This window comes from Triticum aestivum, chromosome 2D (assembly GCF_018294505.1).
Source record: "Triticum aestivum cultivar Chinese Spring chromosome 2D, IWGSC CS RefSeq v2.1, whole genome shotgun sequence".
Taxonomy (NCBI): Eukaryota; Viridiplantae; Streptophyta; class Magnoliopsida; order Poales; family Poaceae; genus Triticum; species Triticum aestivum.
In genome coordinates this window covers 495140286-495212374 of record NC_057799.1, presented here as the reverse complement: position 1 = coordinate 495212374, position 72089 = coordinate 495140286, and the positions used below count along the sequence as shown (strand labels likewise).

At 43.9% G+C, this 72089-nt stretch overlaps 1 protein-coding gene and 6 non-coding genes across 8 annotated transcripts; all 7 read left to right on the top strand.

Moving 5' to 3' along the window:
• Positions 1-33501: 33501 nt before the first annotated feature.
• Positions 33502-38802, top strand: LOC123054061 (probable metal-nicotianamine transporter YSL9). 2 transcript variants are annotated; one of them, XM_044477727.1, is made up of 8 exons: positions 33502-33686; positions 34602-35020; positions 35119-35285; positions 36139-36236; positions 36583-36717; positions 36805-36994; positions 37071-37185; positions 37262-38802. In XM_044477727.1, the coding sequence occupies exons 2-8, from the start codon at positions 34639-34641 to the stop codon at positions 38182-38184; spliced, it is 2010 nt and encodes a 669-aa protein (XP_044333662.1). In that variant the 5' UTR covers positions 33502-33686; positions 34602-34638; the 3' UTR covers positions 38185-38802. The 2 variants fall into 2 exon arrangements, with proteins under 2 accessions (XP_044333662.1, XP_044333661.1); XM_044477726.1 differs by lacking the exon at positions 33502-33686 and adding an exon at positions 34297-34460.
• Positions 38789-38862, top strand: TRNAI-GAU (transfer RNA isoleucine (anticodon GAU)). Its single transcript has one exon. It is a non-coding gene; the product is annotated as a tRNA-Ile (tRNA).
• A 2397-nt stretch (positions 38863-41259) lies between these two features.
• Positions 41260-41333, top strand: TRNAI-GAU (transfer RNA isoleucine (anticodon GAU)). Its single transcript has one exon. It is a non-coding gene; the product is annotated as a tRNA-Ile (tRNA).
• Positions 41334-43953: 2620 nt separating this feature from the next.
• On the top strand, positions 43954-44027 carry TRNAI-GAU (transfer RNA isoleucine (anticodon GAU)). Its single transcript has one exon. It is a non-coding gene; the product is annotated as a tRNA-Ile (tRNA).
• Positions 44028-46646: 2619 nt separating this feature from the next.
• Positions 46647-46720, top strand: TRNAI-GAU (transfer RNA isoleucine (anticodon GAU)). Its single transcript has one exon. It is a non-coding gene; the product is annotated as a tRNA-Ile (tRNA).
• A 2620-nt stretch (positions 46721-49340) lies between these two features.
• On the top strand, positions 49341-49414 carry TRNAI-GAU (transfer RNA isoleucine (anticodon GAU)). The gene has a single exon. It is a non-coding gene; the product is annotated as a tRNA-Ile (tRNA).
• A 1356-nt stretch (positions 49415-50770) lies between these two features.
• TRNAI-GAU (transfer RNA isoleucine (anticodon GAU)) lies at positions 50771-50844 on the top strand. The gene has a single exon. It is a non-coding gene; the product is annotated as a tRNA-Ile (tRNA).
• Positions 50845-72089: the final 21245 nt, after the last annotated feature.

The window sequence follows — 72089 nt, the reverse complement described above, 5'->3', positions numbered from 1 at the left end:
AGATAGAACCCATCGTTTTATCCTTAGTAGCAACGATACATATGTGTCGGTTCCCCTTCTGTCACTGGGACCAAGCATCGTAAGATTGAACCCACTACAAAGCACGTCTTCCCATTGCAAGATAAATTGATCAAGTTGGCCAAAACAAAACCCAAATATCGGAGAAGAAATACGAGGCTATAAGAGATCATGCATATCAGAGATCAAAGAAACTCAAATAACTTTCATGGATATAAAAAGATTTAACTGATCATAAACTCAAAGTTCATCAGATCCCAACAAACACACCGCAAAAGAGTTACATCATATGGATCTCCAAGAGACCATTGTATTGAGAATTCAGTGAGAGAGAGGAAGCCATCTAGCTACTAACTATGGACCCGAAGGTCTACAAAGAACTACTCACGCATCATCGGAGAGGCACCAATGGACGTGGTGAACCCCATCCGAGATGGTGTCTAGATTGGATATGGTGGCTCTGGACTCTGCGGCAGCTGGATGAATATTTCGTCGACTCCCCTAGGGTTTTGGGAATATTGGGGTATTTATAGAACAAAGAGTCGGTTCGGGGGGCACCCAAGGTGGGCACAACCCACCTGGGCACGCCTGGGCCTCCTGGTGCGCCCTGGTGGGTTGTGCCCTCCTCGGGACACCCTCCAGGCGCAGTTTGGACTTCGTCTGATATTGATTTCCTGCGATGTAAAAAACACCCTCCAGAAGACAGCAACTGGCACTTGGCACTATGTCAATAGGTTAGTACCAAAAAATGATATAAAATGACTATAAAATGATTATAAAACATCCAAGATTGGTAATATAACAGCATGGAACAATCAAAAATTATAGATACGTTGGAGACGTATCAGCATCCCCAAGCTTAACTCCTACTCGTCCTCGAGTAGGTAAGTGATAAAAACAGAATTTTTGATGTGGAATGCTGCCTAATATGTCATATCATATTCTTTTCTTTATAGCATCGACAATTGGACTTTTATGTGATTCAAAGCAATAGTCTAGTTTTGACATGATGTAACATCCCAAAATTCTAAATTTTGGAATGTTATATTAAATAAGTAGTTTTGATTGTTTGTTTGATTGTGGTGTGGTTGCTTGTGTGAAACTGAGTGAAACTTGAAAACTTTTTTGAAAGTTGAACGAGAGGGAATAAAATGACTTTCCCAAACTTTCATCTTGCTTTTATGATCTCCATGAATTCGAATTCTTTCAAATACAAAACCCTACAGAGAGGATGACATGACTTCTTCCATTTAAAATGAAAAGGGTTTTTGAAAAGATTTGAATTTCATTTGGAACTATTTCAAATTCGGAAACTTTATGCAACTCAATGATTTTCATTAGAGAAGATAAAATGACTTCTTCAAAGCATATGAAATATGAGTTGGAAGTTTAAAAGAATCAAATTTAAAGTCCCTTTGAAGGTTTTGAAAATCTTTTTTTTCAATTGGGAGTTATTTGGATTTTATTCAAAATTATTTTTCTCCAAAAATAAATATATGGAAAATAGGGTAAAATGATTCCCTACGATAGAAAATTGGAGAGAAATGAGTTTGAAATTATTTTGGTATTTTAAAATATTTTTATTTGGTTTTTAAACGAACTAGAAGCACTCTTTGCTTTATTTAAATTTTTGTGGTATTGATTTGCCGCTAAAAAATGTTCATGTTTTAGAAAATCTTTTTCTGAAAATTTCGATATATAATATCTATATATAAGTTTTATTATTTTGTTATTTATTTTATTTTTATGTTCTGAGTTAAAAAAACTCTTCCACCGAACTGGGCCGGCCCACCTACCAGCCAGGCCGCGGCCCAGCCCAGCCCAGCGCGCCCGCGCCCGTCACCGACCTCGGGCGGGACTCCGCCGCCGCCACGACCGCGCCGCCGCTGCCCCGCCGTGTCCGCCCCAGACACCGCCTCCGCCATGTCTCTCCTCCACGCCACCGTCGCCCCCTCTCCTCCTTAAATAGCGCCCCCGGCCCTCTCTCTCCTTCCCCTCCTCAGCTCGCGCCGCCGCCACACGCCTCAGCCGCCGCCACTCACCATCGCCGCCTCCGCACACGTCAGCCGCCGTCGCTGCTCGCTTCCCGCCGCCACCGCCGACTGCGCCGCCCCGCGCTGCACTCGCCGCCGTCTCCACCGGCGTTGCCGAGCCTCGGAGTCGCCGTTCGCCCGAGCCGCCGCCGCCGACGCCCCGCCTCGCCATCGCCGGAAACCGCCATCGCCGCCAATGAGCGAACCGGTAAAAAACCACCCGGTCCGGTTTATTTTACTTACAGTTTTCCTTGGTTTTCTTAAAAAAACCCGATTGGTTTTATTTAACAAACGTTCGTTCGTTTAGGATCTTTAACAAATAGATTCATTAAATTAGGTTCTGGAGCGAACATTCGTTCGGTAGAATTTTTCTTTTTCTTTTTAGTTTCTACCAGGGACCTGTTCGTTACTTTTCTTTTACAGTTTAGCCCCTGGTTTTCAAACGATCACAACTTTTTGCTTGTTTGTCCAAATCCAATGAAACCAACGCCCAATTCTTCGTTATGATCCCCTCTATCCTGATAACCAACGCAATAGTATTTTTGAAAGTTTAAAATTTGTTTTCAATCAGATTTGAATTCAAACTTTTTTTGATCATAACTTGAGTTTTATAACTCCGATTTAGTTGATTCTTTTTGCATATTGAATCTCTTGATCTAAACTTTCTGTTAAGAACTAATCCACACAATTCTAATACTGTTGAAAATTGTTTTCTGTTTGCAAGAGTTATTTGCCTGTTTTCAAAGTTTTCCGAGATCTTTTCTTTGAATTTTATGCTTGACTGCTTATGTATGTAATTGCTTGCTTACGATAGATTGATCGGAGTGTGACGAGTAGAACTATCAGAAATTTATGAGTGCAAAAAACTTGATCAACAGTACAAGGCAAGTTCACACTTTGACCATACTCTTTCATACCCAGTTTTTATGCATTAGTTTCACCCTCAAAGATTGCATGAGTAGGATTGGGAACAATGTGGGCATTGCTGTGTAGTTCATGAGGTAGGAACCTATGATCCTTGAAACACCCCGGGAATATTCTTTTTCTCATATAATGCTTAGCCATGCTCGTAGACGGGGATTGGTATGTGAGAAATCATGTAAGTTGTGAGAGATAAGAACTAAGGGAAACTTAAGGTGGCTACTTTAATACACATTTGGGTGGATTGGTTGGGGCACCCTGGGGATATACCAGTGGCTTGCCGGGCACCTGGGGAATCCAGTGTTGTCCTAGGAGATCCCGGAGGGACCCGTGTGATCATCCTATGGAATGCCACCCAGGCTCAAAGGGATCATAAGGTTATTCATTCTGGAAACTTCCGTGTGCAGCCACAAGCCATTATGGGCTCTGGCATAGTTGAGTAACTTCTGGGAAACCTTTCCATGATAGGCTAGCAGATGTAGGGGATTGTAGGTGTACCGGCCTATCTATCGGTTAAGGGGACCTCTTTGGAAAGACTGTGTCTCGATCATCCGTTTCTCAAACATCATGCAGTGCGATAAATTCAATGGAGGAGATCGAGTCTTGTGGGGAAAAGTGCACAAACCTCTACAGAGTGTACAAACTAATCATGGTTAGTCGTGTCCCCGGTTATGGACATCTTGAGTATCTGGTACTTGAATTATTGATCGATCTCATCATTTTATTTAATGAAATTGTTGGGTTATTAATAATTTTGGGATTGAGTTAGAGGAACCTTCTCAATAGCACCATTAGTTTGGTAGAAAAATAAAATTTATTCCTTTGTTGTAGGAAAAAATTGGCTTTATGAAAAATTAAACTTAGAGCCTCCACCAGCCAAATATGCATGTAGTGATAGCTATTATTCATCATTGCTCTTTGGTGTGAATTTGCCAGTGCATTCAATGTACTGACCTACATGGCTGCAACGTCTCATGTTGCAGGAATCTTACGACGAGTAAGCGATACGTTAGGGTTACGATGTCTACACTCAACTTTGCCCTTGGTGTTGTTGGGAATTCCACAACCTTGTTGTTACTTCCGCTATATGGATTGAGGTAATAGTATTTACGTTACTTTATACATGTGATTTACCTCTGTTATAAATCCTCGAGTACTGTGTGTGTCAGCATACCGATCCAGGGATGACACTTAAGCACGGAGACTTCGATCCATTCGGGTCGGGTCGCTACAAGATGGTATCAGAGCACATGATGACTGTAGGACGTGACCCTAGAAACTGGCAAGCCCATAGGAAAGATTTTCTCTAGAACGTTATTTTCAAAAGAGATCCCTTAACTCTCATCTTTTCTAAGCTTTACCAAGTATTTTCCTCTCATCTCAAATAGTTAGACTATACCCTTTCCCCTTTTGACCACGCGAAGATTCAGCTGACGAGACCACTCCAAGAAGATATCGGACAACTATGACCACTTCGGAATGAAGAGGATTTTACCAAGCATTATAATAATGGAAACTACAACGGTTGAAGACTCCAAAGACTAGGATAATTTGAAGGCTCTGAAGAATTTCCAGATTGGTATGACCTAGGAAGGCTTCCCTTAGGGAATTTGTCAGACCATTGAAGTTGTCAATACCCGAGATCAAGGTGTGTCGGAGAAAGACCGGAACATGGAGCGTTAAAACTCAAAGTTTTTGTCAAGAAAACTCCAAGGCAGGAGATATAAACTATGGAATGATAGCTCATGGCAATGACATGGCCATAAACACGGCTATCCATGATGTTATCGCCTGCCTATGCTATTGTCACCGTGCTGAGTTAAGCATGCATTTCTTCGGAAGGATTGGATGACAAAAGGGCTAATGGAGCACCTATCGGCAAAAAAAATGAAGTTTTAACCTTAGCTGGTGTATCACCAGGATCTGGAGTATTACATCAAGAATTTTAAGATGGACCTGCAGGAAGCCGTATTTGATAAGGAAGTATTTCGTGAAGAACTCAGGACCCAGAAGCTGAAAGTAGCCAAGCTGGAGGAGCAAAACCTCGAGATACTGGAGATTCGTCAGGAACTAAAGGATAGTAGGACCATGGTTCATGCCAAGGATGTTGAAACCCAGAAGTTTGGAATGCGACTCCAGAAATATTAAAGGATGTCATGAGAGACTTCGCGTCAACAGAATGACCTGGCAGAAGAACTTGAGAAGATCAGCAAGCATGATCAGGAGAAGACCAAACCCCTGTTATATACTTACGTTAGATGCGACGATTGTGAGCTGTCATTTGTTTGATGTTTTTCTGACAGCCAAAAAATAAAATTTTTCTCTTCAAAACTATTGTTTGTATTGTGTGTATCCCTCTCTATCTCTCTTATCTCATCCCAAAACCCTTGAAACCAATAGAGGATGAATGCAGATGAACTCATATTTTCTGGACCGATGACTCAATTAGAGACGGACCGATGAATTCAGAACATGGTAGATCACATGAAGAATAACACTATAGCCGGAAAGGATATGACCCAGCATGCTCTTCAGTGCTTTGAAAGAGGTGTTGCTACTTGGTGGAGGATGTACCAAACCATAAATGGATGGCAAAGAGTAACCACTTGGGAAGAATTTAAGTTGACTCTCTAAAGTCTCGGCTTGTGTCCCAGAAGTTGAAGCCTTATGGAAAGGATATGAAGAAACCTTGTGCATGCAAGCTCTGTGGAGAAATAGGACACAACCATAAAGAACACAAGGATGAATGCCCTCATTGTGAAGAAAGTCACCCAGCTGAAGAATGCCCAACTAGGAAGATTACTTGTTTCTTGTGTGAAGGGACTACCCACTACCCTGCTCAGTGTCACATTTACCCCATGGTACAAAGAACCATCCAGCAGAAGAAAGAAGTAATGAAAGGAGCCCTCATGGAAATCCTAGAAGAACATGTGATGAAGGAAGAGGTGGAGGACACACCCGAAGAAGACCCAATTAAACCCTACACCAAGTCTTGCTATTCATGTGGAGAAGAAGGACACATCTCCCAGAATTATCTGAAGGGGGATCTAGTAGCATTCCCGACAGTGGAAGTAGAGTATGACCCACAGGAAATAGAATCCCTGATTGTTACGGAAAAGTCCAGGAAGAGAAATAGAATGTATCTCCAGAACAACCTGATTTCTAAAAAGAAGGACCTGAGTCATATCACATGTTTCAGGTGCAAAGATCTAGGGCACTACTTCAACGGTTGCCCAAAAAGGAAGCCGAGGACCCAAGGAGGCTATGTAATCACAAGGAAACCTCGAGACTTGTCAAAAGAATTATGTTTCCGATGTAATGAAGCAGGGCACTTTGCCCGAGATTATCCCATGAGGATATACGCGTTACATAGTTGAGTCTGTGAGAAATATAAAGTAGTAGTGGGAACAATTCTTTTATATTGAGGTGTTGAGTTGAGGCATGTAATGGAAATGCAGGAGACTGTAATAATTTGAGAATCAATAAAGTTAGCATCGTTGGTACTGATTTGGATTTTATGAGTATTTACTCTATGAAGAAAGATTTTGACCATTTCCGAGGATATGTGAAATATGGTCTATGGAAGAAATTGTGCATTTTCAAGGGTGGTAGTACCCTGTGAGGACACCTCACCCCTGGAAAAGATAATGACATTCCACAGAGTGGATTTCAGACAAAAATAAGTACGAGTTTTATCTCGATATGTGGGATACCCCAAGTATATGAAGAGATGAAGTACTATTGGATATAAAGGAGGGATAATGTTGGTAATATGGAGCAATTGCAACCCCAGGATGAGTTGAAGCTATAAATGTGATGAGGTGAGCCCATAACCCACAGGCTCCAGGACATGGCAAGAAGCAAGCACACTCTTGCTGAAGGAGAAAAACCTTGGAAGAAGTTGCGACTTTATCAACAGACGATCTTATAGGAGTTACGCAAAACCTGAGAGTTGTGAGGAAACGATAGATGTTTTGTTCAACTTGCAGAAGTAATGGATTTATCCGAACTTAGTTCATCGACAAGAGAAATTCTGCAATGCTTGTGAGGATGACCGAGTGTTAGAATGCGAGATTCGCTAAACCATATACAAGGTAATGATTTGGGTGCGGGATGGATTGATCACCATACCGACTTACTCTTATTATTCGCCTTGCTATATGGGATGGCAAATCTGAGTGACTTACCTATAGTAGAGCGCCGATGATCAAAACCTTGTTTGAACCTTAGAATGGTATAACAATTTTTCCCTTGTACAAGGTAGCTGTTGCCAATCGTAGGTTATACGGTGAGATTGAAGCCCAGACCCATTTCGTGCAGGAGAAACCATAAATTGATGACCACCATGAGATATCGATAGTTGTTTAGTATTGTCGCCAGACCTGTCAGCTAAGAAGACCCGGTCACAGAAGCACCGTACCAAGATGAAATGGACACAGGAATTGAGGAAAAAGGTTATGCCACTACCGGAAGAGCCCAGAGAAGGAATTATCCTAAAGATCTCAGAAGACTGACCCTGTCAAAGAATAAGGATGGAGTATATGAGTTTTGATGGAACCGTAACCATGCTTCTAAGGGTGGTACCCCCCAGACCCGTGTGACGATCGATGGATTTTGAGAAGACCCCCGAACCTAACCTATTTCTTGCTAGCCTCTCCGAATTTCGAGGGCGAGATTCATTTTAAGGGTGGTAGGTTTGTAACATACCAAAATTCTAAATTTTGGAATGCTATATTAAATAAATAGTTTTGACTATTTGTTTGATTGTGGTGTGGTTGCTTGTGTGAAATTGAGTGAAACTTGAAAACTTTTTTGAAAGTTGAATGAGAGGGAATAAAATGACTTTCCCAAACTTTCATCTTGCTTTTATGATGTCCATGAATTCAAATTCTTTCAAATACAAAACCCTAGAGATAAGATGACATGACTTCTTCCATTTAAAATGAAAAGGGTTTTTGAAAAGATTTGAATTTCATTTGGAACTATTTCAAATTCAAAAACTTTATGCAACTCAATGATTTTCATGAGAGAAGATAAAATGACTTCTTCAAAGCATAGGAAATATGAGTTGAAAGTTTAAAAGAATCAAATTTAAAGTCCCTTTGAAGGTTTTGAAAATCTTTTTTTTCAATTTGGAGTTATTCAAAACTATTTTTCTCCAAAAATAAATATATGGAAAATAGGTAAAATGATTCCCTACAGTAGAAAAATGGAGAGAAATGAGTTCGAAATTATTTTGGTATTTTAAAATATTTTTATTTGGTGTTTAAATGAACTAGAAGCACTCTTTGCTTTATTTAAAGTTTTGCGGAATTTATTTGCCGCTAAAAAAATGTTCATGTTTTAAAAAATCTTTTACTGAAAATTTTGATATATATGCTATATATAATTTTTTTTATTTTGTTATTTACTTTATTTTTATGTTCTGAGTTAAAAAAAACTCTTCCGCTGAACTGGGCCGGCCCAGCTACCAGCCAGGCCGCGGCCCAGCCCAGCGGGCCCCGCCCGTCACCGACCTCAAGCAGGACTCCCCCGCCGCCACGACCGCGCCGCCGCCGCCCCGCTGTGTCCGCCCCAGACACCGCCTCCGCCTTGTCTCTCCTGCACGCCATCGTCGCCCCCTCTCATCCTTCAATAGCGCCCCCCGGGCCCTCTCTCCCCCTCCTCCTCAGCCCGCGCCGCCGCCGCACGCATCAGCCACCACCACTCACTATCGCCGCCGCCGCACGCGTCAGCCGCCGCCGCTGCTCGCTTCCCGCCACCACCGCCGACTCCGCCGCCCCGCGCTGCACTCGCCGCAGTCTTCGCCGGCGTCGCCGAGCCCCGGAGCCGCCGTTCGCCCGAGCCGCCGCTGCCGACGCCCCGCCTCACTGTCGCCGAAACCCACCGTCGCCGCCAATGAGCGAACCGGTAAAAAATCGCCCCGGTCCGGTTTATTTTAGTTATGATTTTCCTCGGTTTTCTTAAAAAAACCGATTTGTTTTATTTAACGAACGTTCGTTCGTTTAGGATCTTTAACGAACAGATTCATTAGATTAGCTTCTGGAGCGAACGTTCGTTCGGTAGAATTTTTCTTTTTCTTTTTAGTTTTTGCCAGGGACCTGTTCGTTAGTTTTCTTTTACAGTTTAGCCCCTGGTTTTCAAACGATCACAACGTTTTGCTCGTTTGTCCAAATCCAATGAAACCAACGCCCAATTCTTCATTATGGTCCTCTCTATCCTGATAAACAACTCAATAGTATTTTTGAAAGTTTGAAATTTATTTTCAATCAGATTTTAATTCAAACTTCTTTTGATCATAACTTGACTTTTATAACTCCGATTTAGTTGATTCTTTTTGCAAATTGAATCTCTTGATCTAAACTTTCTGTTAAGAACTAATCCACATAATTTTAATACTATTGAAAATTGTTTTCTGTTTGCAAGAGTTATTTGCTTGTTTTCAAAGTTTTCCGAGATCTTTTCTTCGAATTTTATGCTTGAGTGCTTATGTATGTAATTGCTTTCTTACGATAGATTGATCGGAGTGTGATGAGTAGAACTATCAGCAATTTATGAGTGCGAAGAATCTTCATCAACAGTACAAGGCAAGTTCACACTTTGACCATACTCTTTCATACCCAGTTTTTATGCATTGGTTTCACCCTCAAAGATTGCATGAGTAGGATTGGGAACAATGTGGGCATTGTTGTGTAGTTCATGAGGTAGGAACCTGTGATCCTTGAAACACCCCGGGAATATTCGTTGTGTCATATAATGCTTAGCCATGCTCATAGACGGGGATTGGTATGTGAGAAATCATGTAAGTTGTGAGAGATAATAACTAAGGGAAACTTAAGGTGGCTACTTTAATACACATCTGGGTGGATTGGTTGGGGCACCCTGGGGATATACCAGTGGCTTGCCGGGCACCTGGGAAATCCAGTGTTGTCCTAGGAGATCCCGGGGGACCCGTGTGATCATCCTATGGAATGCCAACCAGGCTCAAAGGGATCATAAGATTATTCATGCTGGAAACTTCCGTGTGCAGCCACAAGCCATTATGGGCTCTAGCATAGTCGAGTAAGTTGTGGGAAACCTTTCCATGATAGGCTAGCAGATGTAGAGGATTGTAGGTGTACCGGCCTATCTATCGGTTAAGGGGACCTATTCGGAAAGACTGTGTCTCGATCATCCGTTTCTCAAACATCATGAAGTGCGAGAAGTTCAACGGAGGAGATCGAGTCTTGTGGGGAAAAGTGCGCAAACCTCTGCAGAGTGTACATACTAATCATAGTTTGCCGTGTCCTTGGTTATGGACATCTTGAGTATCTGGTACTTGAATTATTGATCGATCTCATCATTTTATTTAATGAAATTGTTGGGTTATTAATGATTTTGGGATTGAGTTGGAGGAACCTTCTCAATAACGGCATTAATTTGGTAGAAAAAATAAAATTTATTCCTTTGTTGTAGGGAAAAATTGGCTTTATGCAAAATTAAACTTAGAGCCTCCACCAGCCAAATATGCATGTAGTGATAGCTATTATTCATCATTGCTCTATGGTGTGAATTTGCCAGTACATTCAATGTACTGACCTACATGGCTGCAACGTCTCATGTTGCAGGAATCTTACGACGAGTAAGTGATACGTTAGGGTTACGATGTCTACACTCAACTTTGCCGTTGGTGTTGTTGGGAACTCCACAACCTTGTTGTTACTTCCGCTATATGGATTGCGGTAATAGTATTTATGTTACTTTATACATGTGATTTACCTCTGTTATAAATCCTCGAGTACTGTGTGTGTCAGCATACCGATCCAGGGATGACACTTAAGCACGGAGACTTCGATCCATTCGGGTCGGGTCGCTACACATGATAATTTAGATACTCAAGCATATCAACAAGCCACCATGTCTTTCAAAATATCAACGCTAAAATAAGTTATCCCTAGGCCATCATGCTCAACCATTGATCCATTCATGAAACACACTCACACATTAACTACACCAAATACTCAAGTACAATCATATTGCCTCCTAGTTGGTGCTTTTATAAGAGAAGATGGAGAATCAAATTCAAAATAAAAATTGCATAAAGTAAAAGAAAGGCCCTTCGCAGAGGGAAGTAGGGATTTGTAGAGGTGCCAGAGCTCAAAGCAAAAACTTAGAGATAAAAACATTTTGGGAGGTGTATCCATCCCACCAACGAAAACGACTTAGAGTTCCCAACACTTTCCATGCTAGATATATCATAGGCGGTTCCCAAACAGAAAATAAAGTTTATTCCTTTTTCCACCATACTTTCACTTTCCATGGCTAGCCGTATCCATGGTTGCCCTCCATACGAACACTTTCCAAGGAATTTATTATTTGACAACATAAAGTAAATTCATTTTTTGCATTTCAGGGCTGAGCATCCCTAAAACCTTTGCCTTACTCTCGTGCAATGACAAGTGAATAAACACTCATCGTGAGAATAACACATCCAGCATGGAAAATATTAGCCACCCCTCACCGCTCCGCGAGCAAAACAAACACACAAAAGAGAAGTTTATTTCGAAAATTAGAGATGGCACATGCAAATTTGCTTAGAACGGCAAAAGAATACCGCATATAGCTAGATATAGTGGACTCATGTGGCAAAACTAGTTTAAAGGATTTTGGATGCACAAGTAGAGATCATACTTAGTGCAAAATGAAGGCTAGCAAAAGATTGAGAAGCGACCAACCAAGAAAGGAATAATCTCATAAGCAACCATTAAGCATAATTAACACCGAATAATGCACCACAAGTAGGATATAATTTCATTGCATGACTATTGACTTTCGTGCTTGCATAGGGAATCACAAACCTTAACACCAATATTCTTACTAAAGCATAATTACTCATCAACACAACTCACATATCACATCATCATATCTCAAAACTATTACTAAGAATCAAGTTTATTTTGTCCAATGATCTTCATGAAAGTTTTTATTATATCCTTCTTGGATATCTATCACTTTGGGACTAATTTTCATGTGTTGCTTTTCATAAGCTCAAACAAATATAAGTGAAGATCATGAGCATAATAATTTTCTTTCTCTCAAAACAATTTAAGTGAAGCAAGAGAGAATTTCTTGAAATTTTTACTAACTCTCAAATAAATCTAAGTGAAGCAAGAGAGCATTTCTTCAAAAATACTAAGCACACCGTGCTCAAAAAGATATAAGTGAAGCACTAGAGCAAGTCCATAGCTCATAAAAGATTTAAGTGAAGCATAGAGAGCAATTCTAACAAGACATTACATAATTTTGGCTCTCTCAAATTGGTGTGTCCAGCAAGGATTGATGACTTAAAACACAAAATGAAACAAGCAAATACTCATATCATACAAGACGCTCCAAGCAAAACTCATAGTATGTGACGAATAAAAATATAGCTTCGAGTAAAATACCGATGGTCGTTAGAAGAAAGACGGGATGCCACTCGGGGGCATCCCCAAGCTTAGTTGGTTGCTCTTTTTTGGATAATAGATTGGGATTATGGGGCATCCCCAAGCTTAGGCTCTTATATCCTTCCTTCATCCACCGTAAGATAACCCAAAACTTGAAAACTTCAATCACACAAAACTCAACAAAACCTTCGTGAGATCCGTTAGTATAAGAAAGCAAACCACAAATATAAGAACTGTATCAAACCAATTCATATTTTGTTTTTGCATTATATCTACTATATTCCAACTTTTCTATGGCAAAAACTCATCAAAGAAAACCATAGAGCCATCAAAATAAGCACACAACACAAAGAAAACAGAATCTGTAAAAATAGAACAATCTGTAGCAATCTGACTATTTCGAATACTTCTGTAACTCCAAAAATTCTAAAAAATTAGGACAACCTGGGTAATTTGTATATTAATCTTCTGCAAAAAGAATTGGCCTTTTATCACATTTTGGTGATTTTTAACAATTGTTTTCATGAGCGCATAAGTTTTAGTTTTTCAGCAAGGTCAAACAACTATCACCCAAGAAGATCCTAAAGGCTTTACTTGGCACAAACACTAATTAAAACACAAAAAACACAATCATAACAGTAGCATAATTGTGCAAACACACAAGAACAGAAAGCAAAAAAAGCAAAAATAATTTTATTCATTGGGTTGCCTCCCAACAAGCGCTATAGTTTTACGCCCTTAGCTAGGCATAAAGCAAGGATCTAAGTTTTGTCATCTTTGGTTCGAGATCCATAAGATGCCCTCAGGATTGATTCATAAGGTGGCTTAATTCTTGTTCTAGGGAAGTGTTCCATACCCTTCCTCAAGGGAAATTGGAACTTAATATTGCCTTCTTTCATATCAACCACGACATTGATAGTGCGTAAAAACGGTCTACCAAGAATAATTGGACAAGACGGATTGCAATCAATATCAAGAACAATAAAATCTATGGGCACATAATTCCTATTTGCAAGAATAAGAACATCATTAATTCTTCCCATAGGCTTTTTAATAGTAGAATCCGCCAAGCGCAAATTCAAAGAAAATTCTTCAAGATTGGTAAGACTAAGCACATCACATAAAGATTTCAGAATTGTAGAAACACTAGCACCAAAGTCACACAAAGCAAAACGCTCATAATTTTTAATCTTGACTTTGATAGTAGGTTCCCATTCATCATGCAATTTTCTAGGAATTGAAACTTCTAATTCCAATTTTTCTTCAAAAGCTTTCATCATAGCATCAACAATATGTTTAGTAAAAGCTTTATTTTGTTCGTAAGCATGGGGCGAATTTATCATGGATTGCAACAAAGAAATACAATCAATCAAAGAGCAACTATCATAATTAAAGTCTTTGTAATCCAAAAGAGCGGGCACATTACTACTTAAAATTTTGACCTCTTCAAACCCACTTTTATCAATTTTCTCCAAAAGATTTTCACCCTCCGAAATATTGGTACGCCTTCTACCTAAAGTTGACTCTTCTCCAGTCCCTTTTTCATCAATCTTAACTTTACTAAACAAGGAATCAATAGAAGGAACACCAATCATTTTAAGATCTTCATCACTTTTATGAAAGTAATCACGAGAAAACGCTTTTTCTAAAAATTCTATTTTAGCTCTAAGCATAGCGGTTCTTTTCTTACTTTCATCCATAGAAACATAAAGAGCTTTAATTGATCCATCAAACTTAGGCACAAAAAATTTCATCTTGAGATTTTCCACATCATGAGCAATTCTATCAACACTTATAGACAATTCATCAATCTTACTCAACTTTTCTTCCATGGAAGTGTTGAAAACTTTTTGCGTATTGATAAATTCTTTAATATTATTCTCAAGATCAAAGGTGTTCCTATTATTATTATAAGATTGATTTCCATAGGAATTACCATAATTATTAGAGGAATTACTAGGAAAAGGCCTTTGATTAAAATTACCTCTATAAGCATTGTTGTTGAAATTATTTCGAGAGATAAAATTCACATCTATGGCATCACTATTTCGATCAATCAAATTAGACAAAGGCATATTATTAAAATCAATAGTAGCACTTTTACTAGCAACCAATTTCATAAGAGCGTCAACTTTTTCACTCAAAGAAGAAATTTCTTCAACCGAATTAACTTTTTTACTAGTAGGAGCTCTTTCGGTATGCCATTGTGAATAATTTGCCATGATATTATCAAGCAATTTGGTGGCTTCACCCAAAGTAATTTTCATAAAAGTACCACCCGCGGCGGAATCTAAAGGATTACGAGAAACAAAATTCAACCCCGCATAAAAATTTGGTATGATCATCCAAAGATTTAACCCATGAGTTGGGCAATTCCTTAGCATCATTTTCATCCTTTCCCAAGATTGTGCAATATGCTCATGTTCAGGTTGCTTGAAATTCATGATCTGGGTTCGAAGGAAAGTAATTTTTGCGGGCGGAAAATACTTAGTGATAAAAGCATCTTTGCACTTATTCTAAGAATCGATACTATTGCGAGGCAAAGAAGAGAACCAAATTTTTGCAGAATCACGCAAAGAAAACACAAATAATTTCATCTTCACCACATCATTGTCCACATCTTTTTTCTTTTACGTATCGCATAATTCCACGAAGGTATTAAGATGGGACGCGGCATCCTCATTAGGAGTACCGGAAAATTGATCTTTCATAACAAGATTCAGCAAAGCAGTATTAATATCACAAGACTCCGCACTAGTGGCGGGAGGAGCAATCGGAGTGCCAATAAAATCATTGTTGTTGGTATTTGAGAAATCGCATAACTTGGTGTTCTCTTGAGTCATGATGACTACACAACAAGATTGCACTCAAAAACAGATCCGGCAAGAAAACGGCGAACGAAAAAAGAGAGCGAATAAAACGGAAATTTTTTGTGAAGTGGGGGAGAGGAAAACGATAGGCAAATGGAAAATAATGTAAATTGCGAGGAGATGAGATTTGTGATTAGGAACCTGGTATATGTTGAAGATCCTCCCCGGCAATGGCGCCAGAAATCCCATTTGATGTCGCTTGAAGATACATCAGTATTTCTCCAAAGAGGAAGGGATGATGCAGCACAACGGCGGTAGGTATTTCCCTCAGATATGAAATCAAGGTTATCGAACCAGTAGGAGAACCAAGCAACACAACGTAAACAGCCCCTGCACACAAATAACAACGCCTCGCAACCCGACGTGTTAAAGGGGTTGTCAATCCCTTTCGGGTAACGGCGCCAGAAATGGCGTGCAGACGGGAATAAGTTGTAATAGATTGAATAAATAGATCGCAAATAAAATAAAATGCAGCAAGCTTTTTTGTATTTTTTGATTTAATAGATCTGAAAATAAATGCAAAGGAAAAGTAGATCGCAAACGCAAATATATGAGAAAGAGACCCGGGCGCCGTAGGTTTCACTAGTGGCTTCTCTCGGGAAAAATAGCAAACGGCGGGTAAACAAATTACTGTTGGGCAATTGATAGAACTTCGAATAATCATGACGATATCCTGGCAATGATCATTATATAGGCATCACGTCCAAAACTAGTAGACCGACTCCTGCTTGCATCTACTACTATTACTCCACACATCGACCGCTATCCAGCATGCATCTAGTGTATTAAGTTCATGGAGAAACGGAGTAATGCAATAAAATGATGACATGATGTAGACAAGATCTACCTATGTAGAGATAGACCCCATCGTTTTATCCTTAGTAGCAACGATACATACGTGTCAGTTCCCCTTCTGTCATTGGGATCAAGCACCGTAAGATCGAACCCACTACAAAGCACCTCTTCCCATTGGAAGATAAATAGATCAAGTTGGCCAAACAAAACCCAAATATCGGAGAAGAAATACAAGGCTATACACTACTACAGGATGGTCCAAACGTGACACTACGATCAGAGACCCTTCGACGAAACTGTGTGTCATGCCATAATTGCAAACGATGGTGTAAAAAACCCGTTAAAAAAGGTGCAAAACGTTTTCCATGACGGATGCATCAAACACGGTTCATATTTTAGTTGCGTGTGCGATGCAGGGCATACGGTTCAGTTCAATTAACTGTTTGGGATGAGGAGGAACAAAACAAATGGGCAGCCAGATGAAGGCGTGTGCGATACACAGCATACGGTTCACTAGGATGAACTGTGTGTGATTAGGCAACACAATGGAAACGATTTGACTGAACAAGATGTGTGTGATACGCGGCAAACAGGTCCGTAATCAGAATGTGTGCGAAGACCAATAATAACAGAGACGATTGCTGCTAAGAAGCCGTGTGATTTGCTCTGTCTACAGTAGAATAACATGTATATATATATATATAACTGAAATAAACATCCAATTACATAAGTGACTATACAGATCATTCGCACACACCTCAATAAACAATTGCATGCATTCTAAAGTAGGAGAAACAATCGTCTAGTCATCTACTTCTTGTGACGCTCCCGCCACTGCTCTGTGGCTTGATCCCTCGTCTGGGGCAGGAAGAAGACACTTCCTCATGTCAACGATCCGCCTGTACATCTCGTAGCTTGTGTACGCCTCCATGGCCACGTACTTGACATGTTGTTCATCCAGTCTCTCATGCCACACATTGTGCCAGTCGTTCTTGTCCTTATTGCTCTCATTCTTCATCTTCATGTAGTAGGGGTCGATGATGGCCGAGGCGAGGTCAACCAGGGATTTCAGTTTGTTTTTGTCGCTGCCCCAGACCTTGTAGTGGTGCTGGATGTTGACAAGATTCGGGCATTTCAAGTCCGAAACCTTGAGCGCTTTTAGATCGTTGGTGGTGTCCACTGTAGCGAAACTGTAGTCAGAGCTGTTGATAAACCTGGAGAAATGCTCGCAAGGCCTTGCGGCAAGGTGGTGGTGGTAGACGAGGACGTCATGTCGCACGCACAACTGGGCGACGGCAACCTTGTAATCGTGCCCGGCATGACCGATGGTCTACTCGAGGTCGAAGCCGACTACTCGGTACTTGTCCTCGGCAAGGAACTGCTCCATAGTTTGGATGGAGCTCTCCACCGAGACCGGATCGTTCGTGTACACCACCGAGAGGGCCTTCCCCCTCATGTGGGTGTCCACTACGTGATGCTTGGTGAACTGCCCGCCGTTGTCGTCGTCGGCCGCTGGGAGCGCTATTGGAGCCACAGGGAGCGCCATTGGAACCGCTGGATGTCCTCTCTGTATGTGTCATCGTGGGTGTGCTTATTGCGTCGTGTGACGTGAGAGATATAAGGTAAATGGCCACAGGAATAAATGGGGCCGGGCGGCCTGAATTCTCTGTGCGTCCGCATGGCAGTTTTTGCAGCGGGCAAGTGCATCGTCGCGCCGCGCTCGGCGCAACCGCATGCACACGAACGTGCGTGATCGTGCGCTGGCCCCAAACATGAGCAGCGCGCGTGGAGGGACGAGGGCAGAGCACCCGAAGGGACGTGAGAGCAGAGCGCGTCGTGGCCGCCTGAACCGCAAGCAACCAGACGCATAGAGCAGTTGAACATGCAGGAAATGGTCGCCTACAAGCCGGCTGACAGTTGCGTCACTGCGTAGAGAGAGGCCGTGTGCTACCACCTCCATCTAGTCTATAGTCCCCTTTATATTCTGTGCCATACTTTGCCCTCAAATTTAACCAACAAAATGTTAATGCATGTTATTAAAATTATATAATTGGAAACTATGTTCAAATACGAATCCAACTATATAATCTTTGGCGACATTTGTTCGTATTTTATTAGTTAAATCATAATTATAAACCAGGACGGGGGTATAGTAGGTAATTAAATCGCAAATGTTTTTTATTAACCGTGTGTGTACGTGGCCTTTCGTCCTCCTCTCGCACGTCTTGTCACCCCGTTGCCGTAGACGGCTTACAACGCAAGCTTGCGCAGCGCGCGGGGGCGTTCTTTTGGCCAAACGGTGGCGCCAATGAATCGTCGGTGAGCCCGTTCCCAAGCAACCTCCCAGGTTCCCGCGCAAGCTTCCCTCCCGACTCGGTGAAATCCCCCAAAATCCCAATGCTTACCGGCCTGCTATAAAAACCCTCACGGCCGGCGAGTCCTGCATCGCATTTTCCCCTCCCTCCCTATAGCTTATCTCGTCTGCTTCTCCCATAATCACCAATGGCACCGATCCGTCGTCATTGCTCAGCCACTCCGCCGTCATCAGAGGACAGCTCCGGCTGGGAGGCTACACCGCGGCGGCGGTGCAGTCCCTGGCGTAGTGTAGTGCGCGTGGCGTCCCTGTTGGGTGTGCGCAGAACACCCACCACACGCTCCGCCGCCGCCGTCCGTCGGCAGCTGTTGCCGGCCGTTGCCGCCACACCACCGTCGAAAGCCAGGCCCATCTCCCGCTCCGCCGCCGCAGCCCGAAGGCGGGAGGTGGCCGTCATGGCCGCCACCCCACTGCCGGCCACCGTGGCCATCACCCGCTCCGCCACTGCGGCCCGAAGGCGGGAGGTGGTGGTCATGGCCGCCACCCCATCGTCGGTCGCCGTGGCTGCCAGCCCACCGTCGACCGCCGGGTCATCACCTGCTCCGCCACCGCCGCCCGAAGGCGGGAGGCGGAGGTGGATGCCCGCACGTGCGTCAGCAACCTTGCGTGCTACACCGAGTTCCTGCGGGAGGAGGAGGAGGAGCGCCTCGTCGAGCATGCAAAGAGACTTACCGCCGCCATGGTCGCGGCACACGCTGCCTCAGAGGCGAGGAATCATGAGATCTACGAGGAGAACCACCGCTTCGAGAGGGGTCGTCTGGAGCGGCAGAGGGCGTTCGAGGTGAGCGTCGCTGAAGCTGCAACAGCGGCAGGCACCGTATTGCGGTTGCCCAGCTCGTCGGTAGGCTCCTCCTCCGCCTCTTACTGAGCGCGCTCTGCAGAGGAGAGGCAGCCGGAAGTACTACAAAGCCCCTCCGCAGTAGTAGTAGTATTTAGGGACTATTTTGTTCAGTTCATGTGACTATAGATGTGGTGGAACTGTACAACGTACTTAAAATTAGCTAGTATATATAGTTGAACTAGCTATTTCAGTACGTGGTTGGCAACAATTGGGGAAAAGTTTGGTCGGTTCAGCTGTCGAGTTTAACTGTTTGTATAAATTAAGAACGACTTCTTAATCTATGAATTAAATCTATGCTTAATTACTGAATTTTAGTTGCAAAAATTAGATACTGCTAGTGATTTTTAGCTTCATATTTTGACAAATCGCAGTGCTACAAGGATTGACAAATGGCAATGTTACTAGAGCAACAAATGTCAATCTTTCCAGTTTGACAAATGGCAACATACCCAATATGACAGATGAAAATCTTACCAAATTGTTTGTAAGTGGTTGCACACGGGTCATCCAAAAGAACCGTTTGCATTGAAGAGATGCACAAATCCTGCTCTCACTTTGCATCATGTCGTCCTGGGATCGACAGACGGGGCGCGGGAGGACGGCAGCTGGCGGCGCTGAGAGGTAGCGTTCAACGGCGGTGTCCCATGCCGTTGAGGGGGGCGCGCGCATGGAGAGGAAGGCGGGCGACCATGGAAGTCAAAGGGCTCGCTTCCCGGTGAGCCTGCGCGGCGTACAGCTCGCACGCTTCCCGGTGAGCCTGCGCATTCGAGAATAGCTTGCAAGCCTCTCAGTCAGCCTATGCACCGGACTGCGCTCGCACGCATCCCGTTCAGTCAAGGTCAAGCAGTTGTCCGCACGGCACCTCCTACAGCCATTAAAACCAAGACACGTGGCGTCACGTGAATGGTTAACAGAACGCACACGGTTTGAAATATACAAACGTTTGAGATATTAAAGTGGCAGCTAGTTTTTCAAAATGCCTTTGGCTGTTATTCGAGTGCGCCTTCTCTCAAAATGGACACGAAAAATACCACAGCATGTCGGGTGCCATTCCATGATAGCATGCCAAGTTTCATGAATTTTAGACGAGTTTTGGATTTACTAGAATTTAAAAATAAAGTATCTCAACATTTTGCCGGCAATCAATGGTGCTCTGGTGTTTGAAATTCATTACCATTTCTTGCATGGGACCTAAGCATGCACCCAAGGACACAGATTTGATTTTTCAACCAATTTATATGCACTGGAGCATGTGCATGTAGTTCAAATTTGAATTGTGCACATAAATGCATTGAAAACTCAGTTAATGCATAAAAATGTCCAAACGAACCCTGAAAAATCACAAAAATTGACACGACACTCCTGTTGTTCTATGTTGACACGAGAAATTTTTTGAAAGCAATAAGAGGCAATGGATTTCGTTTCGTCCCCAAATGTGGGACGTTCTCTACCGAAACCATCATGCTTGTTGTGAGAAGCTCTAGTTTGTGAGAACCATATACCCAAACCTGCCCAAATGGGTCAAAAAATTTACCACGGCATGTTGATGCCGCTCCATGATAGCCTGCCAAGTTTCATGAATTTTAGACGAGTTTTGGATTTACTAGAATTTAAAAACCAAGCATCTCAATGTTTTGCCGGCGATCAACGATGCCCTCGTGTTTGAAATTCATTATCATTTCTTGCATGGGACCTAAGCATGCACCCAAGGACACAGATTTGATTTTTCAACCAATTTATATGCACTGGAGCATGTGCATGTAGTTCAAATTTGAATTATGCACATAAATGCATTGAAAACTCAGTTAATGCATAAAAATGTCCAAACGAACCCCCAAAAATCACAAAAATTGACACGACACACCTGTTGTTCTATGTTGACACGAGAAAAAATTTGAAAGCAATAAGAGGCGATGGATATCGTTTCGTCCCCAAAGGTGGGACGTTCCCTACTGAAACCATCATGCTTGTTGTGAGAAGCTCTTGTTTGTGAGAAGCATATACCCAAACCTGCCCCAAATGGGACAGATTTTTTACCACGGCATGTTGATGCCGCTCCATGATAGCATGCCAAGTTTCATGAATTTCAGACGAGTTTTGGGTTTACTAGAATTTAAAAACCATGTATCTCAATGTTTTGCCGGCAATCAACGGTGCCCCGGTGTTTGAAATTCATTACCATTTCTTGCATGGGACCTAAGCATGCACCCAAGGACATAGATTTGATTTTTCAACCAATTTATATGCACTGGAGCATGTGCATGTAGTTCAAATTTGAATTATGCACATAAATGCATTGAAAACTCAGTTAATGCATAAAAATGTCCAAACGAACCCTGAAAAATCACAAAAATTGACACGACACTTCTGTTGTTATATGTTGACACGAGAAATTTTTTGAAAGCAATAGGAGGCAATGGATATCTTTTCATCCCCAAAGGTGGGACGTTCCCTACCGAAACCATCATGCTTGTTGTGAGAAGCTCCGGTTTGTGAGAAGCATATACCCAAACCTGCCCCAAATGGGACAAAAAATTTACCACGGCATGTTGATGCCGCTCCATGATAGCATGCCAAATTTCATTAATTCCAGACGAGTTTTGGATTTACTAGAATTTAAAAACCATGTATCTCAATGTTTTGCCGGCAATCAACGGTGCCCTGGTGTTTGAAGTTCATTACCATTTCTTGCATGGGACCTAAGCATGCACCCAAGGACACAGATTTGATTTTTCAACCAATTTATATGCACTGGAGCATGTGCATGTAGTTCAAATTTGAATTATGCACATAAATGCATTGAAAACTCAGTTAATGCATAAAAATTGTCCAAGCGAACCCCAAAATTCACAAAAATTGACACGACACTCCTGTTGTTCTATGTTGACATGAGAAATTTTTTGAAAGCAATAAAAGGCCACGGATATCGTTTCGTCGAGAAAGGTGAAACGTTCCCTACCGAAACGATCACACTTATTCTGAGAAGCTCTAGTTTATGAGAAGCTTATACCCAAACCTGCCCCAAATGGGACAAAATTTTTACCACAGCATGTTGATGCCGCTCCATGATAGCATGTCAAGTTTCATGAATTTCAGACGAGTTTTGGATTTACTAGAATTACAAAAGCAAGTACGTCAACGTTTGCCGGAGAGCCACGGTGTCGTGGTGTTCGAATTTCATCCCCATTTCTTGCATGGGGCATAAGCATAAACCCATGGACACATATATGATTTTACAACCCATGTTGGTGCACCGGAGCATGTGCATGTAGTTTAATTTTGAATTGTGCACCTGAAATGGCTAGAAAACTAATTTAATGTATAAAATGTTCAAATGAACCCTGAATAATTCCAATTCTTTTACGACACACATATAGTTGCATGTTCACTGCAGATAAAAGGTCTAGCAATTCAAACACCGTCCATTGTCGCTGTGACCCCATTACGTAATTCAAATCAAGATGAAAAATCAAGTAGATCGCACACAGTTTATTATCACCAACCGTGTGAGATGCAGCACAAAATATCCTGGAGCACCGTCGGTGTATATACAGTACGCCTATGGCTTGAGGGAAACTTCGGTGGCCCACTCAGGCGAGAACGCGGCCGCAGCCGCCATGCGCGTGCTAACAAGGTGCATGAGCGCGGCCGCAATCTGCGACCGGGCGACCAAGGCAGCCCAAACGGTCGTTGTTGCTTCTCAGGTGGCGGCAGCAACATCTGCCTCGGGGATAGCAACTGGCGAGAGCGGCACAGCAGCTGACCGTTCCGCAGCGGCGTCCTATGTCCTGATGGAGGCCGCCCACGACCATGTCGAGGCCGCCCACGCCCGGTTCATGGCGGTCACCGCACAAATCGAACGAAGCTTCTCCGACAACGGTCGGCAACCCACGACCGAAGAGTTGGCAATCGCCGAGAGCGTTCGAGCAGCCGTCCGTTCCTCCGCCGCATACCTTGCAACGACGGAGCCCGTCCAAGCCCAGATCGCGGCCGCCCATGCCCAGCTCATGGCAGCCTTTTCCAAAGAGATGGCGGACGCGGATGGCGACATGCTTGTCGAGTATGGTGTGATGGATGCCATGGAGCCCCTTCCCCAGGAGACCGTCGGGCGTGAGCTGGACATGGAGGCAACGACGGAGATCGACGAGCACCAGCCGTAGTACTAGTACTCTTTGTTTTGTTTAATTAAGAGCGTCGGTCTTTAATTTGTTAGAGTAATGTTTAGGTCAGCTAGCTTTGTTTAATAGATGAACTTGCTCGATTAAGAAGTGTGGGTGTGTTGTAGTCTCCTTTGTGTACCCAAATTATGCAATGACGTGGATGACCAGTGTAACCATGGAAATTCGAACCAAATTTTTTGACGTTCAAACTCATCACACACGGGTTAAGCTATCTGAATTGTTTGTGATGTTCACATATCGTACACAGTTCTGAATAAGGGACCGTGTTTGATGACACTTTGCGCTCCAGTTTTTGGCTGAAGCGATTCCAAATTTTCGGCTGCCGCGGAAATATCTACCTCCCCGCCCCTCCCCCTTACCAAAAGCCACATTTGCCCTATTTTCGCCTTCCTTTCCAAGTTGAAACCTTCACTCCTTGTTTGCAGAGCCGCCTCCTCGCCGGCGACCCTCCTTCATGCTGCTCGGCCTCGTCTATCCAGGCAGGTAATCCACACTCGACCCCCATCCTCCTCCTCCTTCCACATCCCACATGCCCCGACCGTCGGCGCGAGCGCGACACCTTCCACCCAAATCACCAACCCCTCCACCAAATAAGTGCCGCCCTAAGCCATGGTGCACAAGTTTATCCAGGATCTCAAGGAGCATTTGGCAGCGGAGAAGCAAATCGAGGCCGCACGCGCGGATGAGGTCGCGATGGCTGCCATTCGTGCCGACCCCCGGATCTTGGAGGAGCACCTTGCCATTTGCTAGCTACGCCGGTTAAGCATGCTCGGTTTACCCGTTGTGTGTGCTGCTCCTGCCTTTCCTTCACAAATTCTAGTGAATTGTTCTATCTAATTTTACCATGCAATTCGTTGCTCTAGTGTATATGTTCTATATGTCGTGCAGTGTGGTGCTCACTTATTAACTGTTTTGTTGATTAGTTGTCGTCTTCAGTTAACTGTTTGGTTCAATTCTGCAAATGTGATGTTCAATTCTTCCGGCTGCAATTTTGTATTGTGTTCCATGTGAGAAATAAATCGAATTTATCTTTACAAAATACATGAGAAACGAATACAATTGCTATATTTCCAAGCTGTTAAGCATGCTTGGTTTGGTTATACATTGTGCAATGTGGTGCTCAGTTAACGTTTGGTTCATTTGTGTTGTGGTGTTTAGTTAACTGTTTGGTTCAATTCTGTAATGTCATGTCGCTTGAAGCTACGTCAGTATTTCCCCAAAGAGGAAGGGATGATGCAGCACAGCGGCGGTAGGTATTTCCCTTGGATATGAAACCAAGGTTATCGAACCAGTAGGAGAACCAAGCAACACAACGTAAACAGCCCCTGCACACAAATAACAACACCTCGCAACCCGACGTGTTAAAGGGGTTGTCAATCCCGTTCGGGTAACGGCGCCAGAAACGGCGTGCGGACGGGAGAAAGTTGTAATAGATTGAATAAATAGATCGCAAATAAAATAAAGTGCAACAAAGTATTTTTGTATTTTCGGTTTAATAGATCTGAAAATAAATGCGAGAAAAATAGACCGCAAAGGCAAATATATGAGAAAGAAGACCCGGGGGCCGTAGGTTTCACTAGTGGCTTCTCTCGAGAAAAATAGAAAACGGTGGGTAAACAAATTACTGTTGGGCAATTGATAGAACTTTAAATAATCATGACGATATGCAGGCAATGATCATTATATAGGCATCACGTCCAAGATTAGTAGACCGACTCTTGCCTGCATCTACTACTATTACTCCACACATCGACCGCTATCCAGCATGCATCTAGTGTATTAAGTTCATGGAGAAACAGAGTAATGCAATAAGAACGATGACATGATGTAGACAAGATCTATCTATGTAGAGATAGACCCCATCGTTTTATCCTTAGTAGCAACGATACATACGTGTCATTTCTCTTTCTGTCACTGGGATCAAGCACCGTAAGATCGAACCCGCTACAAAGCACCTCTTCCCATTGTAAGATAAATAGATTAAGTTGGCCAAACAAAACCCAAATATCAGAGAAGAAATACGAGGCTATAAGTAATCATGCATATAAGAGATCAAAGAAACTCAAAAAACTTTCATGGATATAAAAAGATATGACTGATCATAAACTGGAAGTTCATCAGATCCCAACACCGCAAAAGAGTTACATCATATGGATCTCCAAGAGACCATTGTATTGAGAATTCAGCGAGAGAGAGGAAGCCATCTAGCTACTAACTACGGACCCAAAGGTCTACAAAGAACTACTCACGCATCATTGGAGAGGCACCAATGGAGGTGGTGAACCCCATCCGAGATGGTGTCTAGATCGAATATGGTGGTTCTGGACTCTGTGGCGGCTGGATGAATATTTCATCGACTCCCCTAGGGTTTCTGGAATATTGGGGTATTTATAGAGCAAAGAGGCGGTCCGGGGGCACCCGAGGTGGGCACAACCCACCAGGGCGCGACTGGGCCTCCTAGCACGCCCTGGTGGGTTGTGCCCCCCTCAGGGCACCCCCCCAGGCGCAGCCAGGGCCCGTTGTGTTCCTCCTGGCCCATCAAAATTTTCCGTGGAGTTTCATGGCATTTGGACTCCGTCTGATATTGATTTCCTACAATGTAAAAAACATGCAAAAAACAGCAACTGGCACTTGGCACTATGTCAATAGGTTAGTACCAAAAATGATATAAAATGACTGTAAATGATTATAAAACATCCAAGATTGATAATATAACAGCATGGAACAATCAAAAATTATTGATACGTTGGAGACGTATCACAATGTGATGTTCAATAGTTGTGGGTGCATTCTGTTATTGTATAGCATGCGAGGAATAAATTGAATTTGGTTGTAGTAAATACATGAGAAACAAATACAATTGCTATATTTCTAAGTTGTTAAGCATGCTTGGTTTAGTTAACTTCTTGGTTCAATTCTGCAATGCGATGTCCAATTGTCGTGGGTAGAATTTTGTATTGTTGTGCATGTGAGGAATAAATCAAATTTGGCTGCACTTAATACATGAGAAACATATACAAGTGCTATATTTCCTATTTCTTAATCATGCTTGGTTTGGATAAATGGGTTTTCCATGTCGCTTGAATTAATCTGATGAATCTGCAATGTGCTTATTTTTCATCAACATATTTTATTGATAGCATGCGAACCCTTACTTAACCTGATGACTAACTACCTTATATGTGTTGCAGGGAAACAATGGGAAGCACTGTGGTTTACAATCGAGGTTAGCACGTGCATGGTCCGTTGTGTAATAGCACATTATTGTGCAATTGCAGGAACCATTCTAATATTTAGGTTTTTAACAATTTGGTCTTGCACATGTAGGTCCTGCTGTCAGAGGTTTTAACCCACTCTTTGACCCTTTTTGCATATGGGGAAATGAGTTGTCCATGAATATCAATCAAATCAAGAAACTCAGAAAGATTGTTAGGATAAAGAAATTAGCGGAAAAAAAACAAGATATTTGTGTGCACAATGAAGAAGACGTCAGTTCACTACAAGATGGTTCTAACTATTATACCTTGCCTTTTTTTATTCCTTTGCCCCATTTCCAATATAGAGAAGATATTTATGCACATCCTTGTTTTTAGGCCTTTCCAAAGCAGTTCACTTATGATTAACTCTCAAACCACCTCTATGGTCAGGAGGCGAGGAAGGTTTTCATACAACACCCACGGTTCAATATTGAAGTGTTTTTGAAGAGGACGAAGGATGGACGGTCAATCATCCACAGGCACTGGCCTAAAGTTGCAAAGACCTTCAACATGAATGAAGGATCAATATTCGCCTTCCGCTTCAGCAGTTTTCCAGATGAGATGCATCTGTCTATATACCGTCTATGATGTTAATTTCAAAAGGTTCTACATGTTGCATGTGAAACTTGGTGCTTGTGCAGTTGTGTAATGGGGTAGCTGAGTGCTGAAGCTATATCATGTTGTACTCTGATGTATTTTAATTATGAAATTCTGCTTCCTTAATATGGAAATGAAATATATTATGTGCTTAATATGAATGTCAATTAGATTAATAAATGGATTATTAATAATAGGGCAATTAGCCTGCTAATGGCGAATTAGCCTGCTAATTGGGTTTTGCTATTGCAAACGGTTATTGAAAAACACCGTGGGCGATGACCTCATGCAACGCACGCAGTTTCTAGGAATAAACCGTGTTGGATCAATGAACAATCACACACAACTTTCTCTTGAAAACTGTTTGTGTTAGGCCATCTTGCGCAAACATTTACCACATAAAAACTGTGTGTGATGAATAGCCTTTGCCACACAGTTTCTTCTACGGACCGTGTGTGATGCATTCAATAACGCAAACGATTTAACGAAAAAAATTGTGTGTGATGTACCTATGAACGGAAACGTTTTCCTTGGAGCGACTGTGTGGGATATACATATGAACGGAAACGTTTAGCGGAGACTGACTGTGTGGGATGTACTTGCCACCGGAAACAATTTCGCATGTATAATTGTATTTTTTAGCTCTACTGTATGTATTTCCGTATTTGAGCGCTCGCCGGTCGCACACGACCTCATTTTGCCGAGCGTGTGTGCCAGGAGGGCATATCCCCGACGGTTTCTGGGTCATGGGGGAAGGACCCCCCCCCTATCGCCCACACTCACTAGGCGACGGTTCCAAATGTCGTCGTGGAAAGGGGTTAAAAACCGTTTGTACAACACCGACGCGTACCAGTGATAAGAGATCATGCATATAAGAGATCAAAGAAACTCAAATAACTTTCATGGATATAAAAGGATATAACTGATCACAAACTCAAAGTTGATCAGATCCCAACAAACACACCGCAAAAGAGTTACATCATATGGATCTCCAAGAGACCATTGTATTGAGAATTCAAAGAGAGAGAGAGAGAGGAAGCCATCTAGCTACTAACTACGGACCCAAAGGTCTACAAAGAACTACTCACGCATCATCCGAGAGGCACCAATGGAGGTGGCGAACCCCATCCGAGATGGTGTCTAGATTGGATCTGGTGGTTCTGGACTCTGCGGCGCCTGGATGAATATTTCGTCGACCCCCCTAGGGTTTTGGGAATATTGGGGTATTTATAGAGCAAAGAGGCAGTCCGGGGGGCACCCGAGGTGGGCACTGCCCACCAGGGCGCGCCTAGGCCTCCTGGCGCGCCCTGGTGGGTTGTTCCCTCCTCGGGACACCCTCCAGGCGCAGCCAGGGCCCATTATGTTCCTTCTGATCCAAAAAAAACTCAGTGAAGTTTCGTTGCATTCGGACTCCGTCTGATATTGATTTCCTGCGATGTAAAAAACATGCAGAAAACAGCAACTCGCACTTGGCACTATGTCAATAGGTTAGTACCAAAAAAATGACATAAAATGACTATAAAATGATTATAAAACATCCAAGATTGATAATATAACAGCATGGGACAATAAAAAATTATAGATAAGTTGGAGACGTATCACCCATCTACATCTTCTTCTAAGAGATCTTTAACCATAGCAATACTAGGTTCTACTTTGATTTGTTTATCAGGTTTAGGTGTTCTAATATAGCTTTTGTTAAACACAGTTGAAACTTTAGCATGTTCCTTTATCCTAATAGGGATAGGTGGTTTCTCAATATAAGCAGAAGGAACAACTGGATCAACATTATAAAGTATAGTTTCTTGTTTAACTAGTACCGGTTCTTTAATTTCTTCTTTAATAGGTGGGTGATATTTAAACCACTTCCCTTTAGGGAGTTCAACATGAGTAGCAAATGATTCACAAAAAGAGGCTACTATCTCAGAGTCAAGTCCATATTTACTGCTAAACTTTTGAAAAGCATCGGTATCCATAAAAGATTTAACACAATCATACTTAGGTTTAACACCTGACTCTTTACCTTCGTCGAGTTCCCAATCTTCAGAGTTGTGTTTAATTCTTTCCAGAAGATCCCACCAGAATTCAATAGTCTTCTTCATAAACGAACCAGCACAAGAAGTATCAAGCATGGTTTGATCATTACGAGAAAGCCGAGCATAAAAGTTCTGGATAATAATTTCTCTTGAGAGCTTATGATTGGGGCATGAATATAACATTGACTTAAGCCTCCCCCAAGCTAGAGTGATACTTTCTCCTTCACGAGGCACAATTATATATATATATAATTTCGATCACGATGAACTAGATGCATAGGATATTTTTTTTGATGGAACTCCGATTTCAACCGATTCCAATTCGATGATCCAATATCATCGCATAGCCTATACCATGCCAATCCTTTTCCCTTCAAAGATAAAGGGAAAATCATTTTCATAACTTCATCTCCGGGTAAACCTGCAAGCTTAAATAATCCACAAATTTGTTCCACACATATCAAGTGCATATCAGGATGTTCGGTTCCATCTCCTGCATAAGGATTAGCTAGCTGTTGTTCTATCATACCCGAAGGAATTTCATATTCAATATTTTTAGTAGGTGCAGTAGGTTGAGGGGTAGCTAATTGTGGTTTCGGACGAGGTGAAGATACCCCGAACAAACCCCTCAAAGGATTGTTTTCCATAGTAACAAGTGACAATAAATTTCAGCACACTATATAAATGTTTCCTTACCAAATTCCACTTACCAAAGGTGCTTCACTCCCCGGCAACGACGCCAGGAAATAGCCTTGATGACCCACAAGTATAGGGGATCAATTGTAGCTCTTTTTGATAAGTAAGAGCGTTGAACCCAACGAGGAGCAGAAGGAAATGACAAGTAGTTTTCAGTAAGGTAATGTCTGCAAGTGCTGAAATTGTAAGTAACTGAGTAGTTTGATAGCAAGATAATTTTTAACGGGCAAGTAATGATAGTATTAACAAAAGTGCAGCAAGATATCCCAATCCTTTTGAGGCAAAGGACAGGCCAAAACGGTCTCTTATGATAAGCAAAGCGTTCTTGAGGGTACACGGGAATTTCATCTAGTCACTTTCATCATGTTGGTTTCATTCGTGTTCGCTACTTTGATAATTTGATATGTGGGTGGACCGGTGCTTAGGTTTTGTTCTTACTTGAACAAACCTCCTACTTATGATTAACCCTCCCGCAAGCATCCGCAACTACGAGAAAAGTATTAAGAATAAATTCAAACCATACCATTAAACTTTTGGATCCAATCGGTCCCTTACAGAATATCGCATAAACTAGGGTTTAAGCTTCTGTCACTCTCGCAACCCATCATCTAATTGCTACTCCACGATGCATTCCCTTAGGCCCAAATATGGTGAAGTGTCATGTAGTCGACGTTCACATGACACCACTAAGGGAATCACAACATACATACTATCAAAATATCGAACACATATTAAGTTCACATGATTACTTGCAACATGATTTCTCCCGTGACCTCAAGAACAAAAGTAACTACTCATAAATGATAATCATGCTCATGATTAGAGGGGTATTAAATAGCATATTGGATCTGAACATATAATCTTACACCAAGTAAACCATATTGTAATCAACTACAAGATGTAATCAACACTACTAGTCACCTACAAGCACCAATCTACAGTTCCGGTAACAAGATTGAACACAAGAGATGAACTTGGGTTTGAGATGAGATGGTGTTGTTGAAGATGTTGATGGAGATTGCCCTCCCCAAGATGGGAGAGTTGTTGGTGATGATGATGACGATGATTTCCCCCTCCAGGAGGTAAGTTCCCCCGGCGGAATCGCTCCACCGGAGGGCAAAAGTGCTCCTGCCAAAGTTCCGCCACAAGACGGCGGCGCTCCGTCCCAAAAGCCCTCTCCTTATTTTTTTCTATGTCAAAATGACCTATATACCAGAAGATAGGCACCAGAGGTGGGCCTGGGTGAGCACAACCCACCAGGGCGCGCCTGGGCTCCCTGGCGCGCCCAGGTGGGTTGTGCCCACCTGGTGGGCGCCCTCTGGTAGTTATTTGCTCCAATATTCCTCAAATATTCCATAAAAAATCTCTGTGAAGTTTCAGCTTGTTTGGAGTTGTGCAGAATAGGTAGCCTGACGTAGCTTTTCCAGGTCCAGATTTCCAGCTGCCGGAATTCTCCCTCTTTGTGTGTACCTTGCATATTATGAGATAAAAGGCATTAGAATTACTCCAAAAAGCATTATTATGAATAAAAACATCATAAATAACAGTAAGAAAACATGATGCAAAATGGACGTATCAGTTGTCAATGGTCGTGAGTACACGACGGGTTACTATCTTGCAGATGCCATCTATCCTCCATGGGCCACACATTTTTGAAGACAATAAGTAACAAGAGATCTCACTTTGCAATGCGTCAAGAGTCGACAAGGAAGGATGTGGAGAGAGCTTTCGGTGTGCTTCAGAAGTGCTTTGCCATCATTCATGGCCCTGGAGTATTGAAACCCCAAGACCCTATAGCAAATCATGACATGTCATCATCTTGCATAACATGATTGTTGGAGATGAGATAGACATGCCTGAGAACTTTTGAGATGAGATAGACATGCCTGCGAACTTTTGGTACATCTTCAATGGGGATCCTGCCGGGCCGCATCACGATGCAAATAGGATACAGAGATTCCTCGCGACACATCACAACATCGAGAACTGAGAAGTTCATACCCAGCTTCAAGATGATCTTGTTGAGCATCAGTGGCATCTCCATATCACTTCGTAGTTGTGCTTTTATGATTCTCTTTTACTTCATTTGAACCCTTCCATGTGTTTGAATTTGAATAATTTGGTTTATAAACTATGAATTTGTAATATTCATGAATTGTGTCAATCTTAATTGTTATGTTTGGATTTAATATGTGTTGAAATGTACTATGTAAACATTAGAAAGATTTGGCATTTTTACCCCCTTAAGTTTAGCGGATCAGTTAGACTAGTTTCAACGTCATGGGGAGCTTGTGAAGTTAGGTCTATCCGGATCAGGGTGGCTAGATTTGAGGGGCTCAGACAACCCTCATTGTAGCCTTCTTCTCCAGGCGGTAATCTTTGTTTTAGATCGTTGGCACCAGCGTCTTCTGACTCAGACCGACGATTTCTAGGCCGCTGTATCAACAACGTTTCCCTGGTTGATGGTATTTCGGAGGTGGCATTGAGCTCACGACGCGCCATCAATGAGTGAAGGAGGACACATCAATTTTCTTGTGGACCTATGTGTAATTTCTAGTTTCTATAAGGATGACCTTGTAAGAGTTCAACTCCGTCCTTGCAAAGCGATCAGGAATATTTTTCGATGAAATGCTAAGGGCAACTCCAACGCGGGTCATCAAATCACTCGCAAAGGTCCGGATAGGATGGTCCAGACACTTTAAGCCATCTAATGAAAGTGATCAAATTTGTTCGAACCTTTCCGAACGTTCGAAATTGCCCGAACAGGTATCAAACTGGGGGGAGGTTTAGAGGAGTCCGGACGTCCGGCCGGCCCACTGTTAATTGGTCCCACTTCTCACAACCCATATGTCCCACTCACCTTTTTTTTCCTACCGGTCCACCTCTACCAATCATAGCCCACAGTTCGGATTTGATGACTACGGTTGAATGACCAGTGCCTTGCTTGCTGTCCGCACACACGTCCGGACATGTTTGCGGACATTTCTTGTCGTCCATTTGGTCATCCCGTTGGAGTTGCCCTAACCATGTGTTTGGGGCCACTTGGGCATCTAGCTCTAGACAGGGAATGCAGCAGGGGACAGAGACGGTAAAACCGAACAAGAGTACTGAAGCAGTCACAACGGGGTCCTTTTGGTCCCCTAGTTGGACTGGACGGCTGGACGCGGCCCCGTATCGGCATCTGCCTGCCCAAACCCGTGACCCCGGCCTGGATTTTGTTCACCGGCGTGTCGGCCGCTCCCTCCGCCGCCGCCGGGGAGAGGAGAGGAGGACGATCATCTACCAGGTAGCAGAAGAGAAGCAGAGAGCCCTCGTCCTCGTGCGTGCATCTACCCCGGACAGGGTGCATCATGCAGCGAAAAACGGAAACGCCTGACGTCGCGCGTGGCACGAGGGGGGCGAGCGCAGAGCACACGCCCGCGGAAGCAGACAAGCCGAGGACAGTTGGCGTGAACCATGCTGCTCCCCGGGGCCCACGCGCCATAACACAACAAACGTCCACGCCTTTATATATAACCTCTGCCACTGTCTACTGGTGTCAGTAGTCCACCCACCACGTAGGATCCATCGATCCACCGCCGACTCCCCACTGTCCATCAGCCGTCGACGGCCGGGCGCTCCCCTCCTACGATCACCGAGCAGGTACAGTCCTGATAGGAGCACACCATCTCTCTAGTATATCTCCTAGAATAAGAACTGTCTAATAACTGTGCCGTTCTCTGTTCTTTGATCCATCATCTCTTGCTTGCTTGGGGAGATCTGACAGTTTCCTGTTCACTTCTTTCTTCTTCCTATTGGAAAATAAGAGTTTAAGTTCTTTGTTCTTTTTCTTTTTTGCGGGAAGTTCTTTGTTCTTTGATACATCATCTTGCTTTGGGGTTGCTTCCATTCTCTGTCACCTCTTCTGCTTGGAGTTCCGGTCGATCTCGCGTTCTGATTCGACGGGGATCCCTTCGTCTTTCCTGCTCGAAATGTTGAGCAAGAGTCTCCTGACTTATTGCGTGCCCCGATCGCTTATACTATTATTTTCTTGTTTTGTGTGGTTGCGTGTGTTTTACTGTTAGCGTACACAAGGGGGCGGTGCTCGGTCAGTCAGCGCTAACTGCTGAGATCTGGAGAAGAACTGTCGAACTGTTTCTCTCGGCTCCATCGTTTTCCTTCTCTTTCCCGGTTCTCCTGCTCACCTTCCATTTCCTTTGCTCATTTCTTCTTGTCCTTTTGGTTGGAGCGGAGACCCCAGGTGACGCCGGATTTTTTTATCCATTTTTCTCAGCTTTTCATCCCACTCAAGGACAAAGGATTTTTCGTGCTCATGAATCGCTCATCAAATTTACATGTTTTCTCCCACTGAATCAATCATTCTCATTCATGGCGCACACGAGCTCACTTTCTCATGGCTTCACTGCTAGTAGCACTGTAATACTCCTGTCAGCTCACCATCAAATGCTGATAGTACGCGAGGCTTTCTGTTCACCACAATCTCCTACTCATCACGAATCTTTTTACCTTGGCTCGAACCTGACGCCGCGGAAATATTTCTTTTTGCCCATGAAGCAGGGGACGGCGGAGGAAGCAACCCCGCCCCGGGCTCGCGATGGCGCTCCACCAGCGGGACGACGGCGGCGGGAGCAGCGACGGCAGGGGGAAAGCCGCGCTCTGCGACGACGGCGCGGAGCCGGGGGCGCCCGCGCACGCGGCCGGCCGCGTGCCGCCGTGGACGGAGCAGCTGACCCTGCGCGGGCTGGTGGTGAGCGTGGCCGTCGGCACCATGTACAGCGTCATCGTGATGAAGCTCAACCTCACCACGGGCCTCAACCCCACCCTCAACGTCTCCGCCGCGCTCATCTCCTTCGTCATGCTCCGGGGCTGGACGCAGGCGCTGGCCCGCCTCGGCCGCGTCGTCCGCCCGCTCACCCGCCAGGAGAACACCGTCGTGCAGACCTGCGCCGTCGCCTGCTACAGCATCGGCGCCGCCGGTCGGGACCGCGCCCGCGAATCTCTCCCCACTTTTCTTTCTCAAGTGGAGCACCGGGATTCTGACGCCTTCTTGGATTTTCCTTTTTGCGCTCCCCAGGCGGGTTCGGGTCCTACCTGCTCGGGCTCAACAAGAAGACCTACGAGATGGCCGGGGTGGACATGGAAGGCAACGTGGGCACCAAGGAGCCCGGCGTTGGGTGGATGATGGGCTTCCTCTTCGCCGTCGCCTTCGTCGGGATTCTCGCGCTTGTCCCTCTCAGGAAGGTCGGTGACAGTCTTTCTTTCCTGTATAAATCTTCAGAAATTTACTCTTGCTATTCGATCACGGTTCTACTTAGTGCCAACTGAGATTCTGCCCTTCAACCCAATTTTGTTCCTCTGCCCAATGTCCAAACTAAGTGTCTGAAGGATTATGTAAAGCTGAGACAAGCAACAAGTATTCTTCCATTTTTTGTTAGGTTTTGTAAAAACAAATAATGCTTTTCGGACTGTTAGTTTAGTTGCCACACTGCCCATAGCCAAATTAATGAAAATATTTGATTTACATTCACAACTTAGTCTTGATAAAGCTTTTCTTCAGCTAAGTCCCACACGTTATACACATTGGCTAAGTTGTGACTCTAAGGACTATGAGCTTGTTTGCTTGAAGCCTAAGAATTGGCAATTATGTTAAACCTTTTTGGCTAAATAGTGCCAAGAAAATAAAGCCATGGCGTGCGAGTGTTCACTTCTCTATCTATAACAAAAGTACTAGATACCTCGCCTATCATTTGACATACATGCAATTTAAATGAATTGTGCATTATGGAAAAATAAGGACTTTTTTTACTGGAATATTCGGTTGCAATTAAACTGAGTTGAATTCTAAGCATAAGTTTGATGGAGGGAAAAAAATTATGTGCACACCATTCACTTCTGCTGGCAAGATCAGACATATCATCTTGGGAACTCTTTAAAGTTGACCGTGATCCTAGCATAACTTTTCCTTTGTTACCTTACAACAGCTTCAAGTTGTTTGTCCCGTGTGGAAAAAGAAACTTCAAGTTGTTTGACATCAGTTGCAAATGGAAAGAAACAATTTTAAGCACATTTTTTATGGAGCTTTGTAATTTTTCAGATTTTGGTGATCGACTACAAATTAACTTACCCAAGCGGAACTGCAACTGCTGTGCTTATAAATGGATTTCATGCGTCTAAGGGAGATGATGTGGCAAAGTATGCAGTTCTCTCACATAACCAGTAGCCTTCATAGCCAAATACTCCCTCCGGTCCTTTTTAGTCCGCATATAAGATTTGACTGGAGTCAACTCAAACTCCGCATATAAGATTTGTCTGAAGTCAAACATTATAGAAAAAAATATTAACATTCACAATACGAAATCAATATCATTAGATGCGTCATGAATTTATTTTTCATTGTATAACTTTAATATTGTAGATGTTGAATTTTTTTTATATAAACATGATCAGACAAATCTTATATGTGGAGTAAAAAGGACCGGAGGGAGTATTATGATTCTCTCATTTTAGCAAAATTTGATGTTTTTCTTGCTAACGTCAGGATGCAAGTGAATGGATTCACAAAATACTTTGCAATTAGCTTCTTCTGGAGCTTCTTCCAGTGGTTTTATTCTGGTGGAGATCATTGTGGCTTTTCGCAATTCCCCACTCTTGGACTACGAGCTTGGAAACATTCGTAATGCCCGTCATGTTATTCATTATTCTATTCTGTTCTTGACTAGTAACAATTTTACCTAATTTAGATTCAATGATGGGGTGTCAGGTTCTTCTTTGATTTCAATCTCACATATGTTGGGGCAGGGATGATTTGCCCCCACCTTGTGAATATCTCTCTCCTTCTTGGCTCTATTCTCTCCTGGGGCGTAATGTGGCCACTGATTGCTGATTTGAAAGGGAACTGGTATCCGGCAGATTTACCAGAAAGCAGCATGAGAAGTCTGCAAGGTTACAAGGTTTGTTTCCAAGTATAATTTTGTTGTTGTGCGTGTGCTTTGCATATCCTTTTTTCTTACCTTCTCTCATTCACAGGCCTTCATTTGCATAGCTCTCATCCTAGGAGACGGCATATACAATTTTACAAAGATTATTCTTAAGACCGTCATGAGTATGCTTGACAAATCAAAACAGAAAAGCGCAAAGAACGGTAAACAGCTTAACCTTTCTGGTCTCTGCCTTCCTGATGTATAGATGACCTGATGTTGGGTTCATTATGCTTTCAGGGGAAGATACTCTGTCACTCGTTGAACAACATCGCAATGAAGTGTTTATAAGAGACAGTCTCCCTAACTGGCTAGCCTTTTTGGGTTACTTTGCATTATCAGTCGTTGCTGTAATCACCATTCCCAGGATGTTCCCTGAGCTGAAGTGGTACTATGCTGTTGTAGCATACTTACTGGCTCCTGCCCTGGGTTTCTCCAATGCCTATGGATCCGGTCTTACCGACATCAACATGGCCTTCAACTATGGAAAAGTTGCCCTCCTCATTCTCGCGGCCGCAGCTGGGAAAGAACATGGCGTGGTTGCTGGGATGGTAGGCTGTGGCATGGTGAAATGTATGACGTCGATATCTGCTGATCTGATGCAGGACTTCAAAACTGGGCATCTTACATTAACATCACCTAGATCAATGCTTATCGCTCAGATCATCGGCACCGCCATTGGTTGTGTCATCTCACCGCTGACATTCTATGTGTTCTACAATGCCTTTGACATAGGCAACCAGGACAGCCCCTGGAAGGCGCCGTATGCTCTGATATACCGAAACATCGCGATTCTTGGTGTGGAGGGCTTCTCTGCTCTGCCCATGCATTGCTTGCAGCTCTGTTGTGGATTCTTTGCCTTTGCACTGGTGGCCAACCTGATGAGGGATTTCCTTCCACAGAAGTATGGCAAATGGGTCCCCTTGCCCATGGCAATGGGGTTCCCCTTCCTTGTCGGCGCGAGCTTCGCCATCGACATGTGCGCCGGGAGCTTGATAGTCTACATCTGGCACAGGATTGACAGGAGCAAAGCAACACATATGGTGCCAGCAGTTGCCTCCGGTTTTATATGTGGGGATGGACTTTGGATCTTCCCAGCTTCCTTGCTTGCGTTGGCCAAGATCACCCCACCAATGTGCATGGCATTTGCTTCTACACACTAGATGGGTATCATATCCGATAGTGGTTGCTGGCTCGCAGCTCTATGGTGAATAAGTTGAATGATGTATAAATCCAGAAGGTGTAAAATTGTAAGAGGTATATCATCTTTCAAGAGCAGCAGATCCAATTGCCAAATGTGGGTTTCCAGCTGTTCTCTGCAAATGTTATCATCGGATATAAACCATCAAATGAAGGGTTGTCAGATGACGTGTGGCACCGAAAGAGTTGTCAAGTAATGTGTATAAACTGATGAGTGTAAGACTGGGGTATGAAGATAGATGAGCCCACTCGACAGGATTACCGCAGCGATGAATTACTGTATGCTGCAGCAGGAAAACATCATGAGTTTCTGAAAACCATCCAACAAATTCAGTGCTGCTTAGTGCTTACCACTGAACACTGAAGACAAAATTAGGCCTATATATTACTGTGTAATTATCTTCCTGTGGTGATTATTTTCTTTAGTGAGAAGTCCCTATCTATGAGTTTATGTATGTGTAGGAGACATGAATCTCAGAATAAAATGCGTAGGCCTCAGTGTAAGCGAGGAGCATAACTATCTTTTTAAATTGCTTTTAATGTAAAGAAATATTCAGTAAATGGTTAGGTCCTGTAGCTCAGTTGGTTAGAGTGTTGGTCTGATATGCCAAAGGTCACGGGTTCAAGCCCCGTCGGGACCAATTCTTTTTTTAATTGCGATTACCCTCTTTTTTCTGTGTATTTTCTAACTGCTCATTGTTTTTCCTAGTAATTTGAGAAAACAAAAATGACTCATTAGGTCTTGTATATCAGGGGCCGCCAGGAGTTTTTAAAATTGTATTCAACCACGATTACTCATTGTATATTCTCTTTTACTATTATTTTAATAGCAAGGAAATATTTAAGAAGAAATTAGGTCCTGTAGCTCAGTTGGTTAGAGTGTTGGTCTGATATAAGGTCACAGGTTCAAGCCCCGTCGGGACCAATTCATTTTAACTGCAATTACTCTTTTTTCTCTATATTCTCTAACCGATAATTGTGTTTCTTTTTGAGGGAACCGATCATTGCTTCCTAGTAGTAATTTGAGAAAATAAAAATAAGTTATTACTACGTGTTGTACCTCAGGAACCGTCAGGATTTCTAAATTAAATTCCCGCCCATTACTATTTTTTCTACTGGTATTAGTATACTATAATCAACCCCTCATTGTTTTCACGTGTAGTCAAATATATGTTTTTTGTATAAATTTATAATATTTCTTGCATTATTTCTACTGGTACATACGATTTTTGCCAGAAAAAAGTTGTGTAGTCAGATGACTACACTGCCATGTAGCTTCACCACTGCGCTGGACCAAAGGTCATTAATTTAATTGTAACTACCTTTTCAAGTATATTCTCTAAACCTCTTATTGTTTTATAGTACCTGCAAAAAAAACTTGAAAAGGAGTATAAAGAGCTTATTAGAGCAATTCTACCAGATTACTTATAACCCCCCATCTTCCAATAAAACTATCAAAAATAGAGAAATACTCACTCAAGCAGATTCCCTAAGTGACCCTCTATCTCTAAAAAAATTGGAGAGCACCCTCTAAAAGACCGCACCACCCTTTATAAATTTATTTAAGAGAGAGGGAAATACAGAGGGACACCCTATGCACAAAAGTTTTGGTGCCAACAAAACTTCTTGCCCTTTTCATTTACTCTCGTACGTGCGGCGCCACCGCCATGGTCTCCCCACCCCTACCGACTCTGTGACTCATTCCCCTGTCGCAGCCTTCCCTCCGCCTCTTGTGTCTGGTAGCCGGCTCCACAACCCTCCCTCCTCGCCGCCGCACCCCCAGCAGCCGACCCTGCCAGTCGCAACCGGTGAAGCACCACCTTGGTTCCTTCTTTCTCCAGTCATTGCTCATCAACATAACAGGCAGAGGCTGGAGGGACATCCTAGGGGGGGTGGCGAGTGGAGGGGACTAGCGAGAGGCACAAGGTGCACCAACCAGAACGGGGGTGCGTCCGGATGATGAGCAAGAAACGAAAGGGAAGAAAAGAAGAAAAATAGTGACACAGTGACAACTGAGTCCCACATGGAAGAAGTACAGAGGATGCAGTTCTAGGGCGTGTGATTTAGCAGTGCGCTCTAAAACCTCTTAGAGTGCCCTCTAGAACCATTAGAGGGCCTGCCCTTTTAACAAATCTGCTGGAATTTCTCTGAGATCTATTTGTGCCAAAGGTGGAGGGTTCAAATCCCTCTAGCTAACCAGCCGGCCCTGCCCAATGCTGCATGCATCACTAGGCCAATTATTGAGGTGATCAAGACCATGCATAAAACAATTCCGTGGGTATCGACCAAAGTTACCAGTGAGTCTAACACCGAACAATTAAGAAGATGTGAAGCATGATCCATGCAGTCCATACACTATATATGCCCAACAATCAAAACAACACAGTAAAGTAACCTGTTACAGTCTCCAAGACTCCAACTCTTCTACTTTATGCTTGCTTGTGCCCATTGCGATCATAGACCGATGCTGATGCGTGAAAGCAACGGCGCGCTTGTGTGAACTGCCGGCCTCCACATGAACCGCCCGATGTGGATCGTCGTCGTTCACTGATCACTGGTGTCTTTCAAGAACTTTGTAAGAAGAGTTGGAGACTGCAAATATTATCATCAAGCTGTAAGAAGTATATCTTTCAGGAGCAGCAGATCCAATTGTCAAATGTCGGTTTCCAGCATGTTATCTGCAAATATTATCATCGGATATAACCTAATTTTAGAGTTGTCAAATGATCTGTGACACAGAAAGAGCTGTCAAGTAATGTGTGTAAACTGATGAGTGTGAGACTGGGTATTAAGATAGATAGATGTGCCCACTCAAGAGGACCGACGCAACCATCACGAGTTTCTGAGAACATCCAACAAAATCAGTGCTGCTTACCACCGCTGAACTGCAATTCTTTGTTGAATTCAAAACACCTCTCCAGCTTATTAACTCTGGCCGCAGTGTAAGCGAGGAGCCTAACTCTCATGGGTCTTGATTTCTTGGTTCTTCTGTATTTTCAATTATTTTAATAAAGAAAGAAATATTAACTAAGAAATTAGGTCCTGTAGCTCAGTTGGTTAGAGTGTTGGTCTGATATACCAAAGGTCACGGGTTCAAGCCCCGTCGGGACCATATTTTAATTGTGATTACTCTCTTTTTCCTGTATATATAGGCGTTATTGTTTTTCCTTCTAAATTAAGAAAATAAGAAAACTTATTAGGTCTTGTCTCTCAGGGACCACCAGGATTTTTTTAGTTATATGCAATCACGATTACTCTTTTTCTGTACTGATATATATACTAACTAACCCTAATGTTTTCTAGTAAACTGCGAAATAAAAATAACTTACCCTGATGTGGATCGTCGTCGTTCACCGGTGTCTTTTTTCTGTGTATTTTCTAACTGCTCATTGTTTTTCCTAGTAATTTGAGAAAACAAAAATGACTCATTAGGTCTTGTATATCAGGGGCCGCCAGGAGTTTTTAAAATTGTATTCAACCACGATTACTCATTGTATATTCTCTTTTACTATTATTTTAATAGCAAGGAAATATTTAAGAAGAAATTAGGTCCTGTAGCTCAGTTGGTTAGAGTGTTGGTCTGATATAAGGTCACGGGTTCAAGCCCCGTCGGGACCAATTCATTTTAACTGCAATTACTCTTTTTTCTCTATATTCTCTAACCGATAATTGTGTTTCTTTTTGAGGGAACCGATCATTGCTTCCTAGTAGTAATTTGAGAAAATAAAAATAAGTTATTACTACGTGTTGTACCTCAGGAACCGTCAGGATTTCTAAATTAAATTCCCGCCCATTACTATTTTTTCTACTGGTATTAGTATACTATAATCAACCCCTCATTGTTTTCACGTGTAGTCAAATATATGTTTTTTGTATAAATTTATAATATTTCTTGCATTATTTCTACTGGTACATACGATTTTTGCCAGAAAAAAGTTGTGTAGTCAGATGACTACACTGCCATGTAGCTTCACCACTGCGCTGGACCAAAGGTCATTAATTTAATTGTAACTACCTTTTCAAGTATATTCTCTAAACCTCTTATTGTTTTATAGTACCTGCAAAAAAAACTTGAAAAGGAGTATAAAGAGCTTATTAGAGCAATTCTACCAGATTACTTATAACCCCCCATCTTCCAATAAAACTATCAAAAATAGAGAAATACTCACTCAAGCAGATTCCCTAAGTGACCCTCTATCTCTAAAAAAAATTGGAGAGCACCCTCTAAAAGACCGCACCACCCTTTATAAATTTATTTAAGAGAGAGGGAAATACAGAGGGACACCCTATGCACAAAAGTTTTGGTGCCAACAAAACTTCTTGCCCTTTTCATTTACTCTCGTACGTGCGGCGCCACCGCCATGGTCTCCCCACCCCTACCGACTCTGTGACTCATTCCCCTGTCGCAGCCTTCCCTCCGCCTCTTGTGTCTGGTAGCCGGCTCCACAACCCTCCCTCCTCGCCGCCGCACCCCCAGCAGCCGACCCTGCCAGTCGCAACCGGTGAAGCACCACCTTGGTTCCTTCTTTCTCCAGTCATTGCTCATCAACATAACAGGCAGAGGCTGGAGGGACATCCTAGGGGGGGTGGCGAGTGGAGGGGACTAGCGAGAGGCACAAGGTGCACCAACCAGAACGGGGGTGCGTCCGGATGATGAGCAAGAAACGAAAGGGAAGAAAAGAAGAAAAATAGTGACACAGTGACAACTGAGTCCCACATGGAAGAAGTACAGAGGATGCAGTTCTAGGGCGTGTGATTTAGCAGTGCGCTCTAAAACCTCTTAGAGTGCCCTCTAGAACCATTAGAGGGCCTGCCCTTTTAACAAATCTGCTGGAATTTCTCTGAGATCTATTTGTGCCAAAGGTGGAGGGTTCAAATCCCTCTAGCTAACCAGCCGGCCCTGCCCAATGCTGCATGCATCACTAGGCCAATTATTGAGGTGATCAAGACCATGCATAAAACAATTCCGTGGGTATCGACCAAAGTTACCAGTGAGTCTAACACCGAACAATTAAGAAGATGTGAAGCATGATCCATGCAGTCCATACACTATATATGCCCAACAATCAAAACAACACAGTAAAGTAACCTGTTACAGTCTCCAAGACTCCAACTCTTCTACTTTATGCTTGCTTGTGCCCATTGCGATCATAGACCGATGCTGATGCGTGAAAGCAACGGCGCGCTTGTGTGAACTGCCGGCCTCCACATGAACCGCCCGATGTGGATCGTCGTCGTTCACTGATCACTGGTGTCTTTCAAGAACTTTGTAAGAAGAGTTGGAGACTGCAAATATTATCATCAAGCTGTAAGAAGTATATCTTTCAGGAGCAGCAGATCCAATTGTCAAATGTCGGTTTCCAGCATGTTATCTGCAAATATTATCATCGGATATAACCTAATTTTAGAGTTGTCAAATGATCTGTGACACAGAAAGAGCTGTCAAGTAATGTGTGTAAACTGATGAGTGTGAGACTGGGTATTAAGATAGATAGATGTGCCCACTCAAGAGGACCGACGCAACCATCACGAGTTTCTGAGAACATCCAACAAAATCAGTGCTGCTTACCACCGCTGAACTGCAATTCTTTGTTGAATTCAAAACACCTCTCCAGCTTATTAACTCTGGCCGCAGTGTAAGCGAGGAGCCTAACTCTCATGGGTCTTGATTTCTTGGTTCTTCTGTATTTTCAATTATTTTAATAAAGAAAGAAATATTAACTAAGAAATTAGGTCCTGTAGCTCAGTTGGTTAGAGTGTTGGTCTGATATACCAAAGGTCACGGGTTCAAGCCCCGTCGGGACCATATTTTAATTGTGATTACTCTCTTTTTCCTGTATATATAGGCGTTATTGTTTTTCCTTCTAAATTAAGAAAATAAGAAAACTTATTAGGTCTTGTCTCTCAGGGACCACCAGGATTTTTTTAGTTATATGCAATCACGATTACTCTTTTTCTGTACTGATATATATACTAACTAACCCTAATGTTTTCTAGTAAACTGCGAAATAAAAATAACTTACCCTGATGTGGATCGTCGTCGTTCACCGGTGTCTTTTTCTGTGTATTTTCTAACTGCTCATTGTTTTTCCTAGTAATTTGAGAAAACAAAAATGACTCATTAGGTCTTGTATATCAGGGGCCGCCAGGAGTTTTTAAAATTGTATTCAACCACGATTACTCATTGTATATTCTCTTTTACTATTATTTTAATAGCAAGGAAATATTTAAGAAGAAATTAGGTCCTGTAGCTCAGTTGGTTAGAGTGTTGGTCTGATATAAGGTCACGGGTTCAAGCCCCGTCGGGACCAATTCATTTTAACTGCAATTACTCTTTTTTCTCTATATTCTCTAACCGATAATTGTGTTTCTTTTTGAGGGAACCGATCATTGCTTCCTAGTAGTAATTTGAGAAAATAAAAATAAGTTATTACTACGTGTTGTACCTCAGGAACCGTCAGGATTTCTAAATTAAATTCCCGCCCATTACTATTTTTTCTACTGGTATTAGTATACTATAATCAACCCCTCATTGTTTTCACGTGTAGTCAAATATATGTTTTTTGTATAAATTTATAATATTTCTTGCATTATTTCTACTGGTACATACGATTTTTGCCAGAAAAAAGTTGTGTAGTCAGATGACTACACTGCCATGTAGCTTCACCACTGCGCTGGACCAAAGGTCATTAATTTAATTGTAACTACCTTTTCAAGTATATTCTCTAAACCTCTTATTGTTTTATAGTACCTGCAAAAAAAACTTGAAAAGGAGTATAAAGAGCTTATTAGAGCAATTCTACCAGATTACTTATAACCCCCCATCTTCCAATAAAACTATCAAAAATAGAGAAATACTCACTCAAGCAGATTCCCTAAGTGACCCTCTATCTCTAAAAAAAATTGGAGAGCACCCTCTAAAAGACCGCACCACCCTTTATAAATTTATTTAAGAGAGAGGGAAATACAGAGGGACACCCTATGCACAAAAGTTTTGGTGCCAACAAAACTTCTTGCCCTTTTCATTTACTCTCGTACGTGCGGCGCCACCGCCATGGTCTCCCCACCCCTACCGACTCTGTGACTCATTCCCCTGTCGCAGCCTTCCCTCCGCCTCTTGTGTCTGGTAGCCGGCTCCACAACCCTCCCTCCTCGCCGCCGCACCCCCAGCAGCCGACCCTGCCAGTCGCAACCGGTGAAGCACCACCTTGGTTCCTTCTTTCTCCAGTCATTGCTCATCAACATAACAGGCAGAGGCTGGAGGGACATCCTAGGGGGGGTGGCGAGTGGAGGGGACTAGCGAGAGGCACAAGGTGCACCAACCAGAACGGGGGTGCGTCCGGATGATGAGCAAGAAACGAAAGGGAAGAAAAGAAGAAAAATAGTGACACAGTGACAACTGAGTCCCACATGGAAGAAGTACAGAGGATGCAGTTCTAGGGCGTGTGATTTAGCAGTGCGCTCTAAAACCTCTTAGAGTGCCCTCTAGAACCATTAGAGGGCCTGCCCTTTTAACAAATCTGCTGGAATTTCTCTGAGATCTATTTGTGCCAAAGGTGGAGGGTTCAAATCCCTCTAGCTAACCAGCCGGCCCTGCCCAATGCTGCATGCATCACTAGGCCAATTATTGAGGTGATCAAGACCATGCATAAAACAATTCCGTGGGTATCGACCAAAGTTACCAGTGAGTCTAACACCGAACAATTAAGAAGATGTGAAGCATGATCCATGCAGTCCATACACTATATATGCCCAACAATCAAAACAACACAGTAAAGTAACCTGTTACAGTCTCCAAGACTCCAACTCTTCTACTTTATGCTTGCTTGTGCCCATTGCGATCATAGACCGATGCTGATGCGTGAAAGCAACGGCGCGCTTGTGTGAACTGCCGGCCTCCACATGAACCGCCCGATGTGGATCGTCGTCGTTCACTGATCACTGGTGTCTTTCAAGAACTTTGTAAGAAGAGTTGGAGACTGCAAATATTATCATCAAGCTGTAAGAAGTATATCTTTCAGGAGCAGCAGATCCAATTGTCAAATGTCGGTTTCCAGCATGTTATCTGCAAATATTATCATCGGATATAACCTAATTTTAGAGTTGTCAAATGATCTGTGACACAGAAAGAGCTGTCAAGTAATGTGTGTAAACTGATGAGTGTGAGACTGGGTATTAAGATAGATAGATGTGCCCACTCAAGAGGACCGACGCAACCATCACGAGTTTCTGAGAACATCCAACAAAATCAGTGCTGCTTACCACCGCTGAACTGCAATTCTTTGTTGAATTCAAAACACCTCTCCAGCTTATTAACTCTGGCCGCAGTGTAAGCGAGGAGCCTAACTCTCATGGGTCTTGATTTCTTGGTTCTTCTGTATTTTCAATTATTTTAATAAAGAAAGAAATATTAACTAAGAAATTAGGTCCTGTAGCTCAGTTGGTTAGAGTGTTGGTCTGATATACCAAAGGTCACGGGTTCAAGCCCCGTCGGGACCATATTTTAATTGTGATTACTCTCTTTTTCCTGTATATATAGGCGTTATTGTTTTTCCTTCTAAATTAAGAAAATAAGAAAACTTATTAGGTCTTGTCTCTCAGGGACCACCAGGATTTTTTTAGTTATATGCAATCACGATTACTCTTTTTCTGTACTGATATATATACTAACTAACCCTAATGTTTTCTAGTAAACTGCGAAATAAAAATAACTTACCCTGATGTGGATCGTCGTCGTTCACCGGTGTCTTTTTTCTGTGTATTTTCTAACTGCTCATTGTTTTTCCTAGTAATTTGAGAAAACAAAAATGACTCATTAGGTCTTGTATATCAGGGGCCGCCAGGAGTTTTTAAAATTGTATTCAACCACGATTACTCATTGTATATTCTCTTTTACTATTATTTTAATAGCAAGGAAATATTTAAGAAGAAATTAGGTCCTGTAGCTCAGTTGGTTAGAGTGTTGGTCTGATATAAGGTCACGGGTTCAAGCCCCGTCGGGACCAATTCATTTTAACTGCAATTACTCTTTTTTCTCTATATTCTCTAACCGATAATTGTGTTTCTTTTTGAGGGAACCGATCATTGCTTCCTAGTAGTAATTTGAGAAAATAAAAATAAGTTATTACTACGTGTTGTACCTCAGGAACCGTCAGGATTTCTAAATTAAATTCCCGCCCATTACTATTTTTTCTACTGGTATTAGTATACTATAATCAACCCCTCATTGTTTTCACGTGTAGTCAAATATATGTTTTTTGTATAAATTTATAATATTTCTTGCATTATTTCTACTGGTACATACGATTTTTGCCAGAAAAAAGTTGTGTAGTCAGATGACTACACTGCCATGTAGCTTCACCACTGCGCTGGACCAAAGGTCATTAATTTAATTGTAACTACCTTTTCAAGTATATTCTCTAAACCTCTTATTGTTTTATAGTACCTGCAAAAAAAACTTGAAAAGGAGTATAAAGAGCTTATTAGAGCAATTCTACCAGATTACTTATAACCCCCCATCTTCCAATAAAACTATCAAAAATAGAGAAATACTCACTCAAGCAGATTCCCTAAGTGACCCTCTATCTCTAAAAAAAATTGGAGAGCACCCTCTAAAAGACCGCACCACCCTTTATAAATTTATTTAAGAGAGAGGGAAATACAGAGGGACACCCTATGCACAAAAGTTTTGGTGCCAACAAAACTTCTTGCCCTTTTCATTTACTCTCGTACGTGCGGCGCCACCGCCATGGTCTCCCCACCCCTACCGACTCTGTGACTCATTCCCCTGTCGCAGCCTTCCCTCCGCCTCTTGTGTCTGGTAGCCGGCTCCACAACCCTCCCTCCTCGCCGCCGCACCCCCAGCAGCCGACCCTGCCAGTCGCAACCGGTGAAGCACCACCTTGGTTCCTTCTTTCTCCAGTCATTGCTCATCAACATAACAGGCAGAGGCTGGAGGGACATCCTAGGGGGGGTGGCGAGTGGAGGGGACTAGCGAGAGGCACAAGGTGCACCAACCAGAACGGGGGTGCGTCCGGATGATGAGCAAGAAACGAAAGGGAAGAAAAGAAGAAAAATAGTGACACAGTGACAACTGAGTCCCACATGGAAGAAGTACAGAGGATGCAGTTCTAGGGCGTGTGATTTAGCAGTGCGCTCTAAAACCTCTTAGAGTGCCCTCTAGAACCATTAGAGGGCCTGCCCTTTTAACAAATCTGCTGGAATTTCTCTGAGATCTATTTGTGCCAAAGGTGGAGGGTTCAAATCCCTCTAGCTAACCAGCCGGCCCTGCCCAATGCTGCATGCATCACTAGGCCAATTATTGAGGTGATCAAGACCATGCATAAAACAATTCCGTGGGTATCGACCAAAGTTACCAGTGAGTCTAACACCGAACAATTAAGAAGATGTGAAGCATGATCCATGCAGTCCATACACTATATATGCCCAACAATCAAAACAACACAGTAAAGTAACCTGTTACAGTCTCCAAGACTCCAACTCTTCTACTTTATGCTTGCTTGTGCCCATTGCGATCATAGACCGATGCTGATGCGTGAAAGCAACGGCGCGCTTGTGTGAACTGCCGGCCTCCACATGAACCGCCCGATGTGGATCGTCGTCGTTCACTGATCACTGGTGTCTTTCAAGAACTTTGTAAGAAGAGTTGGAGACTGCAAATATTATCATCAAGCTGTAAGAAGTATATCTTTCAGGAGCAGCAGATCCAATTGTCAAATGTCGGTTTCCAGCATGTTATCTGCAAATATTATCATCGGATATAACCTAATTTTAGAGTTGTCAAATGATCTGTGACACAGAAAGAGCTGTCAAGTAATGTGTGTAAACTGATGAGTGTGAGACTGGGTATTAAGATAGATAGATGTGCCCACTCAAGAGGACCGACGCAACCATCACGAGTTTCTGAGAACATCCAACAAAATCAGTGCTGCTTACCACCGCTGAACTGCAATTCTTTGTTGAATTCAAAACACCTCTCCAGCTTATTAACTCTGGCCGCAGTGTAAGCGAGGAGCCTAACTCTCATGGGTCTTGATTTCTTGGTTCTTCTGTATTTTCAATTATTTTAAGAAAGAAAGAAATATTAACTAAGAAATTAGGTCCTGTAGCTCAGTTGGTTAGAGTGTTGGTCTGATATACCAAAGGTCACGGGTTCAAGCCCCGTCGGGACCATATTTTAATTGTGATTACTCTCTTTTTCCTGTATATATAGGCGTTATTGTTTTTCCTTCTAAATTAAGAAAATAAGAAAACTTATTAGGTCTTGTCTCTCAGGGACCACCAGGATTTTTTTAGTTATATGCAATCACGATTACTCTTTTTCTGTACTGATATATATACTAACTAACCCTAATGTTTTCTAGTAAACTGCGAAATAAAAATAACTTACCCTGATGTGGATCGTCATCGTTCACCGGTGTCTTTCAAGAAGGCTGTAAGAAGAGTTCGAAACTGCAAATATTATCATCAAGCAGTAAGAAGTACTCCGTCCATTCCCAAATATAAGTCTTTTTAGACATTCCAACAAGTGACTATATACGGAGCAAAACGAGTGAATCTACACTCTAAAATTTGTCTACATACATCCGTATGTTGTAGTCTATTTGAAATGTCTAAAAAGACTTACATTTAGGAACGGAGGGGGTATATCTTTAAGAGCAGCAGATCCAATTGTCAAATCACAAAGTTCCTTTGTAGCTCAGGCTACATGGAACCTCTTATCCTCAACTCTCCAGCCTTGCTTTAAGATCCGTACTCTCCAACTAACTAACAACAACAAGATTTCTCTTTTTTGTTTCTCAAAAATGAAACAACATATGAACTTCAAACTTTGCAGGTCGAACAAACATTAGAACATCAATGTGTGAAAAAACTTTCAGATTTTTTGGTCTGATATAAATATACAAAATGAGATATTCTTTGAATAAAAATATTATTTCAAGTATTTAAAATGCATGAAAAAATCTGAAAGTTTTTTCCTAGATTGTAGTTAGAATGTATTGTTGTTCTGCAAAATTTGAAGTTTATATGTTGTGTCGTTTGAGAAAAACAAAAAAGACAAATGTGTCTGCACGGATCTTGATGCATAAATGGATGGCAAAGATAAGGGGTACCATGTAGCCTGAGCTACAGAAAACCACACTCCAAATGTCGGTTTCACGGTTGTTATCTGCAAATATTATCATCGGATTTAAACTAATGAATGTTTGTCAGATGATCTGTGACACAGAAAGAGTTGTCAAGTAATGTGTATAAGCTGATGACCGTGAGACTGGGTATTAAGATAGATAGATGCGCCCACTCAACAGGACTGACGCAACCATCATGAGTTTCTCAGAAACATCCAACAAAATCAGTGCTGCTTACCACCACTGAACAGCAATCCTTTATTGAATTCAAAGCACCTCTCCAGCTTACTAACCCCGGCCGCAGTATAAGCAAGGAGCCCAACTCTCATGGGTCTTAATTTCTAGTTCTTCTGTATTTTCAATTATTTTAATATAGAAACAAATATTAACAAAATAATTAGGTTCTGTAGCTCAGTTGGTTAGAGTGTTGGTCTGATATACCAAAGGTCACGGGTTCAAGCCCCGTCGGGACCATTTTGTTTTTTTAAATGCGATTACTCTTTTTTTCCTGTATATGCGTTATTGTTTTTTCTAGTAAATTTAGAAAATAAAAATAGCTTATCAGGACTTGTATCTCAGGGACCGCCAGGATATGCAATCATGATCACTCTTTTTTTTACTGATATACTAGCTAAGCCCTAATGTTTTTTAGTAGGGAACTAGAAATAAAAATAACTTACTCCCTCCGATCCATAAATTGTTGTTGATTTAGTACATAATATGATCGTAGGGAGTATTAGATCCGGTATCACAGGCCCTGCCGGACGATTGTTTAATTAATGTAGGGTTTTTCATGGATTTAATGAATTTAGCTATGAGTACATTTTCTTCAATATATTATCCAACCCCTCAATGTTTTCTATATAATCTCTCACCCTCTAAGAAGTTGTCAAAATAGAGAAATACGGACACTAAAAACATCTTCAACCGGACTGGGTCAATTGAGATGTCCACGGAAACCCCATTTGTCTGCGCATGCAAAGTTCACCCCCATTCCTCTCCAAATTATCCGGAAAATGCATATAATTGATAGGTAAGGGTGTATTATCTAGAGTTGTTCTTAGATCGATTTGCCTCAAAAGCTAGCGGGTTCAAGGAACCTTGCTATGCGTACGACGAGTTTTCTGCCCAACACTGTACGACTAGAGATAATTATAAATAGTTTAGTTTGTGGGCCATAGTATCTACGGATGATTTGCTCTCTGGTCGTACTGCTCGGACGAGAAAAGCATCGTATGCAAGGTTCAAGTCCATCAAGCAGCCAGACAGCCGGTCCCCAAAAAAAACTAGCCAGACAGCCTTGCCCAATGCTACATCACTAGGCCAATGATTGAGGTGATCAAGACCATGCATGAAACAATTCCGTGTGTATCGACCAAATGTACCAATGGATCTAACCAAACAATTAAGAAGATGTGAAGCATGATCCACGCAGTCCATGGACTAGGCTCAAAATGAAAACAAACACAGTAAACTAACCTGTTACAGTCCCCAACTCTTCTACTTTATGCTTGCTTGTGCAACGTCGCGATCGTAGGCCGACGCTGATGCGTGAAAGCGACGGGGCATCTTGTGTGAACTGCCGGCCTCCACATGAACCGCCCGATGTGGATCGTCGTCGTTCACTGGTGTCTTCTCCCACTCACTCAAGTACAGAAGATGCCTGCACAGCAGTCCTCGTCGTTCACAGGTGTCTTCTCAGTTTTCTCATGGCACAGATCAGCCACAATGTCTCGTGGAATCGTAGTGTGTGGGATTGCTTTCACTGATGTGGGATTGTACTGCATGTATGTATAGCTTAGAGCAACTCTAGCAGATCCCGTATCCGGCGTAAACCCGCATAATTCCGGCGATTATATGGGCTCGGCCCATTTTTCTGGTCAGACCAGAGCCCGCATCGGTGTCCGGCCTGTAAATTTTTTTGCCGCAGCCCGCAAACGCAACCCCCGAGTCACTATAACTGCGGGTTTGCGGGGCAGATGCGGGTCGAAACCCTATCCTCCCGCCGCCGCGTTCCCCTCCAATTCCCCACCGCGCCGCTCGATTTCTCGCCGCCGGCGAGCCTTGAACCACCATGGCCGACTCGGAGATGAGGCGGAGCGCCGCCGCCATGCCAGATCTGACGCCGCGCGCAAGCGGGGGCGCGTCGGTGGCTCAACCAGGGTGCCCGGCCGCCGCCGGCATTCGACCGGCGCGAGCTCGACGAGTTCGAGCTCGAGCGCGCCCTTCGCCGCCGCGCCTCCTCCGGCAACTGGTCCGCGGGGAGCTCATCCGGCCACTGGTCCGCAGGGAGCTCATCCGTGGGCGCATCGAGCTCGCGGCTCGTTCCGGTGAAGAGGGAGTCGGAGGAGGCCGTGCCCGATGCGCCGCCGCGCCGAGGCGTCATCGGACCAGAGGACTACCTTCCACCGAGGCAGGAGGAGCTCCTCGAGCGCGTCGTCCTCGAGCGGTCGGCGAGGGAGCTGCAGGAGATGGAAGAGCGCATCCGGCGCGAGCTCGAGTACGAGCAGCTCTTCCTCGATTCGGGCCTCACGGCATCGCAGGCGCAGGCATCGAAGGAGGCCGACCTGCGCGTGATGAAGGAGGAGCAGGCGAAGCTCTTCGTCGACCTCGGCTCCGACTCCTCCGACTCCGACTGATCGCCGCCGGTGGGCAGCTTCCGCAGGAGCTCCGGTGAGCTCAATTTTGTTGCAGTGATGCGGTAGCGTAGGCCCTGTCTAGCATATCTAACCTCTATGTATGTATGTGGCGTGTATGAACTTATTTGAGAAGAAGAAACATGTATGCGAGCGAGCTCCGGCGAGCTGTTGTTTAAATTTCTCGCGCGAAACAATTTTTTTTGAAATTTAGGGGTCCGTTTGCGGTTTCTAGTCTGCCGCTGCAATTTTCGGCCTGCATAATCGCCCCCGTGCGACCTGCAAACACATTTTACGGGTCGGCAAAATGCGGGGTCTGCTAGAGTTGCTCTAACGAGCTGTCCACGGCTGCCTTTGGTTCAACCACGCAAAGCGGCACCCGATGCTCGATCTGACCGTGTTCTGAAGTTCTCTGACTGGATTGTGTACAGGAAACCTTTTCCTGTCCTCTGATTTTGTTCGCCAGCAGTTCCATCTTCTTTAGGATGCATGCAGAGTAAACATCAGATTTGCCCTAGAAACCCTACACAATCGTCTCCGCTGTGACAAGAAATGACGGCGACATTGGTAAATCGCCTCAACAATTTGTTTTATTTTGTCTGGAATCGCGTAAAAATCATACGCTCTCCAGAGCAAATCGACGATAGAAGTAAATAGATCGATGATAGAGGCCCTAGTTAGAAGATCCGTCAAGAATGTAGTATTAGGTTACCTCCTGGCGCTGGAGGACGGAGCCACGGAGGGAAGGGGCGATTGATTGTAGCGCGCGCATCTCCAGTGGCAAGGGTTGTAGCGCAACCACGAGCCGGTGCCCGATGTCCTAGAACTGCCGTGAGGGAGTGCGCCGGGAACGCGGCCCAAAGTCACGCTCGTGCACCTGACCCCAGGGCAACTCCAATGCTACGATAAAAAAATGATTAAAAAAAACTCCAACCTGCCGACCCATTTCGCATGCGTAACGAACAGAGACAGCGGCCCGACGTGCCGACACAAACGGACACGCGTTCATTTTTTGTCGGGCACGACTATGTCTCGCCTTCAACGAGTCTGGCTTCGGATTCACTGAAGGGAGAGCGAGCTGGGCCGGCCCACGAGCACGGGAGCCCACAGCCTCTTTTCCCTAATTTTTCTACTTTTTCTGTTTTCTTTTTTAATATATTTTTGTATTTTTTATACTTTATTAAAATATTCTAAATATATATATTACAAAAAACTCTTTTCAATTATTTTTTGATGTTGAACAAGTATTTGAACTACAAGAGTTTCAGCTACTAAGGCCAAGAGAACTATAAGAAATGTCTCTGCAAGTGAGAAGAATAAGGCCTCAGTGCCTGAAGCTGCTGAAGATGATGAGCCACTAGTGCTAAGGAAACTGAGACCCAAGATTCCAGATCATGACAATGCTCATCCCACTGCTGAGAACATGATGTTAAGAAAGGACAAATGTTTTTGCGTCAGTGGAGATTATCTGATCCTTGTTCTATCAGGAGAAGAGTTGCTTGTGATTATCGTTTCCACACCAAAAAGCATGAAGATTTTATGAAACTGTGCTGCTTGACAAGAAGCTTATTGTCAGTGACATGAAATGGGTGGATTGGGAATACATTGATGACAACGAAGATAACTTTCCCATGTTCATGAGAGTTTCAGACTTGCAGGTGTTGATGCTTTTGTTGGGAAGAAGCTTACCTCATGTTGATGGGATGATAATGCAATTCTATTCAACTGCTCATTTCTATCCAGATGGAAGGATTGCGCGGATGACTGAGGGAGTGAGATACCAGTCGACCATCTCTGAGTGGGCAACTCTTCTTGGTGTTCCTGAAGAAGAAGAAGAGAGAGACATTGATGTGTATGCAAAGCCCAAGATGGACCACAACTTCATGAAGGACATGTACAAAGCTATTCCTGAGAAAGATGTTGAGACCCACAAGTTAGGTTCTGTGAAGCATTTGCTACCTGGTTTGGCCACTACAAACACTATTTTGAGGCACACTCTGTTGCCCAAATCTGAAGATGACAAGATGATCCATAGCCATTCCATCAACCTGTTGCATCTCTTTGACACACCTAAAAAATTCAAGGTAATGAGCTTAAATGTTGAAACTATCAAGAGGACAGCTGCAGACCAAAAGAGATCATGTGGTTTTGCTCCGCACATCCAGTTACTCATCAATTCCAAGGTTGGAACGAGCACATATCTTCTTGATCGTGAGCATCTCCCGTTGTTGCTAGAATTCAAGGATAACGTAGTGGTGATGGACCCATCTCACCCTACTTCTGTTGAGGCACAAGAGAAGATACAGGCAGCCGCCGCAGCTAAGGAAGCATCTGGTCCATTTGCTAATCTCAAGACCAAAAGTGATCAAATGACTTATCTACTAGAAGCAACCCTGAGGATTGAACAAAGTTTGGCCAGCCTTGTCAAGAACCAGTAGAGCTTAGAGCGGATAGTTGAGGCAAAAAAATTATGATCTTGATGTAAAGGTCATAGAGGTCCAGACCATCGTGGAGAAGCTGAAGAATGATGTTGATGCAGCTACTAAAGCTAGAGAGGATGCAGAGGACAGTGGTGACGACATACCTACTACTGACAGATTCCAAATAGTGCCTAGGGCAGCAAGGTCTGCTACTGTGCCTACTGCAGATATGATGACTACCGCTTCAGCGCCTTCTGCTACTCCATCAGTTCCACCGCTAGTGTCTACTCCACCAACCCAACAGACGTCAACCGAAGCTTTTGCAGATACATTTCTCTCAACACCATCTACGCACACCGGAGCTGCCAGCTAGAGATCTTCACCTCCAGGAGCTACTGGGGATCATGCCTAGAGAGACACATAGCTCTATACCTATTCGAGCTTTTTGGTACTTGTTGCCAAAGGAGGAGAATTTGTATAGATCATTAGGCTGTGTGAGAGAGAGAGTGTCTTGCTTTTGCTCGTTTTATTTCTTCGAGTTTTTGCTACTACTTGGTTTATGCTACTTTGATTTGCTCGTTTGATTTCTTCGAGTTTTTGCTACTACTTCGTTTATTCTACTTGTCTTTGTTGCATGTGCGAGATACTATGTTGGTTGTTTGTGCTTGATCATACTATGCTTCATGTTATGCACATTGCTTACCATTATCATTATCATTATCTTTGTATGATCATTCACTTGTGTTTTTGGTGATGAGTGCTTATTATTCCAATCATATCATTTTGTGCGCTCCACCAAGTTGTATGTGACATGGAAGAGTGACACATGATCCTAATCGATTGTGCATTTGCATTCAAACGCAAATTTTTAATAACGCACAAATTTAGGGGGAGCTCTTTCTTATCACATACTTCTCAAAGAAACGACGTATTTCATTCATCTAATCATTTGTCGAAGCTTTGATCTATATGTTGTCATCAATTACCAAAAAAGGGGAGATTGAAAGTGCAACTAATCCCTGGGTGGTTTTGGTAATTAATAACAACATATATCTCATTGCAAATATCCTTTCAAGTTAAAGATTTCAGGAAGTTCAGTGATTGGCATGACAAGGACTAGTGATTGTGGACCCCTCAAAATGCCAAGGACATGGATTGGCAAAAGCTCAAGACTCTACATTTTTGGTTAAGTGATCCAAGATCACATTGAGTCCATAGAAAAGCCAATACTATTAAAAGGGGATGAGGTGTTGTTGATGATCTGGTTGCTCAAGTGCTTAGTGATATTGTTCAAAAACCCTCAACCACTTTCTCTATCCAAATCTATCCTAAACCCTAAAATCCAACTCGGTCCCACCGAAACCTACAGATCTGGACCCACAGTTCATCTGGACACTGGCACAGCTAAACCCTAACAGATCGGAGTCAGCGATATGGATCTCGGTCCTACTGAGATGGCCTTGCCAACTCTCTGTCATATATTGCAACTATTTTGGTCTTACCGAGTTTTGCAATCGGTGCCACCGAGATGGCTTGACAACCTTCTGTTGTCTTATTACTTCACTTCGGCCCTATCGAGTTGATGCAATCGGTGCCACCGAAACGAGGTTTGCCTTTACCATTGCACATCGGTCCCTTCAAGATGTTTCTGAAGGAAATATGCCCTAAAGGCAATAATAAAGTTGTTATTTATATTTCCTTATATCATGATAAATGTTTATTATTCATGCTAGAATTGTATTAACCGGAAACTTGATACATGTGTGAATACATAGACAAAACAAAGTGTCCCTAGTATGCCTCTACTAAACTAGCTCGTTAATCAAAGATGGTTAAGTTTCCTGACCATAGACATGTGTTGTCATTTGATGAATGGGATCACATCATTAGAGAATGATGTGATGGACAAGACCCATCTGTTAGCTTAGCATTATGATGGTTGAGTTTTATTGCTATTGCTTTCTTCATGACTTATACATGTTCCTCTGACTATGAGATTATGCAACTCCCGAATACCGGAGGAACACCTTATGTGCTATCAATCGTCACAACATAACTGGGTGATTATAAAGGTGCTCTACACGTGTCTCCGAAGGTGTTTGTAGGGTTGGCATAGATCGAGATTAGGATTTGTCACTCCGTGTATCGGAGAGGTATCTCTGGGCCCTCTCGGTAATGCACATCACTATAAGCCTTGCAAGCAATGTGACGTGGCTGCTGGCGGCGGGGAAGAAGATCTGAGGCGGCGAAAGACAGTCTGGAGAGCGGATCCCTGCTGTGGTGAACCCTTCCGTCGTTGGAGCAGCTGAGCTAGGGTGGAACACAGCGCCGCAGGAGCAGGACAAACCACACAAGGTTTTCTTTGACACATATCTGTAACAGAAGTAATTGAGTAAGGGCTTGTTTGAATTTGAGGATTCTAACAATGTAGGGATAGGAAATAGACAGGAATAGGATAGGAATGCACGTGCAAAACAGAGAATTTTAAAACACAGGATTTCTGCCAATCTGGGTGTTTGATTCACAACAATTGGAAGATCACAGGATGCAAAAAAGCATGGTGAGATTAAGTCAAACGACAAGAAAATGTATGGTTATAATGCTATTATGCTACTATCTCTTAGTCTTGTGCTTGATGAATAGGAATATGAAAAGGAGGAGAAGTGGAAATTAGAATTCCTACGGTTTTTCTTTCAAGGAGACACTAAAGGAACAAATCCTACAGTTTTCCTTTGCTCCATTCCTTTGCACCAAATTCATGAAAAGTAGTACCATAGGAAACTTTCCAATTCCGATATTTTTCATTCACTTTTCCTTTCAAGCACTGGCGATTCTAGTAGGCAGGCTTGAGCAAGGAAAATCCTACGCTAAAAAATGTTTTTGTGCTACTTCTATTACTTTGGACCCAGGCCACTGCCATACTAGCTCAACTCCCAGGCCCATCGACAAATGCACAGCTCAAATGCCCAGAGATAAATAATGATGGCGTTCAAGAGAGTCCATCACGGATAGCTAAGTTGCCTGGTACCTCACTGCTTGTCATATAGTAGGATAAAATAATCGTATTTCCCGTTACTACGAGTGCTCAGTGGACAATATATATAACATGTAGAGTAAAAAAGAGATGCAACAAGTGTACAACCTCTTTGGCGAAGCCATGTCAATCTCAGCGTGATTGGGTTGGCCGGTGAGGATGCTCCGGCTGACTTGGCTGTCGGAGGAGGGGAAGAAGATCTTAGGCTTCTGGAGATGGAGCCCGAGGTACTGCTCCGCTGTGATGGAGGGTTTCGTCGTTGGAGCAGCTCCGGTGAGTTGTACGACGCCGAGGCTGAAGCAGGACAAGAGAGACAACGAACAACGTTAACCTGAGTGGAATTCTAATAGCATCTCCAATACATGACGTAAAATACATAACCACAAAGTGCTAGATGTAAAATACATCAGCCGCTCATCTCTGAACTTAACTGCCGAAACTGAATTTAACTATCGAAACTGAACTTAACTGTCGAAACTGAACTTAACTATCGAAACTGAATTTTGCTGTCGAAACTGAATTTTGCTGTCAAAACTGAATTTTGCTGTCAAAACTGAATGCACTAGCAAGGTGAGGCTACACGTCGGTCGACTGACTTTTTCATCTCTGGTCAGTCAATTTTGCAGCCATTGGATACGAAATCAAGGGCCTGCGGTTCATCTTCAACCTCCACCCCCTGAGCCGCCAGCCACCACCGGCCAAATAGCAGCCCCCTGCCGCCCGCGGCCGGCGGTGCGCCGCCCCGCCCGCCCCGAAAACACTCCCCACCGCCGGTCCGCCGCCGCCCCGGCCATCCCTCTAGGCCCCCCCGTGCCGAGCTTTTTCTCCGGCGATCCCCACACCACCGCCCCGCCAACGCCCCGCCACCACCGGCGACCACCGCCCCCATCCTGAACCCTAAGATAGATAGTGGGGTACCTCTCCGGCGAGCCCCCTCCCCGCTGCGGCTGGTTCTTCCTTCACCCCGGCGAGCCCCCCCCCCCCACCCCCTAAAAATTGACTGACCCAAAAGTCGATTCAGTTGACTGAAGTATAGCTAAATCGGAGCAGCATCGCAAGCAAGAGCGAGAGCAGCAGCGCGAGCAAGAGAAATAGCAAGAGCAGACCAGGCAGGGGACCGAGAGCAAGAGCAGAGCAGCAGCGCGAGCGAGAGCTAAAGCAGCATCAGCTCCTACTGATGTGGACGTCGCCGCCGAGGGAGTGACGCCGTGGAGGAAGTGGCCAGCGACGCCGCCGTGGATGGAGCCGCGTCGTGTCGGCTCGGGACCGAGCGCCGGCAGCACCGTGAGATCGAATCAAGAAGAAAATGCGGTGATTAGTGTACAACCTCTTTGGTGGCGCCGATTAGGCTGCAGCTTCATCCGAGGAAACGGTGATGATGATGCTCTTCTGGTGGTGCAGGTGAAGACGGCGGTGTGGGAATGGAGGTGGCGCGAAAGACGAGGGGAACGTCGGGGCAGCTCCTTGGAGGTGGAGGACGGGGTGGCTGAACCGGCGGGACGATGAGATCGACGACGGATCCTCATCCAGTACGGTGGATGACGGACGTCGAGGTGTTGCTGTGGACGACGTCGTCGTGGAAGAGGCTCCGGCTGGGTGGCGGACGGAGGAGGGTGTGGGGTTTCGTCGCGGGTTTTCGTGGCCTCGATGTACGAATGGGTGGGCGGATGGGATGGCAGTGGGGAACCATGGCTTAGAGACGCGCTTGTCCAAAATGTGGGGTAAGTTACGAAAGTACCCCCACCGATTTGAGGCAGTTCTTTCGGTTCAGGGGTACCACGGGCATTTCACGTGTCAGGATTTCACAGGAGGTGGGAGTTTTCGCGCGCGTTGTAATTTCGGAATAGCAAGGCGCGGGTTGAGATGGAGGGAGTTGTCGGAGCACAACGAGACAAAGATATATCTTAAATATTTCGGGCTAACAAGGCGCGGGTTGAAGAGGCGGGAGTTTCGCAGCACGATAGACAGAGACGCTAGCTTGAATTTTCGGCATAACAAGGCGCGGGTTGAAGAGGCGGGAATTTCGGAAGAACAAGCTTAACGTGTACCCAAAGAAAGACAATTTGCACCTCAACGCGCACAGCACACACACAAACACCATTTAGACTAGAGTAAGGTACACGTGCATTGCACGCATGAGATTTGGCAACCAAATTATGAATAAATACCACATTATAGCATGCAAGCTTTGAGTCATATATGCATGATGTAGATGTTCGTTTAATTCTTATAGTTCATTTCATTCAAAATCATCTAGTTTTTATAAGAAAGCTAATCTATTTTAAGATTCATGGAATTGTGCGTCGTAAGACATAAAGTAAAAAAAAATAATGGCAAATCATGTAGAAAAACATTTGGGCAATTCTGATACGGAAGATTCTAGAACAAATAAGAAGTGCTTGTGTTTTGATGTTTGTGCATTATGCTTAAGTTCAACCATGGAGTCTTCTAGATTATACATGTGGCGAAATCTGGTGGAATCTAGATGATATCCAACGGCCAGTAGTGCTCAAATTTGCCATCTTTGGACCATCGGATTCGCCTCATCCAACGACCATCTTTCAAAGTTAAAGTTACCCGCACACAATATAAAAAATATAAAATATAATATATATAGGGGTATAGATATAGATATGTGATGCGAAAGCCGCCCATCATCTCCAATTAGAATAGTGTGTCCATGCACGGATGCGACGTGGCCAAATGATGTCTGCCATCGGTATCTCAAATTCAAATCAGTCTGACCTTGTTCAATGTGTATACATTACAACATGCTCGTTTCCAAACCACACCGCGCAGATCTCCGTTATATTCATGCATGCATGGGTTTCAAACATCAGGATCTCTTATTCAAATATTTGAATTCAACTTTACATTGATTATGACCTCACCTATTCTTTTACACCCACACAGTAGTCTTCTCTTTATAATTGTACCACTAACTTTCTCTCGTGCATGCATGCACACACACTACCAGTCGGCATTATCCATCGCACGCATGCAATCTTTTTCTTCAGGTCGGTCTCCCATGAAGGCACACACCCACACACATCCCCCTCTCCATCATATCGGGCATTCTTTATCTCTCACGCGTGCATGCGCAACGATCGATGTTCCTCTATGTATGTGTGTATATAGCTAGGTCTTTCATAGTTTTCCACACAAACCGATCAATCGATATATCCAGTGAGGTCTCACCCTCTTTCCCACGTCCACATCGATCAATCTATACCTCTCTATATAGGATTAACATATATAGCTAATACACCCACATTAATTATATATCCAACGTCCCCCTCTCATCATCCATGCCTTCCGCTTCATCTCTCAGACGCGTGCACAATGGCGAAGACAGGGGGCTGTAAGGGCCCTGCCCCCTCCCCCCTAACATCACTATATATCGAGGCTAATATGAATGTGATCATTAGACAATTGCTGCTAAAAATGGTTTAAGTTCATGAATTGACCCTCCTCATAAAGGATTAGCAATGCTTGGCCCCCTAGCTCATTTATTTTTCATGGCTCCACCACTGCGCGCAACAGCGCACGTGTTTGCCTCCTCTCTCTAAATATCGATCTCGCACTTGTGCATTCCTTCATAGTCTCCCTCCACTCGGCCCCTCGCACCATCTTCTAGCCCCCCACCGGATTTTGCCACATGTACAATCTAGCAGACTCCATGGTTGAACTTAAGCATAATGCAGAAACCTCAAAACAACAGTGGTTCTCTTTTGTTCTAGAATCTTCCGTATCATAACTGCCCAAACTTTTTTTCTAGTTGAATTGCCATTATTTTTTTTTACTTTATGATTTACAACGCACAATTCCATGAATCATAAAATAGATTAAGGGCTTCTTTGATTCAAAGGATTCTCAAAGGAATTTTGGAGGGTTCTAATCATTAGGAATTTTTCCTATCTTGGTTGTTTGATTCGTAGGATTGTAAACCATAGGAATTTTTCCATATGATTCATTTGCACTAGATTTCATAGGAAACATCCCATCCACTCAAACCTCTTTGAAAGAGTTATGCATTTTTTCTATGCACAATCAAACACTCGTACAATCCTATAGGATTCAAGACGACATTCCACTATAATCCCATGTCTTTTCCTATTCCCGCGTTCTTAGCTTTTTTATAAAAACTAATTGATTTTGAATGAGATGAACTATAAGAATTAAACGAAGGGCTACATCAGCCATATATGACTCAGAGCTTACATGCTATAGTGTGGTATTTATTCATAATTTGGTTGCAAAATCTGATGCGTGCAATGCACGTGTACCTTACTAGTACTTCGAGTATGTGCAAAACACGTAAATTAGAATACCAATGGCACGCTACATAGTGTCTCTCTTACAGTTCATGAAGCCACGTGGCACATGTGGAGGCGTTGTCGCGACCTCCTTGCGTGGATTGATCACAGTGACGTGCTGCTGGTTCTAGAAGAATGTACTCGTCCTCCCTGAGCCATACTGGCGGTACATGCACGAAGCGAAGATGTGCACGCACGCACTCATTCCCTCGCACGCACACGCGGGTACACGGGCGGACGCAATTTTGTACCAAGATCCACCCCATGTGATAATTTGACGCGCGTTCACTTCATTGATGGTCAATTAATACAGCGCATGCAAATTGAGTGGACGTGAGGGCGGAAGAAAGACATTATTACTCCACTGCGCGCATGCGAGTAGTTAAATCGTGGGTTGCTAGTAGTACTTCCATTGGTCTCCTTCGTATTTTGTGCCAATTTTTGACAGTAACATAATATTTACGCATTTGAGCAGTGTAGTACTTGAAATTTATGTTCCGCTAAACTCATCGGGAGCCGTTTCGGGCCTCGAAACCAAAACCATCAATTAATCTTTACCTTGTTCCCATCACATTCGAAAGCCTGCTCACACCTACTAGTACGTACCAAACCTCAACGTGTTCCCACTATGCAGGTATTAGTACTAGTGCTAGTACTTAGGTTATAAAAAGGGGAACTACCTAACCGAAAATTACTCTACCTTTCCTCCTCAGAAGTGCTTCTTCTTCGTCCGTCGTTGCCATGGCCGGTGAGCAGAGCTCTAGGTCGAGAACTACTCGTAACAAGGGAGCGGCAATCAAGGCTGCGGAAAAAAAGAGGGCTCGCCGCCACGCAGAGACCTCGAAAGATCTCTCACGGGCAGGCGATGGCTCCCAGGAGCGCCCTAGCCGCGGAGGCGAACATGCCGAGCCGGCGGAGCTGGAGTCGTTATCGCTCGACGGCATGCCCGATCAGCTCAATAAGCAGAAGGAGTTCATCCAAGGCTTGATGGAGTTGCTGAAGGAGAGCCTCGACGACATGCCCCCTGAGCTCAATCAGCAGGGGGAGTTGACCGCCGGCTTGGTGATGCTGCTGAAGAAGAGCATTGCCTCGGAGAAGAAGGCGACCGGCGAAATCCTGCGACTTCAGGAGGACAAGGCGAAGCTCTGCCACGAGATCGACCTGTTGAAGGAGAAGAACGCCGGCTGGAAGAAGCTGCATGAGAATAGTAGTTCCTCGATGAAGATGCTGCAGGCCCTCGTCATGGAATAGAAGGAGGAGTTGGCGAAGCTCCGCATCGAGCACCCGGCTGCTGTCAAGGTACGTAATGCGGCCGTGGAACAGATGATGAAGGCTCGCGTCGAGAAATCCCGCGTCATGGACAGAATGAAGAAGATGGCGGAGGAGACGCGCAAGGAGATGGAGGTCGTGGAGGCGATGAAGAAGCAGTTACGACTCCACGGCGACTTAGATCATTTGGGGTGATAATCTTCCTTCTTCTTTTGCTCCTGTGTTTCATCTTTTGCTTCGGGTGTTTCGCCGCACGTGTCACGTTCTTTGCGAGGCATGAATAGAACAATGTTTTTTTTAGGGAATGAATAGAACAATGCTAACAATGAGATGACTAGCAAATTAGATCATTTTTATCGCCATATGGAACTAGGCTGCCGTGTTTCGTGCTCCTCCATCGTAGTACTACTCCAGTGGAAAACTTGAGTATACCGCACGGTTCTTTGCTCCTCCTCGATCAGGTCGTCGGCACATTTATACGAGTAGTCAAATCACAGGGCCCCGCCTTCCAGCAGTAATGAGCCGTCAAATCACAAAGGCCCTCGCCTCTCGTGAAACCGACCAAGCTAGACAGCCCCGCCCTCTAGCCTTTTAAAAAATGTATACTTTTGTACAGCAGTAGTATCGATGGATTGCGCCATGGAGCAAAACTTGAAATTAAAAAAAAGGTGGTACATATAGAGAGCGCTCGTTGCCAAATTATGCATATAGTACTATTAAAAAGGCTAGTCACAATAATGGTGTCCAGCACAACCCACCCCTCAAATAAAACTAAGAGGGTGCTTGGATACGTTTTAGTCCCATGACTAAAAGTAGTGGGATTAAAACATGCTAGCCTCACCCATGCTTGGATCCAAATACTAAAAAGGCTAAAATCAAGTTAATGAGCATTTATTATCCTCCAAACCCTCCAATCCAGAACTCGCCTATGTTAAAGAAGAGGAGTTAAATGAGTAGAGAGAGGACTAATCCAGATTTTAGTAGGGGCACCCCTTACTAAAAATTTTTAGTCTCAAGACTAGTTTTAGCCCCTCTTTAGTCAGGGGTGCTTGGAACTTTAGCCTCTTAAAGAGACTATTTTTAGTCAGACTAAAATAAGTCCCTTGGATCCAAGCACCCTCTAAGCATCCTGGAATTCTTTGACAAAACTAAGCACCCTGAAATTCTTTGACAACTAAACTGCTGGCTATATGATGTTGGCCATATATATTGTACGTATATAATGTGAAGAAACGAGTGGTAGTACTATACCAACTAAAAGATGAAATGTAAGAAATACTAGTATGTACGTACTGAAGAGTTAAAGTAACGAGAATAAACATAACAAAGTTCTGTTGGGGGCTCAGCACAACACACCCCTCAAATTAAATTAAGCACACCTGAAATTAAACTTTGCAACTATTCTGGTAGACACTGCATTAGAACCACCATGAGCAACGACACTGCCACCTTACTCGGAGTCCTCGTCCACGTCCTCGACTTCGTCCTTGTCCCTCTTCCTCTTGGCCGATACTTCTTTGCTTGAACCGCACACTTGGCTGTTGCTCTTCATCCAACCCTTGTAGATATTGAAGCAAAGGTAGCCATCCATTGCAGCGTAGTGGATGTGGTCTATATCTAGTACATTCCGCTGCCATGCATGACGATGAAACGTGTATGGAGGTTTCTCCAGTTTACCGTACAAAGGATGAACCATGGCTCCTGCCAGGGTCAGCATTGAAGTCTGACGAGAGGACACCAGCCGATTCTTCTGGAGGTCGAAGGTGTTGCCTACAACGAGGCCTATCCGACGCAGGACTTCTTTGTCGTTACCAAAGTCTACAGTAACGAATTTGACTAGGTTGCTCTCGAGGAAGTCCTTAAAATCCTGGCACTCAACGTCGGCATGGCATATGTGGTAGACCAAGCATAAGTCATGCACGCAAACCTGGATCATGGCGGGCTTCTTCCTCTCTTCGTCCTTTAGATCCTTCTCTCGTCCCAGGACTGTGGTGTACTCAACATCTAGCCCAGCGACCCACTCATCATCTGAGTCTTCGAACATGCGTCTGAAGCGAGAAAGGCATCCTTTCACCGTCGCAGAAGAACGGGTGTAGATGACGTCGAACTCATCGCCGGTGATGGTTCTAACCTTGTACTCACCGCCGATCGTGGAGATTTGGGACGCCATGGATTTGGGAGGAGGGTTAGGTAGTGGAACTACCGTAATGTGAATGGACAGGACGACTAGGAGCGAACCGCCGTAGTATTGAAGGACGTGCGGGGACGAGTAGGAGCAAACTGCCAGCGTGCGAACGGCAGGCTAGTGGCTTTCCATTCTCCCATGATACGGGCTTCCGAGAGCCCTTGGATCTGAGATCGAACGGTTGCATGGCGTGATTCTAGACCTATGGGTGAATATCCTATCCCGGAGGGTTATTCTGCAAATTTTCAGCAAATTAGCATGCGACCGTTTGATCTCAGATCCAAGGGCTGCCAGCAGCCCATATCATGGTCGCTCCTACCACGACCGTCGCGTCGCTCGCGCGGTCGCGCCCTTGGAGATTTAACACGGTGCGTTAGGCTATCTGATGTTGGCATGTCATACATAGTCATCACTTAGTCACTCATACTACAACAAGGTTGGCTATAAGTGTAATTTTTTACTCCTCTCTATCTCTTTCTTCATACTCCCTCCGTCCCATAATATAAGAACATTTTTGACACTAGTGTAGTGCCAAAAACGTTCTTATATTATGGGACACAGGGAGTACTAGTATTTATTGCATTTGCCAAGGAGTGACCTCTTCCAATGAAATGGTGTTGCTAAGTTTGCTTCATTTAATTAGCTATAGACTCAAAGTTGTCTTTTCACCTAGGTACACGCGCTTAGCACCGTTTCTTCCTTGGGACACCAAACTAGTATCTCTCTTCTTGATTAACTTGCCACATCAGACTTTATGCCTATGTGGCAAGCTTAAGCACCTGTAGGAGCAAGTAAAAGTAAGTACAATAGTGCGCTTTACATGGCATTTTTGCATATGTGGAGGAAAGAGAGGCAAGGAAAAAGTGGAGAAGTGGGCTCTCATGCAAGAGCCAGCCTCTACTACATGGTGGAGCATTGGGAGAGGCACCTGTATGGAGGTGGTCAGGAATCAGGAGACTCACGCCGGTCATAGCGCCGCAGTTAAAATGATAATGGCAAGTCAAATCAAAAGGCCCCACCTGTCCAGCAGTAACTCGCTGTCAAATCACACAGCCCTATGTTTGCAGCAGCCTACTCCCTCGTCTTCTCGCGTCTCTGTCAAACCGACTAGGCGGAACTGCCCCGCCTACCGCGCAGGAAAAGCCCCACCCTCGACTTTTAAATAGTATACAATATACTAATTTTGTATCCATGGATTGCGCCCGCGCCATGGAGAAAAGCGTCTAGAAAATGACGGTACACATGTACGGAGTATACAGCACGCCCGCCGTGTTCGCGTCGCACCCCAGACGGTCGGTCGGTCTGGCACGCTGCTCTCCGAATGGAACGCGCGTCATATTGCGTTTGCACACACATGTGGGACGGCAATTGAGAACCGACCATAGGCACATTCCCCGGCCCCGCAAGTCGGGTGACTTAATAGAAGAGGGAGACGAGCGATAGTACTAGAGAAGTGTTGTACTACGTTGGTGCCTGGACGATCCCTGCAAGACACGGAAGATCAGTTCGTCCATGCATGTGACCAGACTCCAGCAGACATGCCTGGATTGGCTATCGTCTACATATCGTGCAGGCTGTGTTGTACATGGCTGTAGTTGTGGTGAGAAATCTAAAAAAAGGTTTCTTGTCATCTCGCAAAATTAGGTGTCATGTGCTTCGGATCACTGCGAGGGTTAAACAGCGACAACTGAGTTGGGCTAGTCATTGGGGGCACATGCACGAACAGTGACTACTCGGCTGCCATCTAGGTCAAGCCGGCTATGTTAATTAGGACATCTATCGACGGACCCCTTTTCTACGAGTTTATCTTTACTTTGAGCTTTGTTCCTCGTCTAGTTTGTCCGTCGGGATTCATGTTGTCTCCTTTGGGCAGTGAGGTTATGATTTCTTGTCATGTGGCATTTTTTCGTGTTATATGTTATAATCTGGCGCTTCAGATCAAAATGACGACAACTGCGCCTCCGGGCCACGTGCATGAAGACTTCTCGACAGTCATTGATGAGGTCAAGCCGGCTCCAGTAGACAAAAGAAAACTAGTACCACTCCACTATATAGGCAGGAGCCTCCGCGCTTGCTTGCTAGTGTGGCTCTCTTCACACTGTCTCGGCCTCTCCAGATCTAAACACGACAGCGGTGGCCACACACTCTCTCTCTCTGCTCACCGCTGGTCACAGATCCAGCCGGATCCTCTCCGCCGGGGAAGGTGAGAAGGTGCAACATTCACGCAGCCGTCCTCGGCGACGGCTCTTACTCACCGCTGGGCGCGTCCCGATCAGCCTGCCTTGCCGTTCTCTCCCAAGCACCGCTGGCGAGGGAGGGCCTCCGACCCCTTCTTCCTCGATGCCGTAGTGTGGGCAGATCCGGCCTCCCGCCGCCCACCTAGCGACATCCTGGCGACCATCAGGTATAACTTCCTTCGAAACCGGCCTTGCTCTACTTCCCGAGCTCCTGACGTCGCTGCATTTGTATCTTTTACTATTTCTCAGGCCCCCTCGTAGATAGAATCGATCGACTGTTCGAAAACCACCTAATTTTTTTACGTTTAAGAGGTAAAACTAGTTCATGCACTCTAATCTAGTACTACTTGGTTCAAACAAGGAAGAAAGGGGGTGGGGGTGGGGGAGGATTTGTTACCTGAATCTAGGACTTGGTCGAAAGAGGAAATAATGGGGGCGAAAAGTAGCAGAGACTGGCTATCCAACTGGTCTCTAGGTCTAATAGGGAAATAAAGGGAAACGCAGTACAAACTCAATATAAACCCGATCTATTGGTTGAAAAAGGAAAGAAAGTGGGGACTGGGGGACAAGTCAACAGAGTAAGTCCAGCACTAGATTTGCTAGCCTCACACAGTATAAGGTGGCTATACCGAACAAAAATGGGACCAACCCAGATATCCTGTTCTGATGTTTGTTGCCCCGAGCCACTCTTATGTAATGCCACTGGTAAAATTTAGCATTCGCACTGTTAAAAGTAAGGACACGTTAAACCAATGTTGTTTTCAATGTAATGCCTCCAGTAATATGAATCAATGGCACTTCTTTACATGTCCTGCTAAAATTTCCCATTAAGATAAGTTGGTTCTTTTCGTTAGAAATGCAACTGTCCTGGTCCGCCTACTCTCCCGTGCCCAAAGTAATGTCGTATTTAACGGTTTTCATAGTTAATCCTAATGCCCACACTAATATCTAGCAAAGCCAGTGCTTTAGAAATTGCTACTGTCCTTGTAGGATTGCCATTCAGATAAGGAACATGCTTCTTTTCATTTGATGCATGTTTCATCACATGTTAGTCACCCTCCTTTCCACCTTTTTTGTGCAAACAGAGATATACATTTCACGCTCGATCTTAGTTGAACTGCACAAATGATATCCAAATTATAGTTGAGCATTCCAGGGGCTTCACAACCAACCTTGATGTTGCTCAATTTTATTGCAACTAATGATGAAGAAGCTCTATGGGTTTTGTTTTCTGATGGAAATGGAACCGGGGCTGGAGCCCTTTTCTTAAATTTTTTTGAAGGAGAAGCTGCTAGCTCACGGGACATTGCTTCATTTTAGGTGAACTGCACCAAAAGGTCCCATGAATTGAATCATCCATGTTGGTGACTGAAAGATCCAGCTTCAGCATCCCAGTCTAAGCACCCCCGGCCTCCATCCTTGCGACGCACGGTACACCTCGTTTGCCACCTGCTCGACCCTAGTGTCACTGATAAAATGAAGTAATAATACAGTTAAATTAGAGCGAGTGTCATCTCTATCATTTCATTTCCAATGTAGATAAAGAAAGTGCTTCTCTTTGTTAATGTATGTTTCATCAACTAGTCCCATTGTTAATGTTTAAGCGTTTCTGCAAACTGGGGTGCTTAATTTTAGTTTATATGTACAAAAATAGAGATTTGAATGTCTCAAGGCGCCTCCTTGTACTACCGCTGTACACTGATGTTCATCACTGGCAGAAGGTGTATCTGGGAGACTTGGGACGATGTCCAGTATGAGGCGTACCGTATGAGGCGTCGCAGGGCCCATCTCGCCCTCGCAGCATGGCATACTATGATACTATCGCAATATTTTCTTCTATTTATTTTGTGTGTTTCATCAACTAGTGCCACTATAATGTAATCACGCTTTTTCATTATCTGTGCAAACAGGGTTATTCAACTGCATTTTGGTGGAACTGCACAAATGTACGTATGGAACCGGCATATATGCAGAGTGCGAGGTGTGCCAAGTAAAAATTACCGACACCAACCATGCTGCATGCATGCATTGGCATCCACCACCACCAGTGGGATGTGTGGCGCTCTCTGTGGACGGATCTTTCTCGGCAGCAAATCATCTAACCAAATACTAGTAGCTTATATTGGCAGTTTTCTAGGGAGTACTCTTTTCTGAAAGAAGCACCAATCTATTTTTCTTTATTTGTACACTGTGTCACAACTTTGACCCAAAGGTCCAAAGCTATTTTAGGGTGATTGGCGTAGTACTTGGAGACTGATTGTAAGCATGATTTTCATTAGCTGTCACACTGATTGTAAGCATGAGCAGGTGGAAGATTAGGTTAGTGCGAAGCTTACCTTAAACCCTACCGCCGCCGTTGAAACGAGGCGAGCGTCAAGGGAACCATGGAGAACAGCGGGGAAGCGACGTCGCGCCATCCGGCCTCCTCTTGCGGTGGGAGAACGAATACTCCTGTGGCTCCGGCTGGCTCTGCACCCTCACGAACGACACACCATACTCGATCAATTCGTTATCCTCTGGGTGCTCGACCTTCGACCTGTACGCCCACCACCTCAGCCTGACTGTCGCCTCGGGCGAATCTGTCTGCTCCATCGCCCAGAGGAGATACTCGATGAACTCGGAGGACTGCGGCGTGACTGCCGCCGAGGAGTACATGTACATCGCCGCCCTCATCGCCGCCGTCTCGCTCTTTCGCATACATTGCCACATGGCCCGCCCCGTCCTCGAAATCTCCCACTCATTGTCAAACCAACTAAGGATCTCCTTCAACCTGGCTAACTTTGCCTGGTCGCCGCCGGCGATCTGCCTGATCGCTGCTGCATCCTCTCCATAGATGTCCTTCTGAGTGGTCCGGTGCTAGCTTTGGAATATGGGAGGAGAGATGGTGGTCTTGCAATAGAGAAGAGGGAGAGGCGAGACGATGGTTTTGGAATGGAGATGATGGAGAGGAGAGGAGGTGGTTTTGCAATGGAGAAGATCAGAAGAGGGAGAGGCGAGACGGTGGTTTTGGAATGGAGATGATGGAGAGGAGAGGAGGTGGTTTTGCAATGGAGAAGATCAGAAGAGGGAGAGGCGAGACGGTGGTTTTGGAATGGAGATGATGGAGAGGAGAGGAGGTGGTTTTGCAATGGAGAAGATCAGAAGAGGGAGAGGTGAGACGGTGGTTTTGGAATGGAGATGATGGAGAGGAGAGGAGGTGGTTTTGCAATGGAGAGGAGGGAGAGGAGCGTGCGACAGCGATTTAGGATTGGACGAGAGGGCCGGCGCGCTATGACTGGATCAAAATCAAAATCAATTTACCCTTCAATTAAGAAAGCGACCCCACATTAACTAGTCTCCCTTTTATTCTGGGTCATAATTGACCATGATTTTTGCACATAAAATATATGTTATACGTTGTAAAAATAATATAATTTGAAAGTACATTCAGATACGAACCAAACGATACAATTTTTGGTGACATGCATTCACATTTTGCTTGTCAAATACAGTACGTGGTCAAACTTTGACCCAAAATACACAAAACAACAAAAAAATACTTCCAGGACCAGCGCCACTCTTCCGCTCTTCTCCTCTTAAACCACCGCCGCTCCTCTCCTGTTCCAATCTAAATGCAGCGCCG

Excerpts from the sequence above, each read along its gene's own strand:
- LOC123054061 (XM_044477726.1), top strand. The coding sequence starts at position 34,438 with ATGGCTTCACTGCTAGTAGCACT. Across the intron at positions 34,461-34,601 it reads GCTTCACTGCTAGTAGCACT|GGGACGGCGGAGGAAGCAAC; the intron begins GTAATACTCCTG and ends CCCATGAAGCAG. Across the intron at positions 37,186-37,261 it reads ACAGAAAAGCGCAAAGAACG|GGGAAGATACTCTGTCACTC; the intron begins GTAAACAGCTTA and ends TTATGCTTTCAG.